Here is a 72,089-nt window from a genome sequence, read left to right on the forward strand (position 1 = left end):
CCCACCTATGCCGTGATTGACAGCGTATACTTCGGGAACATCGAGTGCCATCGAAGCTGCATGTAAGCTAAGGGTAGACCTGAAAGATTCCTGCATGCAGAGAGGCACCCGGCTGCTGAGATTAATTTATGCACACCCTGTAATGGCGCACGAACGCACAGGCACGGCTACCCTGCGTTTGGCCGACCACCCCCGTCACCACCCACAAATGGCACTTCCTGTCAATCAACATCAAAGGTCTCTGTGGGCTCCCTGCTTACTCTGAGAGAGCCCTTACCATACTCAGCAACCTGTTCGTGCACGCGCAATGCAATACATATGCATGCGCCGATCGCAAACATTGGTTCACACTGTGCATTCTCGCACTTGCGTTGCTTGCTGAATTAGGCCCCTAATCCCAAAAACATTTCCTCTGCATTTCAGCCCTGCCACAAAAGGATCAGCTGACATCAGGTCAGTGATTCTTTTGTTAACACAGGTGAGAATGTTGACGAGGACAAGGCTGGAGATCACTCTGTCATGCTGATTGAGTTAGAATAACAGACTGGAAGCTTTAAAAGGAGGGTGGAGCTTGAAATCATTGTTGTTCCTCTGTTAACCATGGTTACCTGCAAGAAAACACATGCAGTCATCATTGCTTTGCATAAAAAGGGCTTCATGGGCAAGGATATTGCTGCTAGTAAGATTGCACCAAAATCAACCATTGATCGGATCATCAAGAACTTCAAGGAGAGAGGTTCAATGGTTGTGAAGAAGTTTTCAGGGTGCACAAGAACGTCCCGCAAGCGCCAGGACCATCTCCTAAAGTTGATTCAGCTGCGGGCTCGGGGCACCACCAGTGATGAGCTTGCTCAGGAATGGCAGCAGGCAGGTGTGAGTGCATCTTCACGCACAGTGAGGCGAAGACTTTTGGAGGATGGCCTGGTGTCAAGAAGGGCAGCAAAAAAGCCACTTCTCTCCAGGAAAAACTGCAGTAAAGCATCCTGAGACCATTCTTGTGTGGAGTTGCTTCTCATCCAAGGGAGTGGGCTCACTCACAATTTTACCTAAGAACACAGCCATGAATAAAGAATGGTACCAAAACATCCGCCAAGAGCAACTTCTCCCAACCATCCAAGAATAGCTTGGTGATGAACAATGCCTTTTCCAGCATGATGGAGCACCTTGCCATAAGGCAAAAGTGATAACTAAGTAGCTTGGGGAACAAAACATCTAAATTTTGGGTCCATGACCATGAAACTCCCCAGACCGTAATCCCATTGAGAATTTGTGGTCAATCACCAAGAGGCGGGTGGACAAACAAAAACCCACAAATACTGACAAACACCAAGCATTAATTAGGCAGGAATGGACGGCCATCAGTCAGTATGTGGCCCAGAAGTTGATTGACAGCATGCCAGGGCGAATTGCAGAGGTCTTGAAAAAGTAGGGTCAACATTGCAAATATTGACTCTAGGCATAAACTTAATGTAATTGTCAATAAAAACCTTTGACACTTATGAAATGCTTGTAATTTTACTTCAGTATACCATAGTAACATCTGATAAAAAGGTCTAAAAACACTGAAGCAGCAAACTTTGTGAGAACCAATACTTGTGTCATTCTCAAAACTTTTGGCCATGGCTGTATACTAGATCAATAGTTCCCAAACTGTATTGAATCACGGTGCCCTAGAGTACCAGCATTTTTTTCATGGCAGCCCTAGGCCAAAAGTTTCTTATTGATAAACTCAACAAAAATAATGAAATTAAGTAAATTGTTCTTACCTGTTATCCTTAGGTACAGTTATGTAGTGGTGGACAGGGTTGTGTATGTAAACAGGATCACAGTCAGGTAAATACAGGGTCCCCATGGAGCTGAGTAGTACATGCATGTTTTAGTATGAAAGATGTACAGGATCATAATATTATATAACTGGAATGTATGTGTAACCAGAAATATAGTCCCATCAATTTAGCATAAATTTCTTAGAAAATATATGTTATACTGGAGGTGCTCCCTGAAATCGAATATCTAGTACTCAAAACCAATCATCACAAGAGATTCCTTTGTGGAGCAACACTTTTATTCATCCAATTTAAATGCCATAATACCACTAATATGGAAGGCATTCACAAATTCCTATAATTTGGTGTCATCTCTTTAAGCAATTGGTGTCTGCCGTTTCTGGGTTATTACCCGGCCACTGAGTACATGACATTTACTGTTTATATTAATATTACAGGTTGAGTCTCCGATATCCAAAATGCTTGGCACCTGGAGTAGTTTGGATAATGGAATATTCCGTATTTTGGAATAATTGCATACCATAATGAAATATCTTGGGAATAGGACTCAAATATACACACAGAATGCATTTATGTGTTATTGTCGAAGCCGGATGATTGGCTGAGAACAAATCTTATAAATTAATATCTGGCGACGCCATTTTGTGTCGCCTCTAACGACGCCATTTTGCATCAACAGTACGATACATTGTGTACGATGCTATATTTCATTATTAGCATTGTGCGTCTGTTTTGCTACCGCATAATGTTGAAGTCCAATCAAAATCTATACACACATTAGATAATACCTATAAAACTTACAAGGCGCACAACGCATAGTTGCGCTGTTCATCAAAGCAGATAAGCACAAAACACATAGACGCACAACGCATACTAGTGAATTTACACAATATTCTCACACTCACACATGCAATCACTTATAAAAAGGTTCCCAAGCATTAAGGTTAATATTAGAGGTTTTATTAGCAAATACTTATGTTGTGAAATGTAATGTATATGATATTTAAGGTACATAAGCTAGCAGACATGTCATGTTTGGTACCATTCTAAATCACTGTTTATTTGCAGATCTCCGGTTCTATCGGCAAGGAGATCGAATCATGCGTCTGCAAGTTATGAATTATAGGAAATTAGTGGTTAGACTGTACATCTGTATGTAGTGTCTTTTGATTAGTTTAAACCAGTTCTTCGGCGGGAAAACCACACAAAGCAACGTCTGAGGAACTGGGACATACCCCCAGTGATGCTGTATGAACTGTCCTATGACCTGCATCGTACCAGAATGTCCAGGAGCAAGACCCAATAGAAATCTGTCAACTAGTTCCTTTGTTCTGTAAGGTATATAACCTGAGTACTGATTATAGTATACAGCCATTCTTCTTGGATGATCAAAGGCTTCTGGATAGACGACTGTATACTGAGACCAGTGCGCACGCATATGTATTGGCTTTGTACCTTTCTATTTACTTGCTTTTTGCGCTAATTGTCTAGATCACAGCGCATTATACTTTTCATTAAATAATATGACTTTTTGTGCTTTTGAACCACAATTGGATTGGAAAGCAATTATTTCTTATATGACTTGTAGCGCTAAACAGCGACATTTGGGTATAGAGTTTTAAGGGTATCAATAGTTGGGGGCTCGTAGTTTTGGAGGTCACATTACCAAGATTTGCACGATAACGAATTTCTCAACAAAGGGTGGAATAAGGCGCCATATGCAGGAAAGAACGCACTGTGTTCAAAACCTGTACCATCTAGTGTTGTGAAACTGATATCCGTTATTGTGTGATTTCAAGAAGTGCTGACTAGGACCGGGGGTGGGAGAGAAAAGTTCATTTCTTTCATTGTCTGTCTTGGCGCTAGAGCGCGAGTCGCACAATAGCGTATACGTGTTTCCTGTATTGCTGCCACGTGTTCAAACAATCGTTCTGATAGTATTGTTGTATTGATAGCATGATTACATTGTTTAAAACCTCTGAATCATACTGCCATACTAGCGAAAAGTCTATTTTTCTGCGCAGAAAACTAAAGGTGTATGAAAGCAAATGTGTGATTGTAACGTGAAAGAGGCTACTACTGTGTGTGGGGCCTATGCTAGGTACCGTGTATCGGTCCTAAAGACTCGGTAGGTGTTTGACAAGGCAGAAAGCAGGTGTATACACATAGCAGGTGTATTGCAGCGAGGACAGGGATTTTGTACCTCCAAGAAAACAAGGGGTTTTCGAAATTGGGCTCCCAATAGTAATCGCAGAGCCCATTGACTAAACCGCACGGTTCTGTAGACCGTGATTGTGACTTGGGTTGTAGTGGAGGAAATCACTGGAAAGGGTAAGTGTTAGTGGAACACTTAAATTCTAACAGGGGAGAGTAGTCAAAAAGGGTAAGCTACCAGACAAGGGCTGAAAGGTGTCCGGAAAGACAGTATAATCGTATAAGACGTTATTCTGTTCCTCATTGTGCACGCTGTCCATAACGGTTAGCGGGCCGGTTGTGCACAACAGGATAGGAGTGCGTGAATGTAGCTCCATTGGAATCATTCACCGGTCCACATTCACTAGTGATTAGCTGCCTAGCGTTTTCCCAGATGGGTGCTAAGCAGACACTGGGAATGGTAGACGATGCGCTGCTTATGGAAGGGCCGACAGGTTCGGCAAGGCATATAATGTATACAAAGTATGGTGCGTATGCAACTGCGTACTGTGATGTATGGGTTAAGATGACCAAAAGATTTTTGAAACCTATTCCTAAAATTGGATAAAAATGGTTCCAAGCGCTCTTCCCTAGGTACAGTCTAATACTCTTTCCTTCTTTATCTTTAAAGATGTATTTAGAAAATCATTGTCATATAGTCACTTTTCTGTAGTTTCAAAGCGTTCCTTATTCCAATACGCTCTGTGTTTAAAAGGCTCCAGTATCCAGAGTGATCTTGGAAAGGTATTGCTTAATAGAGGAAGCATTAAGACCCCTATATTCTTGGAAACTGTGCCTTTCAAAAAAGGTTATTTATGGTACGGGACCACTTTGATTGTGTTTTAATGATTGTATTTTACAAATAAATGTTATGGTTTTACACTATATACATTTTCCCCTGTTTTCTTACATGAACATCACATGAGTGAGAGCATCATTACAAAGGGGTTAAAAGTGTGAACCTACAATCCTTATCAACAGTGTGACCAGGTTACAGAAGAGTCTACATACAGAGTGTATTGGAATAAGGAACGCTTTGAAACTATAGAAAAGTGACTATATGACTATGATTTTCTAAATACATCTTTAAAGATAAAGAAGGAAAGAGTATTAGACTGTACCTAGGGAAGAGCGCTTGGAACCATTTTTATACTGTTTCTACAGACTTTGTGATTGGTGGATATCACACGTGTTACTTGCTGCCTTCTTGTAATGTGAATCGCGAATAGACTATTTATTTTTATATTTATAACTTCCTTTCACCGTCCTAAAATTGGCAGTTTTGATGTGGAGGTGTTGATTAATGTTAGAGATAGCATCTATGTGGTGAAATCTCTTAAGAAACGAGTAAAGTATGATGATTGTTTAAAATTATGGCAGCATGAGGAGGGGAACACATGGTTGAGTGGCGTGGTCGCAAAGCTAAGTAGCGTCGTGAGCACTACACAAAAGAGTGTGCACGCGATGCAAAACAGCGTTGCACACGCACCACAAGGGAGCGTTAGGTGCGCGCCGCCAAATAGCATGCACGCACTGCAAGGTAGCAGTGCCAAAGGTATAGGTATTAGCGCATGCCCACCTCCACCGCCCTATGCGGCTGAAGGTGATGGTACAGCTGATACTAAAAATTATAAAAATGTAACAAGTAACTTGTACCCTATCCTGAGTAATCATAAGGAAAATGTTTGTGTAGATGATGAACCTGTTAAAATGTCAGCCATTGAATATGCAGTAAATCTGTTAGACACAGCACTGAAACCAGAAAGGGAAGTGAGCCAACCAGCTGTATCAGCAGAAGGGATCCCATCAGTTATACCAACAGTAGAAATTGATTAAGGTAATACAGTGCATTGTAGTAACAGATTGAACCCCCAGTACTAAGGTAAAAGTTCCCGTAAGTAACCCTAAAAACAACAAAGTGGTAGGTGTTCATCCTGTCCGGACAATAACAGTTCCCAATGGGAATCCGGACGGAAATGGTGTAGTACCGACAAGGGATGTAGCAATGCATTGTCCATGGACAAGAGCAGAATTACATTCAATAATTACAGAATTTCCTGACCCTAGAAAAGAATTAGCTAAGTGCAAAAAAATTGTAAAAGATTTAGGTAATGCTTATGAGCCAACCAACAAAGATTGGCGAGTGGTATTACGGGCATGTCTTCCATCCAATACTGATGTGAAAAAGTTTATCACGGATTGTGTATTGGAAGGAGATTGTCCCTTAACTGATGAGAACAACCAAGCTAACATTACATGCATAGTCACCCAATTGGCTGTATATTTTCCAGTGGTAGTGAACTGGAGTAAAATTTTCACCATCAGGCAAAAAGATAGTGAGTCTGCAGCAGATTATTTCACCCGAGCACTACTGACAATCACCCAATATACAGGTATAGAAAATATAAAAGACAACACACACCACAGGGATTTAGCTGTCACGGTACTAATGGATGATCTTAAAGACACTCTAAAGACCAGGGTTCAAACCTCTCAGCCTAACTGGAGAAGAATTACTGTAGATGCTCTCAGAGAGTCAGCTACAGAACATGATAAAAACATCCTCAGGAAGAGAGAAACACAGAGTGAGAAGCTAACGGCTGTTAGCATTCAAGCTTTAGAAGGAATGTAGCCACAGCCACAAACACATATCAACATACCCAGCCACAAACCTAATACCACACACAACCACAAACTCTCCACGCACAACAACCTACACAGCGACAACTTTCCAACAGAAGGTGTTACACATGTAACCAGAAAGGACACATAAGTAGATACTGTCAATAGAGGAATTGGGGGACAAATAACAAGAAAAGACATTGGTTCACACCAAAAGGATACCAGCAGAATGTAGGAAATTCTCAGCAGTCGCCGGCTCACATAGTAGCCATGAATGTTTTACTGGAGAATGATAGTCAGCTCTAGGGGTCAGGTCATACCTGTAGTCTACAGCCAATCAGGTTAACTGAGAGTACTATGGAAGAACTTACAATGACAGTAGATATAGCTGGTACTAAACACTCTTTTCTTGTAGACACAGGGGCAACCAGATCCGTGTTAAATTCTCCATCAAATTTACAGGTGACCAACAAGACAGTACCAGCAATGGGAGTAACGAGTAAAGTGCAGTATTATCCTTTAATCAAATCTGCAGAGGTTACTATCGGACTGCTGCAAACCAAGCATTCCTTTCTTCTAGCGGCAGCGGCTCCTACTAACCTACTGGGAAGGGATTTGTTGTGTAAAATGGGATGTGTAATTTACTGTACCCCTGATGGTATATTCCTAGATATCCCAGAGAAGGTTGCGCATGAGGTAAGGGATATATTCGACATTCCACAAAAGTTAATGCTTCACTCTACCATTTTAGAACAAACCCCAACCCAAGTAAAAGAGATATTATCTCAAATACCGAGTCCACTTTGGACCAAGGATGGACAGGACACTGGATTGATGGCAAATGTATCTCCTGTAATGGTAAATTTAAAAAGTAATAGGCAAGCTCCAAAAATCCCTCAATACCCAGTGAAACCAGAGGTTTATCCAATAATTGAAAGGTTGTTACAACAGGGGATCCTAATCTGTACAGCTAGCCCAGCTAATAGTCCCATTTTTCCAGTGAAGAAGGCTGGGGGGAGGGGCTATAGGTTAGTACAGGACCTTAGGGGTGTAAACAAAGTAGTTGAGAGACTTTTGACTAGAAAAAGGCTACAGCAGTAGCCGAAACGCGTTGTCATTCCCTGTCGGTGTCTGGAGACCTTACCTGCTCATCTACATTCAGCGTCCGTCTGCACGCCTTTTAAAGACAAGCTGGCGACTGTTGCCCTGACCAACCTCCGGTCCATCGGGAGTCTCACTGCTTAAACAGCGGAGATTGTATCTACTAATTGAGCCGCTGGGACGCTCACCTCCTGCTCACCTCTGTATTCACTGTACTACCGCTACTTCACTGACACGACTATCACCTGGCTGTTATCCAGAGCCGAGGGACCTCACCATCTAGCATTGTCTGTATCAGCGCCGCATTGAGACGGTTGTCATCTGGCGCAACATACACAGGTGAAAAACATTGTTTACGTCTTTCACCTTACAGTGTCCTGGCTGCTGATAATTCGCTATGAGGTATTTGGTATAGTCTGGAGTAGGCTGGTAGCTGGCATCACCACACGCTGACGGTATATACCTGGCTTTATACATTAACCATTCCCGTTACCTACGGCTCCAGTTCTACATTCCCATGGCTGTTGCTGTGTTTACAGAGACACAGCCGCATATGTTGGAGGAGGCTGAATGTTAATATTTTTATTATAAGTATGTTCCAATCAGCTGTGATTATATACAGCATTGAGTTATTGATAAGATACCTTCAGGAGAAAGAATTCCTATTACAATTTTGATATACCTCCTATATTGAATTCTACATGAGACTTTCTTTAGAAGGTTGGATATACCTTATCTGGTCATTTATATTTTACGAGACTTTTCTCAATATTAAGGATCTCCAGGGTCACAAGTATCATTACTATCAGTGTTTCTATATTGTTACACTCCAATATAGATTGGTTAATTATACCCACTTGTGTCATTTGTGTGTTTACATTTATTGTTCTTCTAATACTGAGAGTCTGATCAACTCTCTTGTATGTATTTTATTGTGTGTATATATTAATTCTTTGAATTGGCATTTAGCCTTATTACAATAAAATGTTGTTTTTTATTCCATTGTATGTTTTGAACTGATGTCCCGGCATAGACTCTAGAGCGCAGTTTTTTCCTTTGCTCTATCCCATTTAATAAGGTTGACATAACCTTATCTGACTGCTGAACTATTGTCTGATTCCTCTATTCTATTGGTGCTGGTTTTTATCTTAATCAGGACCTTAGGGGTGTAAACAAAGTAGTTGAGAGCCAATTCCCCGTAGTGCCCAATCCAGCTGTCATCCTCATACAAATTCCACCATCTGCAACCCATTTTACTGTCATTGACCTATTTTCTGCTTTCTTCTCTGTCCCTCTTCACCCTGACTGTCAGTATCTCTTTGCATTCACCTACAGGGGGTACAATATACATGGACACAATTACCCCAGGGTTTCATAGATAGCCCCAGTATTTTCTCTCAAGCCTTACATGACTGTTTGCAATCTTTTCAACCAGGCAATGGATCTGTTCTAATTCAATATGTAGATGATTTGTTGTTGTGCTCTGATTCATTTATGTCATGTTTAAATGATGCTAAACTACTGTTGCTTTATCTCTCACAGATAGGACACAAGGTTGCTGAGGACAAATTACAGCCATGCCAGACTAAGGTTAAATACTTGGGACACTGTCTAACCCAGGGGCTACGACATTTGACAACTGACAGAATACAGGCCATACAGACTGTGACACTGCCGCAAAACCAACAGCAAATCCGTACCTTCTTGGGCATGTGTGGATACTGCAGATCATGGATCCCAGGTTTTTCTATTTTGGCATTACCATTGCAGGAATTGGTGTCATCCTCAAAGCCCGACTGTGTCACACATACTGAGGAAACAGAGCAGACTTTCCTTAACCTTAAGGATAGTCTGACAAAAGCACCTGCCCTGGGAATACCAGATTATGAAAAACCTTTTGAGTTATATTGTATGGAAGCTGAAGACTGTGCAGCAGGTGTCCTCACACAAAAACATGGTGACGCCAGCAGACCTGTAGCATACTACAGTTCCCAATTGGATACTGTGGCAAGATCACTCCCAATGTGTTTAAGAAGTGTAACAGCAACCGCTCTTCTGGTTGATAAGAGTGAGGATGTAATATTAGGTCATGACATGATTGTTTATACACCACATGCTGTGTCTGCACTGCTGAATTCTGCCCAAACTCGACATGTTTCCTCAGCTAGGTTCACGAAATGGGAACTTTCTCTAATGGCACCTGCAAATATTCCCATTAAACGATGTAATACGTTAAATCCAGCAACGTACTTGCTGTATGTGCCTAGAGATGCACAAAGGGTGGAGAGAGTTGAGTTGCTGATTGAAGGTGAGTTTTGCAGGTATAGTGACACACATGATTGTATGGAGTATTTAATCAGACCTTTACTGCTAGACCAGATATACGTGATACACCACTAGTAAATGCAGATTTGACGTTTTACACGGATGGGAGTTGTCATAGACAAACTGACACAGGAGAATTATGCACAGGTTATGCTGTTGTAAATGATGAGGATGTTGTAGAAGCTAAACCACTTGGTCCACCTCATTCAGCACAGGTAGCTGAACTGGTGGCATTAAGGAGAGCGTGTGAGCTGGCAGAAGGTAAGTCAGCTAATCTTTACACTGACTCTAGGTATGCCTTCGGGGTAGTACCCACTACTTCATCAAAGCCTTCCAGCTCCCATCCTAACTTGCTGCAACATGCTCCTTCCTCCGTTTACCCCATCTGTGTTACACCTGTTTGTCTGCCCCTCCCCTTTAGAATGTAAGCTCTTACGAGCAGGATCTCTACCCTCTTGTGCTTCTCCTTACTTTACTTTCACCTACATCTTACCCCCCACCAGGGCACCTAACACTTGGTTGCTTTCGCTTCGTTGCATATCTAGGTGTTATGGGCACTTATGTATCAATGTATATTATCCATGTCCTTGTCCTATTTTGTACTGTAAGTCAGTTGTCAAATTATTTGTTTGTGTACTTTGTAAGGCGCTGCTGAGCACTTGTGACACCATATAAATAAAGGATAATAATAATAATAATAATAATTATAATAGTACACAATTTTGGAGATCTTTGGCATCTTCAACATTTTATGACAGCAGCAGGCACACCAGTTGCACACTCACGCCACATAAAAGGACTCTTGACAGCAATCCAACTACCAAAGGCAGTAGCTGTCATCAAATGTAAAGCCCATACATGTGAAGAAGATCCTGTGTCACTGGGCAATAACATAGCAGATGAAGCTGCCAAATAGGCAGCAGGGTTAAAAGTAAACATGCAAATTGATAAAATTATGGTTTTTCAAATGATTGACACCCACAAATTAATTGAGATGCAAAATTTGTGATCCATACAGGAAAAGGCAGTCTGGAGATCAAAGGGATGTGGTCAGTCCTCTGGACTCTGGAGAGATGGACAAGGTAGGCCTGTTGCTCAAAAGGCATATTACCCAACCCTGGCTGAGGCAGTGCATGGTTTGACTCACCTAGGAAAAGGGGGTATGTGCAAGTTAGTCAGAGCATATTGGTGTGCACCTGGATTTTCTTCCCAAGCTGAAAAGAGGGCTATGTCCTGTTTGACTTGCTTGAGAAAGAATGTCGGGAAGACAATCCCTACTATCCCTCCAACAGATGGTCCTTTTCAGGTAATACAAATTGATTTTATCCAATTACCACCCTGCAGGAATCTCAAGTATGTATTAGTTTTGTACCGATGTGTTTTCAAATTGGGTAGAGGCATATCCATTTGCCACTAATACTGCTGTTTTTACTGCTAAAAAGACTGTTCAGGAATTTGTATGCAGATACGGTATCCCTAGAATAATAGAAGGTGATAGGGGTACTCATTTCACTGGAGATGTTTTCCAGAACATGTGTAAGCTTATGGGTATTAATAGTAGACTTCACACCCCCTACTGACCGCAAGCCAGCGCCAAGGTGGAGAGGGTAAACGGTACTATTAAGAATAAACTGAGTAAGATCATGGCTGAAACTGAATTAGGATGGCCAGAAGCCTTACCGCTAGTCCTCAATAGCATCAGGACCACTCCTAGACCTCCTCTTAATCTGTCCCCAATTGAGATACTGTTTGGGAGACAACCTCATTTAATTATAAGTCCACAGGATGATCTAAACAGTAATAATGAGGTTACTGTGAAATATCTTATAACAATGAGTAAACAGTTGAAACAGCAGCAACAGAAATTGAAAATGTTGTTACCTGACATGCCAGAAACAAACTGTCATGATGGAGAATTTGTTATGATCAGAAATTTCTTACATTCAGATTGTTTGACGGATCGGTAGGAAGGACTGTATCAAGAGTTACTGACAAGTACGACATTGTTGAAAGTAGCAGAGAGAGATACCTGGGCCATTCCACTCACTGGAGAAAGGTCAACCACCCGGAGGACATACAAGGCGGAGTCGAGACAGATAACATGAACCTGTCGATTGCGAGCCTGTTCCGGGAGAGTTAAAGATTGCAGTGGAACACCTGAACTAGGGAAATTTGTAGACCACTATTCCAGCAATGGAGTGGCGGACTGGGGTTGTGTTTGTGTTTCCTTCCAGGGTTCTCATCATACTCATTTGTTTCAGGATTTTCTGTTTCTGTGATGGAGGACAGATGACAGAGAGGGAGGTTGATGGTGATATCGATGGAGTGGGGTCAGGAGAAGGAGTGATAAAACCATCAGGGCGGTATTTGGTCAAACTCAGTACAGTAATTGTTAAGAGATCTGTCATCCTAGAAACTCGGAGTCAGTGTGAAGGTCTATTGTCTGAGGAATACTGTATGTGTGCAACCTGTGGGTCCCTAATTGATGAAAAGTGCATCCAACAATGCCAGTCCAAGGGTAATCTGTATTTGGGCGAGCATCCTTTAGAGGACTACCATTCCTTAGTGGGTAAGGTCTTAAACCAGACTGAGTGTTGGGTTTGCACTCATGTGCCTCAGGGACAACATAATGTAGGTTTAGTACCACTCTCGTTAAATGTCTCTGAGGTTCTTGGATTACATAAGGGGAAAACGCTGGACAGGAAATTCGTTAAGTCCAAACCTCCAAATTTTAAGCTCCACCCATGCCAAGTAGATAGAACTCTTTTATGTTTAAACTTCACCAATTTCAATAAACCAGGAAGTTGGGAGGTGGTCGGGGACAAACAGACAATGACCTTCTCACACAGAGCTGATAATAGACCACTAGATGATAAACTTGTACATAACATTACTTACAGTGGGAGATATTTCCGGTATAGGTATATTCGCAGTCACATCAAGGATATGGTTGGCAGAGTACCAGAAGGGTAGTGTGCAGATATTATATAACCAGAGACATGTATTAGCCAAATGGGAGAACCTGGGATCGGATCCTTTGTCAGAGAAATGTGTTTAATGGCAATGATGCATTCTATTCCTTATGTACTCCCAGACAATGTGTATTTTATATGTGAAAGGAAAGCGTACAAGTGGCTCACTCCGAGTTCTGAAGGTTTATGTTATCTGGGAAGGGTACTCCCAGAGGTCAAGACCCTTACACATGGTGAAATGCTTGGTATTCATAAAAACACACCATCACCATATCTTCATGCACAGTATGAACACAGAGACAAAAGAAATATGATACCTGGTGATGTACATACAGCCACACAGTTGATTAGCGAAACAACTGGCTTCCAAATTTTGGTAGCATTAGATCCCACCAGGATCGCTCGGGGTACTTTACATTTTAGATACATCCAAGATCTTGCTAAATTAATAGATAATATCACCGAGATGTATGATGACACGTTCAGGTACACTGGTAAGGAGCTACAGACCTATAAGAAAGAACTTGTGCAGCATAGACTAATATTAAATTATTTAACAGCCATTACTGGTGGATACTGTGTGACTCTGGCCACCCAAATTGGTGTCAAGTGTTGCACTTACATCACAAATAATATTAGTGATCCCAAAGAAGTGATAGACCGGAAGATGGATGAGATTCTGCAGCTGAAATGGGAATTTCAAAATAACCATAATGCCTCATTGACTGAGGTGGAGAAAAAGGTAAAAGAGTGGTTCTCATGGTAGAACCCTGTAAAATGGTTCTCCGGTCTAGGAGAGAGGGTCCAGGAAATGGTTGCTAGTGTAGGTAAGCTCCTGATCCTCATATTGGTTGTCATCTTAGTAATTGGCTTATGTGTCAGATGTGTTCCTACTGTGTTGAAGTGTGGAAAATGTAATGCTAAGGTAAACCGAGAGAATGAAATTATGATGGTGGTTAGTAGTAATAGTATGAATGCCAAGGTAAATGAAGAACTGCATTACAATCCTGAACTAGAATGTACCACCAAATGATGTATAGATTTAGCCATCCATGAAATGTATTATCAAATGTTATTTTAAACATCTTAAATAATGAAGTCCCTATCCCCTTCAAGACTTCCTTTATAGGTTAGGTGCATCCCCACATCTTTCCCATGATCTTCCGAGATCCGCGGTGTGCGTATAAGGGTAGTTTTATGTCCCTCCCAGGGGCACATTATTGATGGTTTAATGACCAAATTGTGCCATCCCATAATATAACATTAAATAATATTTTATAGTGTATGACTGAGTAGATTAAGCCTAAAGTGTGATAGCGCTTTGGTTGCTATCAAAGGGTGGACTGTCGAAACCGGATGATTGGCTGAGACCAAATCTTGTAAATTAATATCTGGCGATGCCATTTTGTGTCCTCAGTATGATACCATTGTGTACGATGCTATATTTGATTATTAGCATCGTGCATCTGTTTTGCTGCCGCATAATGTTGAAAGTCCAATCAAAATCTATACGCACATTAGATAATACCTATAAAACATACAAGGCACACAACGCATAGTTGCGCTATTCATCAAAGCAGATAAGCACAAAACACATAGACGCACAACGCATACTAGCGAATTTACACAATATTCTCACACATGCAATCACTTATAAAAAGGTTCCCAAGCATTAAGGTTAATATTAGAGGTTTTATTAGCAAATACTTATGTTGTGAAATGTAATGTATATGATATTTAAGGTACATAAACTAGTAGACATGTCATGTTTGGTACCATTCTAAATCACTGTTTATTTGCAGATCTCCAGTTCTATCGGCAAGGAGATCACATCATGCGTCTGCAAGTTATGAATTATAGGAAATTAGTGGTTAGAGTGTACATCTGTATGTAGTGTCTTTTTATTAGTTTAAACCAGTTCTTCGGTGGGAAAACACACAAAGCAACGTCTGAGAAACTGGGACATACCCCCAGTGATGCTGTATGAACTGCCCTATGACCTGCATTGTACCAGAATGTCCAGGAGCAAGACCCAATAGAAATCTGTCAACTAGTTCCTTTGTTCTGTAAGGTACATAACCTGAGTACTGATTATAGTATACAGCCATTCTTCTTGGATGACCACAGGCTTCTGGATAGACGACTGTATACTGGGACCAGTGCGCACGCGCATGTATCGGCTTTGTACCTTTGTATTTACTTGCATTTTGCGCTAATTGTCTAGATCACAGCACGTTATACTTTTCATTGAATAATATAACTTTTTGTGCTTTGAAACCACAATTGGATTGGAAAGCAATTATTTCTTATATGATTTGTAGCGCTAAACAGCGACATTTGGGTATAGAGATTTAGGGGTATCAATATAATATACACCTTATACACACAGCCTGCAGGTCATTTTCTACAATATATTCAATAATTTTTTGGCTCAAACAAAGTTTGTGTACAGACATTAAATTAATTTATGTTTAATACACAGCTTATACACACAGCCTGAAGGTAATTTTATACAATATTTTTAATAATTTGTGCCTTAGACAAAGTTTGTGTACATTGAACCATCAAAAATCAAAGGTTTCATTAGCTCAGTCATGCCCAAAAAATTCTGTATTTCGGAATATTCCATATTTCAGAATATTTGGATATGGGAGACTCAACCTGTACCTGCTTAAAATCTTAAGGGATATTAGGACATTTCCATATGTGACTGAATCTGAGTATATCCTTTAGATTTTGAATTTACCCCATGGATGACTCAAGTATTGTTTTTTCAGACCTGTGATGGGGGATATACTCATGCCGATATCTAGTGGATTGCGACATTGTATTTAGATTCTTTTCAGTATTCATACTACCATAAGTGGGTCGTTATATTGTAATTTTTTTGCAACCTCTTGTATCTATCACATTTTTGCTGAAAGGACTGTGAGCGGTGAACTTCTGAGATGCAGATTACTTACATAATTAATCCAGCAATATTTGTTTAATAACCTACTACATAATAGAGTCTATTTGAAGTGCAATTTATGTATATTAACCCAATTAATGTTTCTTTGATGTGTAGATACAATGCTAACTAAACAACAGTCCTATTTTTGAGCATATAATTTTTACAGCATTAGATGACCGCGATTGATTCATTATTTTATATGCCAAACCTGCTAAACATACTCATTAGGAGATGTATTGAATCAACTAAGCATAGTCACCACACAATTCTTATTCATATTTATTTATATTACGTGATATGTTTCAATCTATGTTACATGTTCCTAATATGATTATCTAAGGGGGCCCTGTCAGTACTTTTTATATCAGAGCTTATGTTTCCCCAACTCTTTTAGGAAAAATAATAAAAAGTTATATTGTAATATTAACTAATTATTCACTTATGTACACATAAAAGATTGCCCCACAAAGGAATCTCTTGCTGATAATTGGCGGAGCCAATTTTTGTTAATTTTAAGTACTAGTACACGCATGTGTAGTACTGCAGTGCTCAAACACAGTAACAAGATTGTGACGCACAGACTAATCTATGGCGGCCATCTTGGTTAGATACAAATGCTTCAGGTGTGAAGCAACATGGAGGAAGCACAGTAGCGCACTCCATATATCAACACCCATCCTCGCTGCAAGTTCTCTTCATTTTACAAAAACATATATATGGCTTCCTTGCAGCAACCTGAAAAAATAAGAAGGGTTAGAACAAGCAATAACACATCATCATTTTATTTCAAGTATATTCTAGTCCACACATCTTTACAAAATAGACCAACAATTGTGACATACCGTAACACCCTTTGGGGCCTATTCATCATCACTTCATTTCTACAAAAGCAGGTGAAAATAAACAATTTCACCTGCAATTGTAGAAATTAAGTTATCGGACCATTCATCAAGATGGTAAATCAGGAGATGTCACAGATATCTCCTACGTACCTTCCTTTTACAGAATGGCCGCTGTCCCCATACACTAGTATCACAGATATCTCCTGCTTACCTTCTGTTTGCGGAATGGCCCGCTGTCACCATACACTAGTATGGGGACAAAATTCATCAAGCTCTGAAAATATAATATTTTCAGAGCTTGACTGCGGGAGCATCCGCCATCTTCAGAAAGGAGCAGTGAATCACTTCGATTTTCTGATCAGCTGTGGCTGCGCCGGAGCAATGGTAAATTGCGCCGGCGCTTGTGGTGAGATGGAATGTTAATTATTGGGGTCCCTAATAATTAACATAATGAATAGGCCCCTTCAGGAGCAAGTCAACTGGATTCTACTCACTTGCAATATGGGTCCTGATTCAGAGTTGTACGACATTCTGCCGGTGCAATACAGTGGCTCCCTGCCAGACTGACCCCAAACCGCTTCCTGCATTGCTGCTGCAGTGATCAGCAGGGGCCCTGTACATACCTGCACCCTGCTGATCACTGCAGCAGCAACACAGGCAGCAGTAACACTCTGGGGCCCCCTAGAAGCTCAGGGCCCATTACAGTTGTGCCCCTAGGCCCCCATGTCACGGGGCCTGAATTAAACATAGACAGAGCACAAGTAACAATTAGCATCACAATTCTCAGTACACAATACAGCTGTGAAGGTGAAGGCTGTCATAGAAGTGCTAGAGAAGAGGGCTGTGAGAACAGTAAAGAGAAGAACCCTGCTCCTAGGAGCTTACAATCTAACAGCCTTCTATACGGTTCTGCTAATGAAATTATCAATTTTGGGGTGTCCACAATGGTTTCCACACTTTTTCATGCATTTCTCTGACATCGCATTTGGCAGTCAATTTGCAAACCCGTGAATAGGCATTTTTAATTGGATTTGAGAATTATCGCATGCGCGCATTTGTACAATGTCTGTGAATTTCATGACACAAACTCGCACCCAATTGGATTCACCCCCAAAGTATCTTTAAAGTGTAGCACTGACTTGGCTGATTCTGTTAGTGCCATATATTCCTCCTCAGTGGCAGATAGGCCTACAGTTGGTTGTTTCCTACTTGATTAGCTTATTGGATACACAATGATAATGAGGAGTTTCTCTTCTATGTATTTCTAGAGACATTGGGCCTGATTCAGAGCCGCTCGTAAGCGGCTGCTCGTTCGCTCCGAGCGATGTTTGCCCAACTGCGCATGCGTACGGATCATTATACGCATGCGCGAACCAGTCAGTGCGGTCGAAATTCATGTGCTCGCAAAATAGCGAATGCCTGATAATTTGAGTGACAGAAAGAGGCGTATGTGGGTGGTAACAGGGGAAGGTGCTTGAAAACGGGGAGTGGAGATCCGATCGCAGGCGTGCTTAAAGGTCAAAACGGGCATTTTATGGGTGTGCATAATTAAAACAGCAGCGTCATTGAGCACGTCACTGGGTTATTTTATAGCCAGAACTGCTCGCAAAATTGTGGTAGCAAAAACCAACCACAAGAATAACGAGCAGCTCATACCCTGGTCGATGTACTCGATTAATCTAATAAATAGCGGACATGACGTAGGAATGCGAGCGGCCAGGGGGCGTAGTTTCCCAAAAAATGACCGCAAGTTTTGTTCACTCGTTCAGACCTAGAGGCGTGAACAGACCGCAAAGAGCGAACGGTTCATTTGAATAGCCACCCCTTTTTTTTGAACGAACGACTGCAAATAGCGACCGGCTCTGAATCAGGCCCATTGATCAGTATTTGAATGCACAAAGTCCATGTCTTGTAGTACAGCATCTAGTTGGTCATGTACCAACCATGACCACTTTTTCTTTAATAGACAGACTTCTCCCTCTTGGAACATGTTTATGCAGTAATGATCTGGAGGTTCCATGTATATTTCTTCTGTTAGATCTATGGGCCTGATTCAGAGCCGGACGCAAATCTTTGTTCGCTCATACGCATTCGATGTTTTCCAACCACGCATGCGTCCGGTTATCACTGGGCATGTGCGGCCGTATCTTTGCTGTCAGTTTTCTTTTGCTCGTATAGACAGCGAGCAGGAAGTGACCTATGTAATTTGATTGACAGAATGGTCCGTTTATGGGTGGTGACGGGGGTGGAGAATTGAAAACGCAGGCATGTCCAGCCATTTTTTGGGCGTACATTAATTATCTTGTGCGAGCGCAATATTTGAACGGAAGTTGTGATACGTCACTGTGTGATCCAGTTTCCATTATGACTGCTCGTTCAGCTTGTGGAAGGGTATTGGATCTCGCAAAGACGATGGTGTCTTCGTAGCTCCCTTAGCAAATCGATGATTTGCTATTCTCCTGAATAAGGCACAAGACCAATCACCTAATAATTGGATCACTTGTTATAATGTGATGTGCAATGGCCCTGATTTATTAGCTAAATTTGGAACGCATGTTGTGATCCTATTTGTTTGTATGTTTGGAAATCACAACAGCAATCACCTAATGAATGTTTCATTTGTTATGTCGTTTGAAATGTGCTTGTTTTATTTGCTATATTTCGTACGCATGTTGTTGGCACATTTCCTTAGTTATTTTAGAGCACAACACCAATCACCTATGTTTGTTTTTTTTGTGTTTTTTTTTTGGTTTAAATTCACAAAGAAACCTACTAATTGCTTAGCTTGTGTTATTGTTTACTTACCTGTTGGGTGCAAATATTTTAGTATATGATCTTTCTCATGTATTTAAGTATGTTTGTTGCAGTCCCTTTTACCCAGTTGATAATGAAATTTCAAACTATTTTTTTTTTGTTTTTTTGATTTGCACAAAAATTTTATTAATGTCATTTTTTAAATTTTTTTTTCTGGGGGTCAGCCAAAAAGGAAAGTATTGTCAATTGCACAAATAACAAATATTACAAAATTAAAAAATCCCAAGAAAGGAGATGGAGGTTTTGGTGTGCACAAATATGGGGCAAACACAGAGATGGATTTTGTGGAAATTAGCCAGTGCTGTCAACGCCTTTTCGTCCGCTTGGCCTGGTGTTGCTGGGAGCATGACTTTGTTCGTGTGCTCCTGCGCCTGGCCTGACCAGAGGTAGATGTTGTTGCCTCTGGCCTAGGCATAGGGCTAGGCACATTTTGAGGGATGGCCGATGTTGCGCCAGAGGTGGAGGGCCCTGATGTTTCATCAGGAAGTGAGGGCGGCTCCAACATGCGCAGGTGGACGAGCTGCTCCAGGGCATTTGCTATTCTCACATTGGCCGCAGTATTTTCCTCCAGGGCATCCGCCACCCGTAGCAGATTGACGCCCATCCTGATCAGAATCTCGGTGTTCTTATCCATTTTTTCATTGAGATCTGTGAGGAGGGCCACTGCCTGCGAGGGGGAATGCCCTGGACTGTCTGCCACAGGGTCCCCAGCTGGATATACTGCTTCCTCCCCTGCGGAGCCAGCAGATCTACTGCGGCCAAAGCTCACCTCTGGAGCAGACTCGTCCTCTTTTCTGCCTGTGTGGCAAAGATTGAAAAAAAATGAAATTAGAAAATTACAAACTTTACTTCTACATTTTTAATATAATTTTCAACATTTTTTACCTGCGGCAACATGTGGAGCCGCAAAGTCTAACATGTTTGAGTCTAATGTTGGACACGCCAAACACCTCCTCTTCCTGCACACACCCCTGTGCCAGTTCCTCCAAATCTGTTAGCTCCAATGACACAGGGGTTGGCCCACCACCTGTCCCCCCTGCATGCCTAGCCCTATCTGCCAATTTTTGTTTTAGCCGATATTTGAAGTCTCTCCATCTGTTGTTAAAAAATGTAGGGTGATATTATTTATTGAAAAAAGAAAACTTTGGAAATAGGTTACACCATTTACGTACCAGCGTTTGACCTCTTCGGTTGAACGGACAAAGTCACCAACCCCATTGAGAGCACTAGCTATTTCCTCCCACAGTTTCCATCTCTGTGTTGCACCGATATTTCGGGGTGCCTGTGCCAGGTTATCAATGCACTTTTGCACCAAAGCCTCCATCTCCTTTCTTGTGAATTGAGGCTGCCTTTTGCGTTTGGCCCTGGCCTGGGTACTAGGCCCTGCAGCCTCCTCATTCTCAGTCTCCACACCTTTCAAAAATGTTTGAAAAAAACATTATTTGTCTATTTTTTATATTTTTTTGTAACTTTAATTTTTGAGCTACTTACTGTGAGGTCCTGGATTTTGGCTTTGCTGCTGTTCAATGGACATGATGAGACACTTGAATTCAGCAGACCCATTGTGGGCTCTCGTGACATTTTTATAGATGCGTGTGCATTATGTGGGCGCATCTATTGTGCGTCATTGGTTTGAGCGGGAAAGTTCTGCCTATTTAAGGCTTTTTTGTGGCCTTGTTTCGGAGTTGGTTGTTTGGAGTGGTTGTTGTTGTTGGAGTTGGCGTTGGCATTGGAGTTTGATTGTGAGTCGGAGTCGTGGTTTTTGGAGGAGAGTTTGGAGTTTGTTTTGAGATTTTTGTTTTGTCTGGTTATTTTCGTTCGCAGTTTTGCGTTTTTATTTACTATAAATGTTTTCATATTTTTGGAGGTAAGTTTTTAATTTTTATTTTGGGTCTATTCTAACTTGCTAATATTTTTCACATTTTAAATGTTAATACGTGTTTACTTTGCTTTTATTTAGTTTTTGGATTGTTTTTGTTTGGTGTTTGGGATTTCATTTATTTTGGTGTGTTCGTCTTTGTGTGGTAAGTGTTTTTTTTCCTACATTATAACCCTTTATTTTAGTAAATTTTTCAAGGTTTTTTTAGGGGTCATGCTATGCAGACTGGTGTACCTAAAAACATGTTGGTTTTGCAATGGTTTTTTTTTTGAGAAAAATTTTAACTGTATTGCGTATAGTTTGACCATCTCCTGTCTGTGGGTTAAGCGTACCATTAAGCGTTAATTTTTTAATGTATTGCATATAGTTTGACCATCTCCTGTCTGTGGGTTAAGCGTACCATTAAGCGTTCATTTTTTAATGTATTGCGTATAGTTTGACAATCTCCTGTCTGTGGGTTAAGTGTACCATTAAGCGTTAATTTTTTTATGTATTGCCTATAGTTTGACCATCTCCTGTCTGTGGGTTAAGCGTACCATTAAGCGTTAATTTTTTAATGTATTGCATATAGTTTGACCATCTCCTGTCTGTGGGTTAAGCGTACCATTAAACGTTCATTTTTTAATGTATTGCATATAGTTTGACCATCTCCTGTCTGTGGGTTAAGCGTATCATTAAGCGTTAATTTTTTAATGTATTGCATATAGTTTGACCATCTCCTGTCTGTGGGTTAAGCGTACCATTAAGCGTTAATTTTTTAATGTATTGCGTATAGTTTGACCATCTCCTGTCTGTGGGTTAAGTGTACCATTAAGAGTTAATTTTTTAATGTACTGCATATAGTTTGACCATCTCCTGTCTGTGGGTTAAGCGTACCATTAAGCGTTAATTTTTTAATGTATTGCATATAGTTTGACCATCTCCTGTCTGTGGGTTAAGCGTACCATTAAGCGTTCATTTTTTAATGTATTGCGTATAGTTTGACCATCTCCTGTCTGTGGGTTAAGCGTACCATTAAGCGTTAATTTTTTAATGTATTGCATATAGTTTGACCATCTCCTGTCTGTGGGTTAAGCGTACATTACAATTTTAATGTAAAATCCAAGAATAACTCAACATCATCTGTGTAGTGCATGCATTCTTGATATTTTGGCCTTAGCCTGTCTTGTTTTTTGAAAATTATATTTTTTATTTCTTTACAAATTCTAAATCGTAGGTTTACTGTAAGATGTCACTGCCCAACCCTGTAAGATTCTTCTTAATATGAAAAAAAGATAAGTATATTTTAACATTCTTAAATTTCGAAAATATAACTACATTGTCTAACATTTCAGATTGATGTTGGGCGAATTATAGTGGCGATGGTCCCCGACCCCGACCAACGTGGACATCCTCCTAGGCGTAGGCCTCATAGGCGTGCAAGGCCCCAGATATTTCAAACACGTGTCACCCTTTTTAGAATGCCTGATGATGTGGTCTTAAGGCGTTACCGCCTACCACCCAAAATCATCCTAGACACTCTTTCATTAATAGAGAGTGATCTTGAAAGGCAAATTAACAATCCAACAGCAATACCACCACTTATGCAGTTAATGTCGGTGTTAAATTTTTGTGCCTCAGGATCTTTTCAGACCACAGTCGGCATAGTTGCGGGAATTTCCCAATCCTCCTTTTCAAGGATCCTGAGAGCGGTAATGGATGCCCTATTTAAGCACCTGCATCATTTTATTAATATGCCATTGGATATGTGGTCCCTTAATGTGGTTAAGCAAAATTTTTTCGAAATTGTAGTCTTACCACACATCATAGGGGTTGTGGACGGCACTCACATACCACTTCAGCCTCCAGCAGTGCTGGAGGCAATATTTAGGAACCGAAAAAATTTCCATTCAATGAATGTAATGGTGGTATGTGATGCCTCCCTCCAGATCCTGTCCCTGAATGCCAAATTTCCCGGAAGTGCACATGATTCTTTTGTCATCCGGCAATCAGGGCTTTGGCACAAATTAAACAACCTACAAGCTGGTGATGCGTGGCTTCTGGGTAAGTGGTACCCTTAATTTAAAAAAAAATCACTGTTGACTTAGAAATGGTACTGATGTTTTTTTTATTTTCACAGGAGACAGTGGTTACCCTTGCACGCCCTGGCTGCTCACTCCTTATTTGGTTCCTACACCAGGGCCACAAAGTCAATATAATTCCACACTTACTGCCACCAGGCAGGTGGTGGAGTGCTGCATTGGCCTTTTCAAAGGCCGATTTAGATGCCTCCACCGCTCTGGTGGCGACCTAATGTATTTGCCGGCTATGGTTTCCAAAATTGTGGTCCTGTGTGGGATATTTCACAACATCGCCATAAGGAGTGGTGTCCCAATGCAGCCAGAGGATGCCTTGCCTGAGGATGGCCCCCCTGAGGTTGGTCGGAGGAGAGTGTCTGGGGGGGCCATACGTGATGACGTAGTGGCACGTTTTTTCAGGTAATTTTTTTCAATCATTTAGTTAATCAAACATATGTTATCTGTGTTTTTTGACTGTTAAATTTCCAATGTGGTAATTTGTTTTAATTTTTCTTCTCTTTTTTTTACCAACAAATAAACAACCTGCATACTACCTGAAAATAATCGACTGTGACAAATATGTTCCAAAATGGTATTTTACATCTGGACAAATGAATTATTACCATGAATTGTGGAAACATGTTGGCATGCTACATCTACAACCAGTTCTTGATGTCATTTTTTTTAAAATGTTTATTAAGCGTGTTTGTGTTGTGTTTATTAAATGTTTGTTTTGAAAAATGTGTTTGTTTTTTTTAACAATAAGTTAACCAAAATTTTTGGTTTTAAAAAATGGGACAATAGCTTCTTAATTTTGTCCCAAGTGAAAACTGTTGCAAATGTGGCTAAAATGTTTTTAAAGGAATTCACTTTTTACACAGGTTTTTTTTTTTTTATAATTTATAATTTTTTTTTTTGACTAACAAAAGGTATTATGGCGAAGCAGTATGGAGGGAAAGACTAATACAAACACGTTTATGTAAATGTATCCACAAAAAAAAACATAATGTGTGTTAAGGAATTTGCAAAAATTCTTATTAAATGTAATGGTATTAAAATGACCACTTTCATAATTACTTGGAGTTTCCAAATATTCCTTTTCAAAATGTCAAAACACATTCCACAAATGCAAACTTATTATTTATCCTGGGATTAAAATGTTAGAGGCAAGGAAAGAGATTTATTAACCAATTTTTTTTTTTTTTTTAAATGAACAACTGTATCAAACAAAATAAAGCACAATTAAGGCCTCCTTAAGGCCAATAAATGGTCCAAACACACTAGAATGCCAATAATATGGCCACGCAGATGGCCAAGCTCCTCGAATATTGCATCATTCTGCATCCGTGCCTCTGTTGAAAGAGAAATGTGTGTATTACTAAAATGTAGACATTAATATTTTTTCAAATGGTCATTAGGAGTAACATATAAAACAAGATAAGATACCATGCAAAATGGGGCAAACAGTTCACATTTATTAAAATAAACTCAACATTGTAAACTTTCAAACACAAAGCAAATGTAAAAAATATATATATATATAACAGTGGTTAGAACTAAAACATTTGCATATGAAGTAAGCCTAACACAAGTTGACAATGTTAAAATTAATTAAAAAACATGAAAGACACAAGTGGTAGTGGTTTTGCATGTGTCTTATGCGCAAGGTTAATCCAACATTTTTTTATTTTTAAAAACTAGCAGATTTGTGCTAAACTGAATTTTTTAGGTACATAGGGCAAATTTAAAAATCATATAAAATGGATAAAAAGGAAATATAATGTCAAAAAATAAACACCCCCCCCCCACAGTGTATGCATATAGGGAACATTTAAAAACATTACTTCCACCAAAAAAAATAAAAAATACCTGCAGCATCCAGAACAGGGGCAGAGTGGCCAATCTCATCCTTGGATGATGTCGGCCAATGAAGATGAGATGTGGGAGGGGTGAGTTGGGAAAGAGATGAGGTAGTGGAACATGGAGAGGGTGGATCAGGGGAGGGAGTAGAAATATGGATGGGTATGACAGGGGAGGGAGGGTTGGTTTGGGATTGGGGGCCAGGAGAGGTAAGGGGAAATATGGATGGCAAGGTCAGGGGAGGGTGGTGAATTTGGGGAGGAGTGGGCAGGGGAAGAGAGGGTTGGAATGGGGGATAGGGGTAGGGCCGGCCTTCTTCACCGCCTCACTATCCGCTCTTGACCTAAATGATGGATAGTTCAAAAGATTAACTAAATTGTCATACATTTTAAAAATTAAAAAAAACAAAAACTAAAATCCCATACACAAATACCAGGTATAATTTATAATAAAACAAGGCCATATTGCAAACATGCACACGCATTAATGATAAATTACATTAGCAAAGTACATTATGCAAATAAGATTAAGATTAAACCATTCACATATACACTTACGCCGACGGATACGCAGCCGGAGAGACTCGAGCAGGCGGGGTGACCTGCATCGCAGATCAGACCATCTGCGCTCCAATTAGCCGATGTTCCAGCGGTAGCCCATGGAACGCAGATGACGCCGCACCTCCGCGTACGCCCGCCTCTTCATTATATTGGTGACGGGGGGCTGTCGTGTGGTGATTCTCTGGTCCATTACCTCAGCAAGGACCAGCAACTCACGGCGTGTGAACGCACTGGCTCTCATGATGGCAATGATTTTTTTCACACAAAACAATTTTAATAAAGGTACAAGAAAAATCTGATTGGCTAATGTACTTTCATAATTAAAAGGAACAATTCTATTGGTTAATGTGTGAGTCATGTGAAAATCCCCAATAAATATATTGGGACTTATGATTAGCTTCATGCATTTAGATGCGTTAGCAAAGGTCAGAACAAACGGAATAACCATATAATCTGTTTGTAAACCAAAAAGGAAAACATAACAGAAACATTCTTTGGAATTATACTATAAATCTGCTTTGTCCTTATAACCGTACGGATTCAGCGGAACAAATGTCACACAATACAAAAAATAAAGTTTATCGACATTCAAAAAAAAAACAAGATTCAAAACATTTGAGGTTCAATTAAGCAACTTAATATGGTGATTTCCACCAATCGATCAAGTATGTTTGCCGAACGAGTAACAAGGCAATCGAAAACTGACAGGCCAACTTCCGGAAATTACTTGTGCGAGCGCAGACATCAACCAAAGATGAGTAGAGCGCTCGCTATTTTGAACGCTCACTAGCTAGAGGAGGGGTTGGGTGAATATGGGGCGGAAGCCTAGCTACTAGCGAACAAACGTGCGAGCGCTTTGTTTTACATATTTCCATTTGTACGGACTATGAGCGAATGTCCGCTTGCGTTCGTCTCTGAATCAGGCCCTCTGTTCAAAGTCTAATTGGAATAGCAGCATATTGTACAAGGCAGATATAACAATCACCAACCGTAGTGTGCTGTATCTTGCTACTGGAGAGTGAGTTTCACTGTAGTCAATGATTTCTGAATATAGCCTTTTGCAACAAGATGAGTCTTGTAATGGGCAATAGTCCTATCTGCTTTCATCTTTCAGCAGAAAACCCACTTACTTTCTGTCTTTCAGAGCAACTGTGGGAGCATGATTCTTCAGATACATCATTGTAGACAATGCTTCTACCCCAAAACATTTGTTCAGACCTGAATCCTTCAGCATAGATCATGCTTCCACTTTAGTATGATTTGCACACTCACTTACACCACTCTACTCTGGCATGTATGCAAATGTCAGTTGATGTTCAATGCCATGCATCTCTAGGAAGGTTTCAACATCTTTGTTTAGTTAATTTTCTCCATTGTCAAACTTCAAAAACTTTAGTTTGTGACCAGCTTTCTAATGATCTCTTGTAGTCATTATTTTTTCACTCTGGTGAAGTCATCAATGAATGTTATGAGGTATCTGTTTCCACTTACCGACTTTGCTTCCATTGGACCACACACATCTAGATACACCAATTTCAGGGGTGCTTAAGTTCTGGTCACTGATTTTGGGAGTGGGCAATGTCCTTGCTTGCCTATTATACAGCTTTCACAGATTGGTCTGTCATTGTCAGTCACGGATATTCCTGTCACCATCCCATCTAGAAGTTTCTGAACGCAGTCATATCGAAGATGACCTAGCATTCTGTGCCTGAGTTCCAGGGGCTGGGACATATAGTTCTCAGCACTGGGTACCTGTTGCTATTATAGTCCCTTTTATATTCCGCACAATGCACTTTCCTTCTACAAATTGGACTTTAAATCTTTTCTGCTCCAGGATACTTATGGCTATGAGGTTTGTCCCCATGTCTGGTATAGTACATATAGCACATCTTGAATTTCTGTGGCTTTGGTAACATTTCCTATTCTTAGATGGGCTGTGACTGTTCCAACTTTTGTATCTCCTATTTCTCTGACTGTGGAAGGATCACACATGTTCAATATCATGAACAGTGGCAAATTTTGCCTAGAGACTGCAGGGTTGCAGCCCCCCAGTAAAATCCACCACCTCAGTGTAGTCAGTGCAGTCCGTGATTGCACTGGATACACTGTGACTGGCAGTGGCTTCTTATTGGAAGCGCTACCTGCCAGTAACATATACAACAGGCAGTCTCAGGGGGAGGTGTCTCTTCCCCCTGGTACTGCCAGTCCAGGTTGCTATTAGCAGAGAGCAGCTTCCAAGAGTAAGCCGCTACTCTGCTTTCCCGCCAGCCCTAACCGGCTCCTAGGGGCTGCAAATGATGCAGTCCTTTTGAAGCAGGTGACATGTGCGGCTCCCTGCCAATAGTGCGTATGCGCTGGTCCCGGTGCCTGACAGATTGATTGCGCAGGAGGCGGGACCCGGCCATGGAGGAATGGGTGAGTGATTGCACTAGCTCGCTTTCAGCTGCGGCAGCTCATCTAAGAGGGTAAGCACCGCCGCTGATCGCGAACCTCTCCTGATTGCAACTGAAATGTCTATTAGCACCTGAGTCAATATACCAGCAATTTTTCTGCAGCTGTCTGTGACACTTAAGGCTGACTCATTCTTGCTGATCAGCATTCACAGAGAGGGGGAGAGGTCCTACTTTTATCCCCATCATGCCCTCAGTCCTGCTTTTATCCCCATCATGCCCTCAGTCCTGCTTTTATCCCCATCATGCCCTCAGTCCTGCTTTTATCCCCATCATGCCCTCAGTCCTGCTTTTATCCCCATCATGCCCTCAGTCCTGCTTTTATCCCCATCATGCCCTCAGTCCTACTTTTATCCCCATCATGCCCTCAGTCCTACTTTTGTCCCCATCATGCCCTCAGTCCTGCTTTTATCCCCATCATGGCCTCAGTCCTGCTTTTATCCCCATCATGCCCTCAATCCTGCTTTTATCCCCATCATGCCCTCAGTCCTGCTTTTATCCCCATCATGCCCTCAATCCTGCTTTTATCCCCATCATGCCCACAGTCCTGCTTTTATCCCCATCATGCCCTCAGTCCTGCTTTTATCCCCATCATGCCCTCAGTCCTACTTTTATCCCCATCATGCCCTCAGTCCTGCTTTTATCCCCATCATGCCCTCAGTCCTGCTCTTATCCCCATCATGCCCTCAGTCCTGCTTTTATCCCCATCATGCCCTCAGTCCTGCTTTTATCCCCATTATGCCCTCAGTCCTGCTTTTATCCCCATCATGCCCTCAGTCCTACTTTTATCCCCATCATGCCCTCAGTCCTACTTTTATCCCCATCATGCCCTCAGTCCTGCTTTTATCCCCATCATGGCCTCAGTCCTGCTTTTATCCCCATCATGCCCTCAGTCCTGCTTTTATCCCCATCATGCCCTCAGTCCTGCTTTTATCCCCATCATGCCCTCAGTCCTGTTTTTATCCCCATCATGCCCTCAGTCCTACTTTTATCCCCATCATGCCCTCAGTCCTGCTTTTATCCCCATCATGGCTTCAGTCCTGCTTTTATCCCCATCATGCCCTCAGTCCTGCTCTTATCCCCATCATAACATCAGTCCTGCTTTTATCCCCATCGTGCCCTCAGTCCTGCTTTTATCCCCATCGTGCCCTCAGTCCTGCTTTTATCCCCATCATGCTCTCAGTCCTACTTTTATCCCCATCATGCCCTCATTCCTGCTTTTATCCCCATCATGCCTTCAGTCCTGCTTTTATCCCCATCATGCCCTCAGTCCTGCTTTTATCCCCATCATGCCCTCAGTCCTACTTTTATCCCCATCATGCCCTCAGTCCTGCTTTTATCCCCATCATGGCCTCAGTCCTGCTTTTATCCCCATCATGCCCTCAGTCCTGCTTTTATCCCCATCATGCCCTCAGTCTTGCTTTTATCCCCATCATGCCCTCAGTTCTGCTTTACAATTCATTACTTACCTTTATTTTTTTTCCTCTTTTTCTCTACTCTCCTCCGCGGTGCTGCTGTAAATGACGCTGCCACGCACGCCAGCTGCCGCACGCTCACTGTGAGAGAGTGAGACGCTGCAGCTGTGATTGGATGCCACTGTTGAATCTTTAACAGCGGCATCCATTTCATGCGGGGGCAGAGCTGGGGGCATTTTAGTGTAGCGCAGGGACCGGACAAAATGGGGATTTTGTTAGGGCTCATTTTCGGGGTAGGGCTTATTTTGGACCGTTTTTCAAAAGTAAAGGTAGGGCTTATTTTCTGGGTAGGTCTTATTATCGGGGAAACACGGTAGTAGGAGCATTAGTCCATATAACACACAAGTTTAATTAATACTGAAATTATGAAAACAGGGCCCAACAATTATAATTATAAGAGATGACATCATAAATTTCTGTATATACATATATTAACAATGTGTGTATTACCAGCATATTAGAAGCTACAGATGTGTCCCAAGTACTGAAGCTTCAATATTTAAATTGATCACAGCCCTCCTAGTTAGCATCTAATATTAACCATACACAAGTGACACTAATTATGGCCACCTCACAGCACCTGAAATCGCATGATCCATTTTTTTTTTAAATCCAAGTTCTGAATTGCGAGTCCGGGCTCTGTTCTACACCGAACCCCAAAATTGTTCCAAACTGGGACTTGATTCAACTTGGAACTCATAAGTTCGGGTATGTTCTGTTTGAATTCATATTTACTTAATTGTCATGGGCTACCCGGCCACCGATAATTAACATAATGAATAAACCCTTTAGACTTGGAATATTTATTATGTAAGTCATGTGGCACAAGAAACATCACCAAGCACCAAATATATAGATGGATTATAAAGGTATTTATTCAAATTATTTAAATCATTTGTAATATATACACTGTGTAAATGGTAGTTGTTATTCTTTCCTACCAACAGATGATTGCAAACAGTGTGCTTATTGTCAGGCTGTGGTCAGGTTGTGTTCCCGAACTGGAATCGGGGACGAGAGAGTGAACCACTATGATGTATTTCCTTTGCATGTAATTGGAGAAGAATAGGCTGACATGTATCAATACAAGAGGAGGCTAAGCAAGACATAGACAAGTTTAGAAGGATCTGCGTCGAGTCTCTGGAGACAAATTGGTGGACTAGAGTCTGGGTTTCTCCTCAGAGGGTAGTTAGAGTCCTGAGCAGTCTGAGGAGTGGCCTGAATCTAGGCTACATACTGCAGTGACTGTTTCCAGGCTGGTACTGGAGAGGCAGGGTTCTGGGCTGGTACCGAAGAGACTGGATTCCGGACTGGTACCGGAAAGGTAGGATTCCGGGTTGGAACCGGAGTGACTGGCTTCCGGGCTGGTACCGGAGAGACTGGATTCCGGGCTGGTTCCGGAGAGGTTGAATTCTGGGTTGGTACCGGAGTGACTAGTCTGGGTTCTGTTAATTGTAACAGGCACGGGAGTCTCAGTGTGGGAGCACTTAGGAGCACAGAAACAGAACTCACTGAGAACACTGTGAGAAAAGTTGCATTGACAACCAGGAATTTGTATTATAGCCGAGAGTTGCTGCTGATTGGTTTCCAGTGGGGAAGAATCAGGATTAACTTCTCATTGGTAGTTCCTGCATCAGGTGACCATGCCAAAGATGGCTGCGCCCACACAGACTGACCGGTGGGAGGACCTCCACGTGGGATGCCAGCATCAGTGAAAAGCAGGAGCTGGAGTGTCAGTGGAAGAACTGTAGCGGCTGTTGATGGACCGGATGAAGGAGCGCTCACAGCGGCCACTGAGAGCAGATTCCTATGGACCCCTGATGATTCTGGGGTCTCTAATGGGAGCCATGACACTATTATAGCAAGTCATATGATGTTTTTCACTGCCCAAGATCTAATCCTCAGGGCGCAGGCAGCGCAGGAATTCTTTGTTTCTCACAATGCATGCTTCTATCTTATCCATACACTCGAGCAGTTCATTTTCCTTGTATTCTCGAGGGTGCACACTGAAAGGATGGTCTTGGCACATCGCTCTGCCTGCTAGGGTCATGCAGCAAGCTGCCAATAATGATGGTGAGTAGGTGGTAAATAGGTAATCAGGCAGAGTCAGAACTGCAATATCTCTGGCTAGAGCAATGGCTTTGTCATTCTGCGATAGCTTCCCATCAATTACACAGAGATGGAAGTAGTGTTGCAGGAACTCGGCTATTGTGGGAACTTCCAGATGGAATTGGAGTTCTGTCAGTATAGTGCGCTTAAGCTGGAGTAACTGGACCCGGCTGAAGGTGTTAAAACACAAATCCAGCAGCTATTTAACAGTTGGATGTCGTCGTGTCTCTACCTGAAAGGGATCCATAAATTAGTTATTTGCCCAAGGAATGGGTTGCAAGTTCTGGTAGAATGTAGTCTACATACATAAATAGCAAACAGTGATGTTCTGATCTATCATTTTATATATATATAAATATTAGGGATGTGCAGGCTCGGAAAGGTTCGAGTTTGCACATTGAGTTCGGATTTTTCCCTCCAAAAAAACGGAACTCAGAAAGAGGCAAAACGTCATCTTGCATGGACGAACATCATCATTCCTGGACTTTTGTGCCCCCAAGCTGTAGCATGATTGATATGCTGCGACCATTTGGGGGCAGGGAGGGGGCACCAGTTCTACATTCCTGGAAACAGCAACGTGTTGCCCCCGTTTCCTGGGAGTGCCTAGGCCAGAGTCTGCAGATTTCCTGGCCTCGCAGATGCTGACCGATGGCAGCAATGTTGACCCGAAGCAGCATCTACAGACGCTTCTCAAGATCACAGATGCACGCAGGAGGCGTTTATTTCCTACAGAGATCTCCTGCTGCATTTGCATATTAGTTGGACGGTATTGCACAGTTGCTTCCGGTCGTAGCAGGTCTCACGCATGCGCACGAAGGCGCCGGTGCCGTCGTGCGCATGCTCTGCCATCGACCCATAGCCCCCCCAGTAAAATCCACCATCTCAGTGTAGTCAGTGTAGTCCGTGATTGCACTGGATACACTGTGACAGGCAGTGACTTCCTATTGGAAGCGCTACCTGCCACAAAAGGCAGTCTCAGGGGGAGGTACTCTTTGCCCTGGGACTGCCAGTGTAAGTTGCAATTAGCAGAGAGCGGCTTACAAGAGAAAGCCGCTACTCTGTCTTTCCGCCAGCCCTAACTGGCTCCTAGGAGTTGCAAATGATGCACCCCTTTGGAAGCCGGTGACATGCGTGGCTCCCTGACGATATTGCGTATGCGCTGGTCCCGGTGCCTGAAAGATCGATTGCGCAAGATGCAGGACCCGGCCTGGAGGAATGGGAGAGTGACTGCACCGTGTCGCTTTCAGCTGCGGCAGCCCCCCTCATCTAAGAGGGTAGGAGCCATCGCTGATCGCGAACCTCTCCTGATTGCAACTGAAATGTCTATTAGCACCTGAGTCAATATACCAGCAATTTTTCTGCAGCTGTCTGTGACACTTAAGGCTGACTCATTTTTGCTGCTCAGCATTCATAGAAAGGGGGAGAGGGGTGCCAGTGCTCTCTCTCACCAAGGTTCTATAATATCTAGTTACAAATCTGAGTAGCACAAAGCTGTAGGTCCAGTGCTTTTATGCAGGTCTTTGAAAGAAATCTGTGAGAGCATTTTATGGAATAAATTATGGTAGTAGGAGCATTAGTCCATATTACACAAAAGTTTAATTAATACTGAAATGATGAAAACAGGGTCCACCAATTATAATTATAAGAGATGACATCAGAAATTTCTGTATATACATATATTAACGACGTGTGTATCACCAGCATATTACAAGCTACAGATGTGTCCGATGTACTGAAGCCTCAATATTTAAAATGATCACAGCTCTCCTAGTTAGCATCTAATATTACCCGTACACAAGTGACACTAATTATGGCCACCTCACAGCACCTGCAATTGCAAGATCCATTTGTTTTTTAAATCCAAGTTCTGAATTGCGAGTCAGGGCTCTGTTCTACTCAGAACCCCAAAATGATTCCAAACTGGGAATTGATTCAACTTGGAACTCATAAGTTCGGGTATGTTGTGTTCTAATTCATATTTACTTAATTGTCGGGGGCTACCCGGCCCCTGATAATTAACATAATGAATAGACCCCTTAGTCTTGGAATATTAATTATGTAAGTCATGTGGCACAAAGAAACATCACTAAGAACCAAATATATAGATGGATAGTAAAGGTATTTATTCAAATGATTTAAATCAGTTGTAATATATAGACTATGTAAATGGTGGTTGTTATTCTTTTCTACCAAAGTGAACAGATGATTGCAAACAATGTGCTTATTATCAGGCTGTGGTCAGGTTGTGTTTTCGAACTGGAATCAGGGACTGGAGGGAGTGAACCACTATGCGCTGGAAACTAGACGACCTGATGTATTTCCTTTGCATGTAATTGGAGAAGAATAGGCTGACATGTATCAATACAAGAGGAGGCTAAGCAAGACGTAGACAAGTTTGTAAGGATCTGTGTCGAGCCTCTGGAGACAAATTGGTGGACTAGAGTCTAGGTTTCTCCTCAGAAGGTAATTAGAGTCCTGAGCAGTCTGAGGAGTGGCCTGAATCTAGGCTACATACTGCAGTGACTGTTTCCGGGCTGGTACTGGAGAGGCAGGGTTCTGGGCTGGTACCGTAAAGACTGGTTTTCGGACTGGTACCAGAGAGGTAGGGCTCTGGGCTGGTACCGGAGAGACTAGATTCTGGGCTCTTACCAAAGAGGCAGGATTCCGGATTGGTACCGGAGAGGTAGAATTCCAGGGTGGTACTGGAGAGACTGGCTTCTGGGCTGGTTCCGGAGAGACTGGATTCCAGACTGGTACCAGAGAGACTGGATTCCGGGATGGTACCGGAGAGACTGGCTTCTGGGCTGGTACCGGAGAGGTTGAAGTCTGGGCTGGTATCGGAGAGACTAGTCTGGATTCTGTTAATCGTAACAGGCATGGGAGTCTCAGTGTGGGAGCACTTGGGAGCACAGAGACAGAACTCACTGAGAATGCTGTGAGAAAAGTTGCACTGACAACCAGCTGGCCGCCCAGGAAATTCTTTTATAGCCGAGAGCTGCTGCTGATTGCTTGCCAGCGGGGAAGAATCAGGATTAACTTCTCATTGGTAGTTCCTGCATCAGGTGACCATGCCAAAGACGGCTGCGCCCACACAGACTGACCGGTGGGAGGACCTCCACGTGGGACGCTAGCATCAGTGGGAAGCAGGAGCCGGAGTGTCAGTGGAAGAACTGCAGTGGTTGTTGATGGACTGGATGAAGGAGCGCTCACAGCAGCCACTGAGAGCAAATTTCTATGGACCCCTGATGAGTCTGGGGTCTCTAATGGGAGCCATGACACTATTATAGCAAGTCATATGATGTTTTTCACTGCCCAAGATCTAATCCTCAGGGCGCAGGCAGCACAGGAATTCTTTGTTTCTCACAATGCATGCTTCTATCTTATCCATACACTCGAGCAGTTCATTTTCCTTGTATTCTCGAGGGTGCACACTGAAAGTATGGTCTCGGCACATCGCTCTGCCTGCTAGGGTCATGCAGCAAGCTGCCAATAATGATGGTGAGTAGGTGGTAAATAGGTAATCAGGCAGAGTCAGAACTGCAATATCTCTGGCTAGAGCAATGGCTTTGTCATTGTGCGATAGCTTCCCATCAATTACACAGAGATGGAAGTAGTGTTGCAGGAACTCGGCTACTGTGGGAACTTCCAGATGGAATTGGAGTTCTGTCAGTATAGTGTGCTCAAGCTGGAGTAATTGGACTCGGCTGAAGGTGTTAAAACACAAATCCAGCAGCTGTTTAACAGTTGGATGCCGTCGTGTCTCCACCTGAAGGGGATCCATAAATTAGTAACTTGTACAAGGAATGGGTTGCAAGTTCTTACAGAATGTAGTCTACATACATAAATAGCAAACAGTGATGTTCTGATCTATCATTTTATATATATATATATATATATATATTCGTATATATAAAAGGGTTGGCCAAAAGCTTGTGACCAGAAGCAGCATCTACGGACGATTATCAAGATCACAGATGCACGCAGGAGGCATTTATTTCCTACAGAGATCTCCTGCTGCATTTGCATATTAGTTGGACAGTATTGCACAGTTGCTTCCTAGCAGCTGTCCAATACCGCCCACATCTGAATCAAGCCCTTTATCCCCAGGAGGTACATACCACTTTGCATGCAATGAAGAGGGATGCCACACCCACCAACTGGAATATTCCAGCGGGCACCTGGACAGATGTTAGGAATCTATCAATGATGTTGACCGTTAGACACAAGGACTCCAATTCCAGGTGAAGGTGCTTGTGAACGCCAAATAGCCAGAGGATAAGTTTTCCTCGACACTCTGGTCTGAGCTGCAAGAAAAACACCATTCACAATTCAGAATTAAGTGAAGAACAAAACATTAAATATTTAACTTTAGATAAATAATCCTGGGTTTGAAATAGGGCTGATAATATTAACATATCCTATGTATGCGATTTTCCATTAGATTTAATATACTAAATATAAATTGCCTAAATATATAGGAATAACTTCAAGGCCTATCTGCTTACAGCCTTACACCCCTGACACAAGTTGGAATTAAAGGGTGTAAATGGGGTACATGAGAAATGTAACTTCAAAAAAATTAGCATAAAGCAAAAACATGTACCCTCTGCATAAACCAAATACACCATTACCACTGCAGTAATGGTCATGGTCTGTCCTATGCTAGAAGTCTCTCATACATTGTCATGTTTACATTTCTGAGCAATTTCTAGCATAGGACAGACCATATGGGGAAGACATAGATGTGAGTTGGAAACTTGACATATATTGCAGTATGTGGAACTAACATTTTCGTCATTGAGCATCCATGGGGGGGACTTAGGGATAGGCACCCCCCCAGGAGACTTAGGTTTAAGCAGCGGGGAAGGGGGGTGGTTAGGCACTTAGAGGGGGGAGTAGGGTTAGGCACAGAGGGAGAGGTTAGGGTTAGGCACCCCTAAGGAGGGTTAGGGTTAGGGGGGTTAGGTTAGATTTGTTGACACTTACCTTACCACGATCGGGATTTCCAGCGCTGTCAGGCTTCTGCTGCCAGGCTCTGCTGTTTTGTCGGGCTGCCGCTGCCGGGATTCAAACTCCCGGCCTTGAGGCAGCCTGGATATCATACCGATTCCACTGAAACTGCCCTTATGAAAGTCAGCAATAACCTCCTAGCTGCCAAATCAAAGGGCCACTACTCTTTGCTAATTCTCCTTGATCTCTCTGCTGTTTTTAACAATGTTGACCACCCTCTCCTCCTGCAAATCCTTCACTCCCTCTGTCTGCGTGATACTGCCCTCCCCTGGCTGTCTTCCTACGTCTCTAACTGTTCTTACTCTGTCTCCTACACTTTTCTCCCTCTATACATCCACTTTAGGTGAGCTATTTTCTATGTACTATGTACTGTATATAGTCCTGCTATGTACTGCTATATATTCCTGCTAGATATGTTGGTGCTACAGAAATAAGTTGTACTATTAATAATATACAATATACATACCTCTGGCTGGTTGTCCATGCAGTTTGGTGTCAAGTACTTTATGTCTAGCTTCTTCTTAAAATCGTAGTATTCATCTCCATACTCCTTAAAATTCTGCAAGGACATGCTACGTGATGAGTTTAGGAATGGGTCGTTGTTAAGGAGCACAGGCATTCTTGTCTGAAAAACAGGCCTGGAGGTCTCAAACTGATAATGGACCCATGGATTCGATATCAGGTCTCCAGGTATGAGGTACCTGGGCTTCTTCACTTTGCTGCTTGAAGCAGCACTAGTGCATATACAGGAATTTCCTGCATCCTTTGGTGATGCTTCTTGCCTCTTTCTCTTATTAAAACTCTTCTGCTGATTAGACATAACCGCAAAGGGGTAGATGGAGCTGCTGCACCTATAACTAGCAACTTTCATCTGGGCTGAAAATGGAATGTTCACGTTCTACATGCAGCTGTGCTCGCTGCTGATTGGCTGATCAGAAAACTCTGGATTGTGACCTCACAATGAGAACTTAAGTTACGATGGGCTTGTAAATAATGGCACCAGCCAAAGGTGGGTAAAGTTGTGTAGACCTCTTGGTGGGGTTGGCTAGTTTTAGCGCATGTTAACCCGTGGTTTACAGGGCTGGTAAAATGTTATTACATTGAATAGCATTTCCCAGAGTGGCACGGGTAATTAGCTGAGGGTAACCACCAAGACAAATTGAATTTTCCCTAACCTTTCTAAAGCTACTGTATGTCGTAAAATACACTCCTGTAGCATTAACACGTTTATTGAAGAGTAACTAATGAACAGAATTGATTTAAACATGATAATTGGATGTTTTGTTTGCATCAATGTGATTCAGTGACATAAACATACATACAGGCATCTGATAGGACAGATAAATATGTTAAAATACTACAGAAAAACATAAAAAAACATTTACATTTCACTCTAGTTTGCATGAGTGAAGTAACACAATGTTTATTTAATCATAAGTGTTTGTGTTAAATCATGACTTTGTTACTATATTATTGGCCTAACAGTCAATTGTTAGGGAGGGATCGGTATAAAATACCGGTGACTGGATCAAATCCCGACAGGAAAAGCCTGACAGGAGGAGATCCCAACAGCAGCTGGAAAGTTCCCTAACCCTCCCCTTCGCCCCCCCCCCCCCGCCAAACCCTAACTCTCCTTAGGGGATCCTTTCTATGTACCTCACAAAAATGATAGGATAGACTTTGACTCCATTTTGTTATATTCCGCATATTTTCTTGCAATTGGATTTTCAATCTTCATTTAGTCTATCCAACGCACCAGAGGTTACAGCTGCATGTTATCAGATATAGCACATAAGAAGATTCACACACAAATGACCTGAGCTCTTGCAGTGTCTACATGGGACACAGGGCCTGATTAAGCTTTGGGAATAGAGTAAGATATAGCAAGTAATTTTGAACCAGGACAAACTATGTTGCAATGCGAGGCATAGGCAAACGCAGGGGGGGGGGGGTTCGGCTGCCTGGAAACACCCCTTCCCAGCCCACACCATGACCACAATAGAAATAGTAATATAATCAAATTTTACTAGTGCTGCATCTTCTCTGTATCACAAATGACATAATTAATACCAACTTTTAACATGTATCAGCCAGTAATAAATAACCTATGCACCAACTAGGAGATAAGGAAACCATGCACTGTTAGTGATGTACTGCTATAGAGCCCAATATGTACATATATGTCCAGGGCAGTGCTAGGTTCCTCTGCTGCTCCCCCAGACTTTCTCCAATACTATGGAATGGAGCCCACATCTAAAATAAAAATATTCAGCTCAGGCAGGATGGCCTACGGCTGCATCTAATGGCTTACTGTGATCGCTGGTCCTGTACATGCTGGAATTATGACACACGATATACTTTGTATGACGCATATTAAAGATGGATAAGTGTTAATTCTGCCCTATTCATGGACTGGCCACACTCACTGTAAAATCAAGTATTTGGAAACCCCCCTCTAGAAATCCTGCGTTTCCCACTGCAAGGGGTGTAAATACATAAATTTTTTGCCATGCAGGGTAAATACTGGCTACTTTTGCATGTAGCCCACAAATACTGCACAGCTTTATTATTACACTGCAATTTAGATGTCAGTTTGGACATATCCCACCCAAATCTAAATCTCTCTGCTCATTATACATCTGCCCCACCTGCAGTGCAGCATGGTTTTACCAAGATGATCAGTTATGTGCTATATCTTACTCTATTCCCAAAGCTGAATCAGGCCCACTGTCCAAGATTTTTATCATTTTTATTCATTTTGGGGATAACGTTCATTCTTTATCTTTAACTAGACTACTTGCTAGAATTGAATTTATATTTTTATTTTTCCTATAAATATTATTTGGTTTAGGGGTAGGGAAGGGCATAAGACTGGATCCGGTAATAGTAAATTGTTGTGTTTTCTAAGAATTCTTTCTTCATTATTGTGGTTCTGTCCAAATTTGGTAACAAAAGAACAACTCCATTCTGTTTTACCAACATCTGTTTATAGTTCAGTCATTATTGTCTGTTTCAAATGAGTGCTTTATGGTAAGCAGTGTCAACTAATATGATTGGATAACCTCTATCCAGAAACCTATTATTAATATTAATGACTGCTCTTTAAAGGATTCCAAGGTACTGCAATTTTGTTTCAATCTTAAGAACTGAGTATAGGGAATGTTATCTTACCAGTGTGGGTTAGGCAACTTCTACCTATTAGTATTCACTTTTTAAAAAAACTGTACTAGCTACAATCTCATTATTCTTAATTTCCAACAGTAAATTAAGATACTCAATAGCAGTGTGATGAGTAGGGGTGTGCATGCGGTGCCACCGCCCAAAGCGCAGGGCTCTGTGGGGTGGCACTGATGCTACCCTACGGTCCCTGCACCCTACGGTCCCTGCATCCTACGGTCCCTGCATCACTGCTGCAGCACTACAGGAGAACAAGTTGGCCACTCCAGACATGCAGTTGGCAGACTGTACAGCGCAGGTGGTGCTGCTATCCTTACTGGCCCTGGCAGCCCTGCCCCCCATGGCATGACATAATTATCTCATACTATTGGGGTCATAGATGGCACAGGGCACTCAAACCCTGGTACAGCTCTAGTAATGAGATTTATAAGTGAACGTTAAATTCAACTTATTATATCTATTGAACGGGTGATATATCTATAGTTTATCGCCGGGTGTATACAGCGAATATGTCTATGAACAACGTTATTCACAGACATATCAATCTGCTGTGCAGAATAGCAGATGACCGATATATCTAAAAGATATATCGGTCATCTGCTGGTGTGTATGGATGACCCGCCTGTTGAGCTGTGAAGCCCGGCACATCGGGCTGACAAATTTGTAAGCGCGTATACACTTACCAATCGCTGAAGGGCCGACTCGTCGAACTAGGGTGTCCCCAGCTTAACTCTGGATTTAATATGAACTTGCATGAATGATAAAATTTGCTCAGCCTGTGAGATTTAAAGGATACGTTTATAGCTTTCGCACAGAACCTGGAACCTGTGTAATGTAAATGGGTCTTAGGGATTGTGTTACAGTGTGTGGCCTTGATGAAGTTCGAACCTAAGCAAACACCTAATCCTGGTCAAACTACACTACCATGCCAAATGTGGAGCTAGGTCCAAAACTCTGGCCTGCATAAAGGACAAACAGACATATAGACAGACAGGATTGCAGGGGAGGGGCCCTAGACTTCACACCCTAACTACAAGTAATGAGAGATACTTCTATACTGAGACTTTTAGTACATACACAGAAATAAATGTAGGTGCGCTATACAAACATTTCTATACAAAATTATAATAAATAAACCTAATCCTGGTCATACTACACCACCATGCCAAATTTGGTGGAGCTAGATCCAAAACTCTGCCCATGCATAAAGGACAAACAGACAGACAGACAGAAATGCTTTCTCGCTTCTTATATAGATGTATTTTGTATTGTTTCCATGTATTGTGTATTTATATTGTTGGCAGAGAAGATGGGAACATGGGAACATATGAACATGCATTTTTCTTGCTCTTAAATATTGCCAATTTTACAATTTATTGTTTAAACTAGTTTACATTAGGGTTATAACCAGTGGCGGCTCCAGAGGTGGGGCTGCAGCACAGTTCAAAAGTCAAATAAGGGAGCCACATCAAATGCCTTTCCAAATATTGCTGGCTGGGACTCTCTGGCAGGTGGTGTGACTCCCCTATATGAATTTTGAACTGTGCTGCAGCCCAACCTCTGGAGCCGCCACTGGTTATAACTCACTTATTTCACAGGCTTGCAGAGAGCAGGTAACCTTTATATATTCTCCCATTACACTGTATACATTGTACTTCTATATTTTTTTAAAGTATTTTGGGGAAATGTAGTAGCCTGCGACTTGCAGGCATCAACAAGATTCCACAAGTCTGCCCAATGTTTTAAAGTGGCAATCATTTAAAAGGCAAAACCAGGGGCAATCATTTAAAAGGCAAAATCAACCTTGTTTTGCCTTTTAAATGATTGCCACTTTAAATCATCAGACAGACTCGCTGAGATCTCGGCAATGCCTGCAAGTCACAGGGTATTACATTTTCCCCTTTATCTTTTTAATGTTGCACAATACTTAACATTATAAATAGCAGTATTCATTTGTGTTCCTGTTCTTAAGGTGGGTACACACCTGACAGATATATCTGCAGATCGAGTGATTTGCAGATATATCTGCAGATGATGGTCGTTCATAAGGGCCCCATACATCTGAAATGAATTGCTGCGATCCTGCGATGCTGCAACCAGGCATCACAGGATCGCAGAAATCCAACATGTTGGATTTTCCCGATTTGACGATCGCAATCAAAAATTGATTGTGATTTTCTAGTCGGGGATATTTAACATGTCAAAATTCAACGATCCTGTGACGGATCGCTGAATCGATGTTGGGCGGTCAGCGTTTCCACTTGGAAACACCAGCATTTCCCATCCCATCGCCGGATTGCGACAATCAGTTTCTGATGTATGGGCAGCTATACACACTGAACGGCCATCATCTGTGTCTTGCTGCGGGTCCCAGAGACCAGGGGGTGTGTCGGGGCCATGTGCCGGCAGGCAGGGGGCGTGTCCCGCCCCTGCTTGCGGCTGCAGTTGTGTGCGTACTGGCAGTCTGTAGACCGCCCGTACATAGCTGCCGATGGACAGATATGTCTGCAGCAAAGCCTATGCGATATGTTGGTGAACGACGCGGTTCACCTTCATATCGCAGGTACACACTGCCCGACGTGCAGCAGATACATTGGCCGATCAATTGATCGGCCAATGTATCTGTCAGTGTGTACCCAGCTTTAGAGTTAGTTTTTCTGCTATTGTTTTTTAATGAGCAATTGTGAAGTATCTTTTCATTGTCTCTGCGGGGATTAATTTAAACCATAAATGGAGAAGATTTCTCATATTGCCCTTCCACTTTTGTAATTTGTCTAAATTTACACACTAATCTGTTATGGTATGAAGCGTGTACTTTTTGGCCACAGATAATAGCTCCTGCCTCTAATAAATTATTATTTTTTACTACAGTAGGGTAGCAGTTGGGAAGCCGATGGTCGTAATCCCGACCGCCGGCTTCCTGACTGTCTAATCCAGGCAGGGGTCTAATGACAGGCGTCGAAATCCCAACGCCTGTCATTAGACTTACGCCGGGAGCCCGACAACTGGCTTACCAATTGAAGGTAAGCCAGGCCCCAGGCGCGTACAGCAGCGGGGTGGGGGTGGGGGGAGGGTTAGGTTAGGGGTTCCCAGGGGGAAATTAGGGTTAGGCACTCCCCCGGGAGGTTAGGTTTAGGCTAGGGGAAGGGGGGTTTAGGGTTAGGCACTTGGGGTCAGGTTAGGGTTAGGCACCCCCTCCGGGGGGACTTAGGTTTAGGTGGCGGGGAAAGGGGGGTTAGGTTTATGCACTTAGAGGGGAATTATGGTTAGGCACTTGGGAGGTTAGGGTAAGGCACCCCTAAGGGAGGGTTAGTGTTAGGGGGTAGAATAGGGTTAGTAAATACTTACCTTTGGACGATCGGGATGCCGCTATCGGGATTTGAACCGCCGGCCATCCAGTACATATGGGCGGGTCTCACTGTGTATTAAAGTTTACTGGCAGTAAATAGGATTACAGTGGTAGTGCCGACACAAGTTACACTGTTATCACCTTTTCAAGGTAGACAACAATTCAAGTTTTTAAATGCCAGCTGGCCAGTCACTGTGTATAACGTCATAGCTTTAATTTTCCAATCATACTCGTGTGAATTTAATTGTGATGCTTTGTGTTTCTATATTTTGTTAATCACTTTTATTGTTGTATCAATCATGGATTAGTTGAGGCTATGTTAGTTTTATATTTTGTTATTTCAGTGATGTAAAACTGTTTCACAGTTACTCTGCTGTTTTGTGATGCACCTTGACATTTGTTTACTTTTGTTTTTTTTTCTTTGCAAACTGTGTTGGTCTTCTCCCCTGCTCTGTGTTGTTTTTCTCTTTCAAACTATAAACACAATTAATTTAAAAAATTCATGGATTAGGATGAGGATACGGTAATTCCATTCTCATTATAGGCATTCATATACATACTGGCAATCTCCTCTCAAACAAAGATATAGGGGCATATTTATCAAACAGTATTTGTGGGATATCCCCTGAAAACAGCCGGTGACTTATTTATGTATGGCGGACCAAAGCAGGTATAGGAGATGTTTGCTATGATCCCTTGTTTTCATGTGCGGATGCACAGCGAGCCCCCATACCATGTAGTGATCACTTTACTTTTATACATTGCAGGGATGGGGTCACATTATAGCCCCTGTAAATGGATGTGTTTTTTCATAGAGTCAGGCAATAACTAATTTCTTATTGCTGCAATTACAAATTATAATTATGGGGACCATGTCCTGCTAACTAATAAATATGCCAGAAAGAGATATAGTAAACTCCAATTATCTAGAAAGTCAGTCACAGGCTTCAGAACTCCGCCATACCTAGAATGCTTACATGCTGTTCTTCACGGTCATAATCATTTGTGTAACTAGGGCAGGGCGAGCGGGCACGTACCCTGGGTGCTGTAGGACAGGCAGCACAGGGGGGGGGGGGAGTAGAGGCATCGCCGGCCATGGTCCAGCCCGGCGCGTCCTAGTTAGGCAGTGTAACGCCAACCGTGATGTGTGCGGTCAGCGCTACACATTTACACAGGTCCGGCTCTAGGCCTCCCTACGCCGGTCCTGTGCTGCACAGCCGAGCCCCTTCCCTCCCCCTGAGCATGAACCCAATAGCGCCAGGAGGAGGGTGGGAGGTGAGCTCAGGCTGTGCAGTTTGACACACACATCGCCGCCAGCCCGACAGACAGACTCTCATTGGCTGAAGCTTTTTCACACACATCACCGCCGCGCGGTGGTGATGTGTGTGTTAACCAGCAGCCAATGAGAGTCAGACAGACTCTCATTGGCTGCTGCTGCACACACATCACCACCGCGTGGCAGTGATGTGTGTGTTAAGCAGCAGCCAATGAGTGTCAGACAGACTCTCATTGACTGCTGCAGCGCCCACTGCAAGAGCCGGGCTGGAACTCACTCATGAGTTCCGCCTTCCGGCTCCTGCAGTGAGTAATGGAGGAGATGTCATGACGTCTCTCCTATAATGCAGAGTGCGCCATTCCGGGAGGACTGACGTGCGGCGGCGGTGGGAGCAGTGACCGGACCCGGAATGTGGATTCAGGTAATTGTATTTTTTCTTTTACTTGTGTGTCTGCACTATGGGGGGGGTTACTACTGGGGGCACCATTACTGGGGGGGAACCTCTACTGGGGGTGGGGCACTACTGGGGACTACAACTGGTGGGGGGGCTACTACTGGGGGCACTGCATCTGGAGGGGGAACTTCTACTGGGGACTACTACTGGGGGGAAAACTACCACTGGGGGCACTATATAAGGGGCTTACTACTATGGGCACAAGGGAAACTACTACTGGAGACTCTATATAAAGGGCTTACTACTAGAGGACCACTACTGGGGGCACTAAATAGGGAGGACCACTACAGGGGCCTGCATAAGGGGGACCACTACAGGGGGAACTGCATGGGGGGACTACTGCTTGGGCACTATATAAGGGGCTTACTACTAGGGGCACAAGGGACACTGCACTGGGGGGACCACTACTGGGGGTACTAAAAAGGGAGGACCACTACAAGGGGCACTGGATAGGAGGGATCACTGCTGGGGGATTGCATAAGGGGGACCACTACTGGGGGTACTGCATTGGGGGTACTATTACTGGGGGCACTATATAAAGGGCACTGCATAAGGGGGCACCACTACTGGGGGCACTGCATTGGGGGGACTGCTACTGGGGGCACTATATAAGGGGGACCACTACTGGGGGCACTTCATAGGGGGGACCACTACATGGGGCACTGCATAAGGGGGACCACTACTGGGGGCACTGAATAAGGGGAACTAATGAGGGGTAGCATAAAGGGAACCACTACTGGGGGCATTGCATACAGGGGGTACTGTATAAGGGGAACTAATGGGGGGCTGCATAAGGGGGACCACTACTGGGGGTACTGTGTCATGTTGACACGCACCATTTTTAAGTGATCACGCCCATTTTGCACTGCCTTCGGCATGCGTACATAGAGGGCTGGGGGGGCTCCATTTTTACATTTGCCCTGGGCTCCAAATACCCTAGTTACACCACTGGTCATAATGTGGAGTTTAGCTGCTGCTACTCATTTAGAACAGCCTTCTCACACTCTAACCAATCAGGGGAAAGTCACTCTATATTACTTACTAGTGAGAGGCCTATTGATCCACCATGTACTGAACCCAGTTCATGTTCCTTGGCCTTGCCTACTGGCAGGGGCATTATAAGAGAGGAGGGGGCCGGTGTGCAGACTCAATGCTGGCCCCCTCCTCTCTCCGACAGTCCCGCGATGCAGTAGATTCTGGCTTAGTGTCAGAATCTACTGCACATGCGCGGGTCTCCGGGAAAATGGCGTCCGCGCCGGTTTCCTGGGGACAGCAGTAATACACATGCACGAGTCACCAGGAAAATGGCCTCCGACATTTTCCCATTGATTTTTGCTGCTATGCATTGCCTGCTCGGCGCTGCAGAGAAGCACTCTGGACAGGTAATTATAAGACTATGGGTGCAGGGTGTGCTGTGTGGGCCCCCCTGGGCCCAGAGGCCCGTGTGCATCGCACATCCTGCACCCATTATAGATCCTCCTCTGCCTTCTGGATTCTCCCTGCCTTCTCACCATCTCTGACCATGCTTATCTGCCTCTCCTTGTCTGCTGTGCCAGTAACTGTGCAACCTCTGCTCAAGTGCTTGAGCATGCCCCATGTATTCATGCTTACTGCATATCTATCATATACATATATAAACACATATGAGCAGGGCACGTCTCCTGTGTATTCCCTACATAATGTAATTTTACTGGCTGATCATTGTAATTATGTATCAATCTGAACTTATATGCTGTCTGCATTAGTTTGTATCCTTGTGTCATTTTCATCTCCGTGTGTCACACTATTGATCCTTTGTGGCTCCTTATAAATAAAATATAAAACTTAGATATGTGGATAGATAGATAGACATATGCTTACAGTAGATATAGGTATTGATATAGATATATACAGTGGCTGAAGTGAGCCATTATGTGACTTTATATTATGCCAATAATTTTCTCCTTCTCTATCTATAACTCACAACTTGGTGATAAATTATAACGATCAAAATTGTCCCCAATACCGAAGCCATAGTGGCTGAGTTATTTATATTTTGGTCCCCAGAAAAGTCAGTCGGTAACAGAGACACAATGTAGGATGGAAGTTATTCATCTTGAAACTATTGTTCTGACAAAACTTTATTTTAACAATTTCTCCTCAGCAGAATGAACAAACCTGGACTTCTAGTAACATGTCACAGACTGGTACTGTACTAATAGAGCTTTCTATATGTTAGTTTCAGTCTCCACTCTGTATGTGTCTGTCTGTCTGACATTCTGTCTGTCAAATATGTGTGTGTATATATTTATATATAATTATTTATATATTTGAAATAATATATGTCATAGTGCACTCCCTACTGTAAATTAAATGGTCATTCAAAGTCACCAAGGAATACTGTGACTAAATAGTAGCACTTGGGGTGTAGTGAGGCTGACGCAGCCGTTGCCATTGTCTGGTGCATGATGCCCAGGGGGTGGCATATATTTGATTTTATAAATTAATTGCTGGATTGTCTTGTGTGATATGTATTGGGTTCAAAGTTGGTGCAGGTAAAACAGAAGTTTTATGAATGATCACAGTGTAGCAGTCAAGGGCGCTGAGAGAGGAATCAGTATGAATGACCACCTAAGGCCGGCGGTTCAAATCCCAACGCCGGCAGACCAACAGGATTGAAGAACCCGACAGGGGATTTAGGTAAGTACAACTAACCCTACCCCCTCTAACCCTCACTTAGGGGTGCCTAACCCTAACCTCCCCTCTAGTGCCTAACCCTAAGCCCCCTAAGTGCCTAAACCTAACACCCCCATCCCTGTAGCCTAAATCTAAGTCTCCCAGGGGGTGCCTAATCCTAACCTCCTGCCAGGGATGTCTAAACCTAACCCTAACCCTCCCACTAGCCTAACCCTATTCCTCCTGGGAGGGGTGCCTAACCCTAAGTCCCCCCTCGGAGCCCCTAACCTAACCCTCACCCCCGCGGCTGTCCATGCCCGCCACCTGCCTTACCTTCGATCGGTACACTGGGTGTCGGGCTCCCAGCATAGGTATAATGACAGGTGTGGGGATTTTGACATCTGTCATTAGTACGCTGCTGGGATTTGACAGTCGGGAAGCCAGCGGTCAGCATTTTGACCATCGGCTTCCTGACTGCATCCCCTGAGAGAGGGGGGGAGCACACATACTAATAATTACCCAGGCCCAGGACTTTTGGAGGGGCATGTTACTGGTGATATGGCGTAGGTTTATAGACAATATTTTTTCTGTCTGGAAAGGGGATCATGTGTCATTAGTCACTTTCTGCCAATATTTGAATGACAATACATATGGCATTGTGCTCACTTTTAACATTAGCCAACCAGAAGTATATTTTCTGGACCTAACAGTATATACAGAAGATGAGCAAATAAGAACCAAGAATTATGTTAAACAAACAGATTGTAACTCCTTTATACAATTCGACAGCAACCATCATTATAAATGGTTAAAAAGTATTCCCCATAGCCAATTTCAACGTATGAGACGCAACTGTTCTGAACTATCTGTGTATGAGTCTCAGGCAACACCTTGGAGAACAATTTTATATCAAAAGGATACGATAGAGAAATAATCAATAGGGCTAAGGAAATTGGCACCAGTCTTGATAGAATGGAGGCTATTTTGGAAAATAAAGTTAAAAAGGTCGATCAGAAAAAGAAATCGATTTAGTTTGTGACCCAATATAATAGCAATTATAAACAATTTGAAAAAGTTATAACCAAACATTGGAATATATTAACCAATGATCCTGCTTTGAAAGATCCTGCTACGTCCAACTTTTATATACAGGAAGTCACAAAACATACGAGACAAATTAGTGCTAATTAGTGTTATCTCCAACCCTCCAGTATCAAATAATAGAATCAGAACGAAAGGTTTCTTTCGATGGGGTATATTTAGTATGTGCAAATTGTGCAAATCTGATACACCAAAAATTACCCATTTCAAATCCATACAAACTAATAAGAGCTTTTTAAAAAATGAATTTATTACATGTAATTCCAAATATTGTATTTATTTATTGGAGTGCTCATGTGGAAGTCAATACATAGGGAGAACTAAGAGAATGTTGAAAGTGAGATTAGGAGAACATACAAGAAACATTAAAAAAGGATTAGAAACTCATAATGTCTCCCTACATTTTAAATCAACGCATCAATGTGTTATCAAACATTTAGTTTCCTTCTGTGGTATCAAAATAATAGAGTCCAATTGGCGCACTGATGATAGAGATAACAGATTGGCACAAGACAAAATGAAAATGAAAATGATCTACCTTTTAAAAACACAGATATCCAGAGGTCTCAATGCTGATTTCGAGATGAAATGGTTTTTATAATACATGAGTTTTTTTACAATACATGAGTCTTTTGAATATATATGAGCTTTTCTTAAAGATAATTTTTTATCAAATATTCATTTTAAAGTTTTATGAGGTATCAGTATATTTTATTTATATTATAAATTATATTATAAATTTTAGAGGTATGGGTCATGCCCATTATTTATTGGATCATTATTTATTTTTTGATCATACATTAATTATATATGCAGTGAAACACTTCGGGGAGACAGCTGATTTTCTGATCAACTGTGTCTGCGCCAGAGCAATGATAAATTGCACCAGCACTCGCGGTGAGATGGAATGTTAATTATCGGGGTCCCCAATAATTAACATAATGAATAGTCCCCTTCAGGAGCAAATCAGCTGGATTCTAATTGGAATAGCAGTATATTGTACAAGGCAGATATAACAATCACCAACCGTAGTGTGCTATATCTTGGTACTGGAGAGTGAGTTTCACTGTAGTCGATGATTTCTAAATATAGCCTTTTGCAACAAGATGAGTCTTGCAATGAGCAATAGTCCTATCTGCTTTCATCTTTCAGCAGAAAACCCACTTACTTTCTGTCTTTCAGAGCAACTGTGGGAGCATGATTCTTCAGATACATCATTGTAGACAATACTTCTACCCCAAAACATTTGTTTAGACCTGAATCCTTCAGCATAGATCGTGCTTTCTCCACTTTAGTATGATTTGCACACTCTTACCACTCTTCTCCGTTGTGCATGCAAATGTCAGTTGATGTTCAATGCCATGCTTCTTTAGGAAAGTTTCAACATCTTTGCTTAGTTATTTTCCTACATTGTCAGACTTCAAAAACATTCGTTTGTGACCAGTTTGAGTTTGTAATGATCTCTTGTAGTCATTATTTTTTCACTCTGGTGAAGTCATCAATGAATGTTATGAGGTATCTGTTTCCACTTACTGACTTTGATTCCATTGGACCACACACATCTAGATGCACCAATTTCAGGGGTACTTAAGTTCTGGTCACTGATTTTGGGAGTGGGCAATGTCCTTGCTTGCCTATTATACAGCTTTCACAGAATGGTCTGTCAGTATCAGTCACGGATATTCCTGTCACCATCCCATCTAGAAGTTTCTGAGTGCTGTCATATTGAAGATGACCTAGCATTCTGTGCCTCAGTTCCAAGGGCAGGCACATACAGTTCTCGGCACTCGGTACCTGTTGCTATTATAGTCCCTTTTATATTCCGCACAATGCACTTTCCTTCAACAAATTGGACTTTAAATCCTTTCTGCTCCAGGACACTTATGGCTATGAGGTTTGTCCCCATGTCTGATATAGTACATATAGTACATCTTGTATTTCTGTGGCTTTGGTGACATTTCCTATTCTTAGATGGGCTGTGACTGTTCCAACTTTTGTATCTCCTATTTCTCTGACTGTGGAAGGATCACACATGTTCAATATCGTGAACAGTGGCAGATTTTGCCTAGAGGCTGCAGGGTTGCAGCCCCCCCAGTAAAATCCACCATCTCAGTGTAGTCAGTGTAGTCCGTGATTGCACTGGATACACTGTGACAGGCAGTGGCTTCCTATTGGAAGCGCTACCTGCCACAACAGGCAGTCTCAGGGGGAGGTACTCTTCGCCCTGGGACTGCCAGTCCAGGTTGCAATTAGCAAAGAGCAGCTTCCAAGAGAAAGCCGCTACTCTGTCTTTCCACCAGCCCTAACTGGCTCCTAGGAGCTGCAAATGATGCACCCCTTTGGAAGCCGGTGACATGCGCGGCTCCCTGACGATAGTGCGTATGCGCTGGTCCTGGTGCCTGAAAGATCGATTGCGCAAGATGCGGGACCTGGCCTGCAGGAATGGGAGAGTGACTGCACCGTCTCGCTTTCAGCTGTGGCAGCCCCCCTCATCTAAGAGGGTAGGAGCCATCGCTGATCGCGAACCATTCCTGATTGCAACTAAAATGTCTATTAGCACCTGAGTCAATATACCAGCAATTTTTCTGCAGCTGTCTGTGACACTTAAGGCTGACTCATTCTTGCTGCTCAGCATTCACAGAGAGGTCGAGAGGGGTGCCAGTGCCCTCTCTCACCAAGGTTCTATAATATCTAGTTACTAATCTGAGTAGCACAAGGCTGTCGGTCCAGTGCTTTTATGCAGGTCTTTGAAAGAAATCAGTGAGAGCATTTTATGGAATAAATTATGGTAGTAGGAGCATTAGTCCAAATAACACAAAAGTTTAATTAATACTGAAATTATGAAAACAGGGTCCACCAATTATAATTATAAGAGATGACATCAGAAATTGCTGTATATACATATATTAACGACGTGTGTATCACCAGCATATTACAAGCTACAGATGTGTCCGATGTACTGAAGCCTCAATATTTAAAATGATCACAGCTCTCCTATTTACCACCTAATATTACCCGTACACAAGTGACACTAATTATGGCCACCTCACAGCACCTGCAATTGCAAGATCCATTTGTTTTTTAAATCCAAGTTCTGAATTGCGAGTCAGGGCTCTGTTCTACTCGGAACCCCAAAATGATTCCAAAACTGGGAATTGATTCAACTTGGAACTCATAAGTTTGGGTATGTTGTGTTCAAATTCATATTTACTTAATTGTCGGGGGCTAGCCGGCCCCTGATAATTAACATAATGAATAGACCCCTTAGACTTGGAATATTTATTATGTAAGTCATGTGGCACAAGAAACATCACTAAGAACCAAATATATAGATGGATAGTAAAGGTATTTATTTGAATGATTTAAATCAGTTGTAATATATAGACTGTAAATGGTGGTTGTTATTCTTTTCTACCAAAGTGAACAGATGATTGCAAACAATGTGCTTATTATCAGGCTTTGGTCAGGTTGTGTTTCCGAACTGGAATCAGGGACTGGAGGGAGTGAACCACTATGCGCTGGAAACTAGACGACCTGATGTATTTCCTTTGCATGTAATTGGAGAAGAATAGGCTGACATGTATCAATACAAGAGGAGGCTAAGCAAGACGTAGACAAGTTTGTAAGGATCTGCGTCGAGCCTCTGGAGACAAATTGGTGGACTAGAGTCTAGGTTTCTCCTCAGAAGGTAATTAGAGTCCTGAGCAGTCTAAGGAGTGGCCTGAATCTAGGCTACATACTGCAGTGACAGTTTCTGGGCTGGTACTGGAGAGGCAGGGTTCTGGGCTGGTACCGTAGAGACTGGTTTTTCGGACTGGTACCAGAGAGGTAGGGCTCTGGGTTGGTACCGGAGAGACTAGATTCCGGGCTAGTACCGGAGATACTGGGTTCCAGGCTGGCACCGGAGAGACTGGATTCTGGGCCCTTACCAAAGAGGCAGGATTCCGGATTGGTACCGGAGAGGTAGGATTCCAGGGTGGTACCGGAGAGACTGGCTACTGGGCTGGTTCCGGAGAGACTGGATTCCAGACTGGTACCAGAGAGACTGGATTCCGGGATGGTACCGGAGAGACTGGCTACTGGGCTGGTACCGGAGAGGTTGAAGTCTGGGCTGGTATCGGAGAGTCTAGTCTGGATTCTGTTAATCATAACAGGCACAGGAGTCTCAGTGTGGGAGCACTTAGGAGCACAGAGACAGAACTCACTGAGAACGCTGTGAGAAAAGTTGCACTGACAACCAGCTGGCCGTCCAGGAAATTCTTTTATAGCCGAGAGTTGCTGCTGATTGGTTGCCAGTGGGGAAGAATCAGGATTAACTTCTCATTGGTAGTTCCTGCATCAGGTGACCATGCCAAAGATGGCTGCGCCCACACAGACTGACCGGTGGGAGGACCTCCACGTGGAACGCTAGCATTAGCGGGTAGCAGGAGCCGGAGTATCAGTGGAAGAACTGCAGTGGCTGTTGATGGACTGGATGAAGGAGCGCTCACAGCAGCCACTGAGAGCAAATTCCTATGGACTCCTGATGATTCTGGGGTCTCTAATGGGAGCCATGGCACTATTATAGCAAGTCATATGATGTTCTTCACTGCCCAAGATCTAATCCTCAGGGCGCAGGCAGCACAGGAATTCTTTGTTTCTCACAATGCATGCTTCTATCTTATCCATACACTCGAGCAGTTCACTTTCCTTGTATTCTCGAGGGTGCACACTGAAAGTATGGTCTCGGCACATTGCTCTGCCTGCTAGGGTCATGCAGCAAGCTGCCAATAATGATGGTGAGTAGGTGGTAAATATGTGGTCAGGCATAGTCAGAACTGCAATATCTCTGGCTAGAGCAATGGCTTTGTCATTGTGCGAAAGCTTCTCATCAATTACACAGAGATGGAAGTAGTGTTGCAGGAACTCGGCTACTGTGGGAACTTCCAGATGGAATTGGAGTTCTGTCAGTATAGTGCGCTCAAGCTGGAGTAATTGGACCCGGCTGAAGGTGTTAAAACAGAAATCCAGCAGCTGTTTAACAGTTGGATGTCGTCGTGTCTCCACCTGAAGGGGATCAATAAATTAGTAACTTGTACAAGGAATGGGTTGCAAGTTCTGACAGAATGTAGTCTACATACATAAATAGCAAACAGTGATGTTCTGATCTATCATTTTATATATATATATATATATATATTCGTATATATAAAAGGGTTGGCCAAAAGCTTGTGACCAGAAGCAGCATCTACGGATGCTTATCAAGATCACAGATGCACGCAGGAGGCGTTTATTTCCTACAGAGATCTCCTGCTGCATTTGCATATTAGTTGGACAGTATTGCACAGTTGCTTCCTAGCAGCTGTCCAATACCGCCCGCATCTGAATCAAGCCCTTTATCCCCAGGAGGTACATACCACTTTGCATGCAATGAAGAGGGATGCCACACCCACCAACTGGAATATTCCAGCGGGCACCTGGACAGATGTTAGGAATCTATCAATGATGTTGACCGTTAGACACAAGGACTCCAATTCCAGGTGAAGGTGCTTGTGAACGCCAAATAGCCAGAGGATAAGTTTTCCTCGACACTCTGGTCTGAGCTGCAAGAAAAACACCATTCACAATTCAGAATTAAGTGAAGAACAAAACATTAAATATTTAACTTTAGATAAATAATCCTGGGTTTGAAATAGGGCTGATAATATTAACATATCCTATGTATGCAATTTTCCATTAGATTTAATACACTAAATATAAATTGCCTAAATATATAGGAATAACTTCAAGGCCTATCTGCTTACAGCCTTACACTCCTGACACAAGTTGGAATTAATGGGTGTAAATGGGGTACATGAGAAATGTGACTTCAAAAAAATTTGCATAAAGCAAAAAACATGAAACCTCTGCATAAACCAAATACACCATTACCACTGCAGTAATGGTCATGGTCTGTCCTATGCTAGAAGTCACTCATACATTGTCATGTTTACATTTCTGAGCAATTTCTAGCGTAGGACAGACCATATGGGGAAGACATAGATGTGAGTTGGAAACTTGACATATATTGCAGTATGTGGAACTAACATTTTCGTCATTGAGCAGCCACGGGGGGGACTTAGGGTTAGGCACCCCCCAGGAGACTTAGGTTTAAGCAGCGGGGAAGGGGGTGGTTAGGCACTTAGAGGGGGGAGTAGGGTTAGGCACAGGGGGGGAGGTTAGGGTTAGGCACCCCTAAGGAGGGTTAAGGTTAGGGGGGTTAGGTTAGATTTGTTGATACTTACCTTACCACGATCGGGATTTCCAGCGCTGTCAGGCTTCTGCTGCCGGGCTCTGCTGTTTTGTCGGGCTGCCACAGCCGGGATTCAAACTCCTGGCCTTGCGGCAGCCGGGATATCATACCAATTCCACTGAAACTGCCCTTATGAAAGTCAGTAATAACCTCCTTGCTGCCAAATCAAAGGGCCACTACTCTTTGCTAATTCTCTTCGATCTCTCTGCTGTTTTTAACAATGTTGACCACCCTCTCCTCCTGCAAATCCTTCACTCCCTCTGTCTGCATGATACTGCCCTCTCCTGGCTTCCTACGTCTCTAACTGTAATTACTCTGTCTCCTACACTTTTCTCCCTCTATACATCCACTTTAGGTGAGCTATTTTCTATGTACTATGTACTGTATATAGTCCTGCTATGTACTGCTATATATTCCTGCTAGATATGTTGGTGCTACAGAAATAAGTTGTACTATTAATAATATACAATATACATACCTCTGACTGGTTGTCCATGCAGTTTGGTGTCAAGTACTTTATCTCTAGCTTCTTCTTGAAATCGTAGCATTCATCTCCGTACTCCTTAAAATTCTGCAAGGACATGCTACGTGATGAGTTTAGGAATGGGTCGTTGTTAAGGAGCACAGGCATTCTTGTCTGAAAAACAGGCCTGGAGGTCTCAAACCGATAATGGACCCATGGATTCGATATCAGTTCTCCAGGTATGAGGTACCTGGGCTTCTTCACTTTGCTGCTTGAAGCAACACTAGTGCATATACAGGAATTTCCTGCATCCTTTGGTGACGCTTCTTGCCTCTTTCTCTTATTAAAACTCTTCTGCTGATTAGACATAACCGCAGAGGGGTAGATGGAGCTGCTGCACCTATAACCAGCAACTTTCATCTGGGCTGAAAATGGAATGTTCACGTTCTACATGCAGCTGTGCTCGCTGCTGATTGGCTGATCAGGAAACTCTGGATTGTGACCTCACAATGAGAACTTAAGTTACGATGGGCTTGTAAATAATGGCACCAGCCAGAGGTGGGTAAAGTTGTGTAGACCTCTTGGTGGGGTTGGCTAGTTTTAGCGCATGTTAATCCCTGGTTTACAGGGCTGGTAAAATGTTATTACATTGAATAGCATTTCCCAGAGTGGCACGGGTAATTAGCTGAGGGGTAACCACCAAGACTAATTGAATTTTCCCTAACCTTTCTAAAGCTACTGCATGTCGTGAAACACACTCCTGTAACATTAACACATTTATTGAAGAGTAACTAATGAACAGAATTGATTTAAACATGATAATTGGATGTTTTGTTTGCATCAATGTGATTCAGTGACATAAACATACATACAGGCATCTGATAGGACAGATAAATATGTTAAAATACTACAGAAAAACAGAAAAAAACATTTACATCACTCTAGTTTGCATGAGTGAAGTAACACAATGTTTTTTTTAATCATAAGTGTTTGTGTTAAATCATGACTTTGTTACTATATTATTGGCCTAACAGTCAATTGTTAGGGAGGGATCGGTATAAAATACCGGTGACTGGTTCAAATCCCGACAGGAAAAGCCTGACAGGAGGAGATCCCAACAGCAGCTGGAAAGTTCCCTAACCCTCCCCTTCAAAACCCTAACTCTCCCTTAGGGGATCCTTTCCATGTACCTCACAAAAATGATAGGATAGACTTTGACTCCATTTTGTTATATTCCGCATACTTTCTTGCAATTGGATTTTCAATTTTCTTTTAGTCTATCCAACACACCAGAGGTTACAGCTGCTTGTTATCAGATGTAGCACATAAGAAGATTCACACACAAATGACCTGAGCTCTTGCAGTGTCTACATGGGACACAGGGCCTGATTAAGCTTTGGGAATAGAGTAAGATATAGCAAGTAATTTTGAACCAGGACAAACTATGTTGCAATGTGAGGCATAGGCAAACGCAGGGGGGGGCTTCTGGCTGCCTGGAAACACCCCTTCCCAGGCCACACCATAACCACAATAGAAATAGTAATATAATCAAATTTTACTAGTGCTGCATCTTCTCTGTATCACAAATGACATAATTAATACCAACTTTTAACATGTATCAGCCAGTAATAAATAACCTATGCACCAACTAGGAGATAAGGAAACCATGCACTGTTAGTGATGTACTGCTATAGAGCCCAATATGTACATATATGTCCAGGGCAGTGCTAGGTTCCTCTGCTGCTCCCCCAGACTTTCTCCAATACTATGGAATGGAGCCCACATCTAAAATAAAAATATTCAGCTCAGGCAGGATGGCCTACGGCTGCATCTAATGGCTTACTGTGATCGCTGGTCCTGTACATGCTGGAATTATGACACACGATATACTTTGTATGACGCATATTAAAGATGGATAAGTGTTAATTCTGCCCTATTCATGGACTGGCCACACTCACTGTAAAATCAAGCATTTGGAAACCCCCCTCTAGAAATCCTGCGTTTCCCACTACAAGGGGTGTAAATACATAAATTTTTTGCCATGCAGGGTAAATACTGGCTACTTTTGCATGTAGCCCACAAATACTGCACAGCTTTATTATTACACTGCAATTTAGATGTCAGTTTGGACATATCCCACCCAAATCTAAATCTCTCTGCTCATTATACATCTGCCCCACCTGCAGTGCAGCATGGTTTTACCAAGATGATCAGTTATGTGCTATATCTTACTCTATTCCCAAAGCTGAATCAGGCCCACTGTCCAAGATTTTTATCATTTTTATTCATTTTGGGGATAAAGTTCATTCTTTATCTTTAACTAGACTACTTGCTAGAATTGAATTTATATTTTTATTTTTCCTATAAATATTATTTGGTTTAGGGGTAGGGAAGGGCATAAGACTGGATCCGGTAATAGTAAATTCTTGTGTTTTCTAAGAATTCTTTCTTCATTATTGTGGTTCTGTCCAAATTTGGTAACAAAAGAACAACTCCATTCTGTTTTACCAACATCTGTTTATAGTTCAGTCATTATTGTCTGTTTCAAATGAGTGCTTTATGGTAAGCAGTGTCAGCTAATATGATTGGATAACCTCTATCCAGAAACCTATTATTAATATTAATGACTGCTCTTTAAAGGATTCCAAGGTACTGCAATTTTGTTTCAATCTTAAGAACTGAGTATAGGGAATGTTATCTTACCAGTGTGGGTTAGGCAACTTCTACCTATTAGTATTCACTTTTTAAAAAAACTGTACTAGCTACAATCTCATTATTCTTAATTTCCAACAGTAAATTAAGATACTCAATAGCAGTGTGATGAGTAGGGGTGTGCATGCGGTGCCACCGCCCAAAGCGCAGGGTTCTGTGGGGTGGCACTGATGCTACCCTACGGTCCCTGCACCCTACGGTCCCTGCATCCTACGGTCCCTGCATCACTGCTGCAGCACTACAGGAGAACAAGTTGGCCACTCCAGACATGCAGTTGGCAGATTGTACAGCGCAGGTGGTGCTGCTATCCTTACTGGCCCTGGCAGCCCTGCCCCCCATGGCATGACATAATTATCTCATACTATTGGGGTCATAGATGGCACAGGGCACTCAAACCCTGGTACAGCTCTAGTAATGAGATTTATAAGTGAACGTTAAATTCAACTGATTATATCTATTGAACGGGTGATATATCTATAGTTTATCGCCGGGTGTATACAGCGAATATGTCTATGAACAACGTTATTCACAGACATATCGATCTGCTGTGCAGAATAGCAGATGACCGATATATCTAAAAGATATATCGGTCATCTGCTGGTGTGTATGGATGACCCGCCTGTTGAGCTGTGAAGCCCGGCACATCGGGCTGACAAATTTGTAAGCGCGTATACACTTACCAATCGCTGAAGGGCCGACTCGTCGAACTAGGGTGTCCCCAGCTTAACTCTGGATTTAATATGAACTTGCATGAATGATAAAATTTGCTCAGCCTGTGAGATTTAAAGGATACATTTATAGCTTTCACACAAAACCTGGAACCTGTGTAATATAAATGGGTCTTAGGGATTGTGTGACAGTGTGTGGCCTTGATGAAGTCTGAACCTAAGCAACACCTAATCCTGGTCAAACTACACTACCATGCCAAATGTGGAGCTAGGTCCAAAACTCTGGCCTGCATAAAGGACAAACAGACATATAGACAGACAGGATTGCAGGGGAGGGGCCCTAGACTTCACACCCTAACTACAAGTAATGAGAGGTACTTCTATACTGAGACTTTTAGTACATACACAGAAATAAATGTAGGTGCGCTATACAAACATTTCTATACAAAATTATAATAAATAAACCTAATCCTGGTCATACTACACCACCATGCCAAATTTGGTGGAGCTACATCCAAAACTCTGCCCATGCATAAAGGACAAACAGACAGACAGACAGAAATGCTTTCTCGCTTCTTATATAGATGTATTTTGTATTGTTTCCATGTATTGTGTATTTATACTGTTGGCAGAGAAGATGGGAACATGGGAACATATGAACATGCATTTTTCTTGCTCTTAAATATTGCCAATTTTACAATTTATTGTTTAAGCTAGTTTACATTAGGGTTATAACCAGTGGCGGCTCCAGAGGTGGGGCTGCAGCACAGTTCAAAAGTCAAATAAGGGAGCCACATCAAATTCCCTTCCAAATATTGCTGGCTGGGACTCACTGGCAGGTGGTGTGACTCCCCTATATGAATTTTGAACTGTGCTGCAGCCCAACCTCTGGAGCCGCCACTGGTTATAACTAGGGGTGAGCGGGTTCGGATTTCTGAAATCCGAATCCCTCCGAGCCCCCCCGATCCGAGTCCGATCCGAGTCAGGCTCGACTTTTCCCGCCTGACTCGGATCTGAAATCGAGGCAAAACGTCATCATCCCGCCTTCCGGGTCTCGCGGGTTTTGGATCCTATATAAGGTACCCGCGTCGGCGCCATTTTCTCACTCGGCTGTGGACAGTGAAGAGGGAGGGTGGGAGTTAGCGCTGGCTGGGCTGTGTAGTGTAGTGTAGTGTAGTGCAGAGTAGTGTTGTGCTGTGCTGTGCTGCGCTGTGCTGCTGTTGTCCACTACTTCAAAGTCCATAGGGGCTGGCTGTGTTGTGCTGTGCTGCTGTTGTTAATAGGGGCTGTGTCCACTACTTCAAAGTCCATAGGGGCTGGCTGGACTGTGTTGTGCAGTCAGTTCTCCATAGGGGCTGTGTCCACTCCAAAGTCATGTGCAGTGTCCCAGTCCTAAAGGGGTGCTGTAGTGTTGTCCAGGGGGTGCTCTGTCCATCAGGGGTGCTCCCCCCAAGTGCTAAAAAAATTATATTTTTTGTGTGTTTGTGAATTGTGTGCGCAGTAGCCGCACGTGCATCAACAAAGTAGTGCCAAGCGTGCGCCTGTGTCATAAGTAAAGGGCCGGCTGGCTTGACCGTTAAAGGGTGCTGTAACCCCCAAAGTACACTCCAGTCCAAACCAAAAAAAAATTATTTTCTGTGTTTGTGAATTGTGTGCGCAGTAGCCGCACGTGCATCAACAAAGTAGTGCCAAGCGTGCGCCTGTGTCATAAGTAAAGGGCCGGCTGGCTTGACCGTTAAAGGGTGCTGTAACCCCCAAAGTACACTCCAGTCCAAACCAAAAAAAAATATATTTTCTGTGTTTGTGAATTGTGTGCGCAGTAGCCGCACGTGCATCAACAAAGTAGTGCCAAGCGTGCGCCTGTGTCATAAGTAAAGGGCCGGCTGGCTTGACCATTAAAGGGTGCTGTAACCCCCAAAGTACAATCCAGTCCAAACCAAAAAAAAAATTATTTTCTGTGTTTGTGAATTGTGTGCGCAGTAGCCGCACGTGCATCAACAAAGTATTGCCAAGTGTGCGCCTGTGTCATAAGTAAAGGGCCGGCTGGCTTGACCGTTAAAGGGTGCTGTAACCCTCAAAGTACACTCCAGTCCAAATCAAAAAAATATATATTTTCTGTGTTTGTGAATTGTGTGCGCAGTAGCCGCACGTGCATCAACAAAGTAGTGCCAAGCGTGCGCCTGTGTCATAAGTAAAGGGCCGGCTGGCTTGACTGTTAAAGGGTGCTGTAACCCCCAAAGTACACTCCAGTCCAAGCCAAAAAAATATATATTTTCTGTGTTTGTGAATTGTGTGCGCAGTAGCCGCACGTGCATCAACAAAGTAGTGCCAAGCGTGCGCCTGTGTCATAAGTAAAGGGCCGGCTGGCTTGACCGTTAAAGGGTGCTGTAACCCCCAAAGTACACTCCAGTCCAAACCAAAAAAATATATATTTTCTGTGTTTGTGAATTGTGTGCGCAGTAGCCGCACGTGCATCAACAAAGTAGTGCCAAGCGTGCGCCTGTGTCATAAGTAAAGGGCTGGCTGGCTTGACCGTTAAAGGGTGCTGTAACCCCCAAAGTACACTCCAGTCCAAACCAAAAAAAAAATTATTTTCTGTGTTTGTGAATTGTGTGCGCAGTAGCCGCACGTGCATCAACAAAGTAGTTCCAAGCGTGCGCCTGTGTCATAAGTAAAGGGCCAGCTGGCTTGACCGTTAAAGGGTGCTGTAACCCCCAAAGTACACTCCAGTCCAAACCAAAAAAATATATATTTTCTGTGTTTGTGAATTGTGTGCGCAGTAGCCGCACGTGCATCAACAAAGTAGTGCCAAGCGTGCGCCTGTGTCATAAGTAAAGGGCCGGCTGGCTTGACCGTTAAAGGGTGCTGTAACCCCCAAAGTACACTCCAGTCCAAACCAAAAAAAAAATTATTTTCTGTGTTTGTGAATTGTGTGCGCAGTAGCCGCACGTGCATCAACAAAGTAGTGCCAAGCGTGCGCCTGTGTCATAAGTAAAGGGCCGGCTGGCTTGACCGTTAAAGGGTGCTGTAACCCCCAAAGTACACTCCAGTCCAAACCAAAAAAAAAATTATTTTCTGTGTTTGTGAATTGTGTGCGCAGTAGCCGCACGTGCATCAACAAAGTAGTGCCAAGCGTGCGCCTGTGTCATAAGTAAAGGGCCGGCTGGCTTGACCGTTAAAGGGTGCTGTAACCCCCAAAGTACACTCCAGTCCAAACCAAAAAAATATATATTTTCTGTGTTTGTGACTTGTGTGCACTGTGGCTGCACGTGCATCAACAAAGGAGCAGCGCCAAGCGTGCGCCTGTGTCCCATAAGTAAAGAGCTGGCTGGCTCATTTCTTAAAGGGTGGTGTAACCCACAAAGTGCACTACTCTCCAGCAAAAATAAAAAAATATTTTCTGTGTTTGTGTGCGCTTTAGCCGCACGTATATATCAATATAACATAAATGGAGGACCAAACTTTCTCCGATAAAAATAAAATAGGGAAAGATCAAGAACCACTTCCTCCTAGTGCTGTTGCTGCTGCTGGGAGTTGTTCATCATCCCAGAGAGGAAGTAGGAACATCACTACTTTTACTAAACAATTGACCCTCCAACAGTCCCTAGCGATGAGGATGAAGTATGACAGCAGTCATCCTGAAGCAAAACGTATAACTGAGGCCTTGACTGCTATGTTGGTGTTAGACGTGCGTCCGGTATCCGCCATTAGTGCAGTGGGATTTAGACAATTGATGGAGGTAGTGTGTCCCCGGTTCCAAATCCCGTCTAGATTCCACCTGCATCCTCAAAGCAGCAGCGACAAGCGTGCGTCTGTCTGTTAAAGGGTGGTGACACCCTCAAAGTGTGCTACACAAACAATAAAAATATTGTTCTTTTTTTTTCGGTCTTTGTGAAATGTGTGGGCTGTAGCCGCACCTGCATCCTTAAAGCAGCAGCGACAAGCGTGCGTCTGTCTGTTAAAGGGTGGTGACACCCTCAAAGTGTGCTACACAAACAATAAAAATATTGTTCTTTTTTTTTCTGTCTTTGTGAATTGTGTGGGCTGTAGCCGCACTTGCATCCTCAAAGCAGCAGCGACAAGCGTGCGTCTGTCTGTTAAAGGGTGGTGACACCCTCAAAGTGTGCTACACAAACAATAAAAATATTGTTCTTTTTTTTTCTGTCTTTGTGAATTGTGTGGGCTGTAGCCGCACTTGCATCCTGAAAGCAGCAGCGACAAGCGTGCGTCTGTCTGTTAAAGGGTGGTGTAACTCTCAAAGTGCTCCAAAAAATAAAAAACTATTTTTTTAATGTGTTTGTGACTTGTGTGCGATGTAGCCGCACTTGCATCCTCAAAGCAGCAGCGACAAGCGTGCGTCTGTCTGTTAAAGTGTGGTGACACCCTCAAAGTGTGCTACACAAACAATAAAAATATTCTTCTTCTTTTTTCTGTCTTTGTGAATTGTGTGGGCTGTAGCCGCACTTGCATCCTCAAAGCAGCAGCGACAAGCGTGCGTCTGTCTGTTAAAGGGTGGTGACACCCTCAAAGTGTGCTACACAAACAATAAAAATATTGTTCTTTGTTTTTCGGTCTTTGTGAAATGTGTGGGCTGTAGCCGCACCTGCATCCTTAAAGCAGCAGCGACAAGCGTGCGTCTGTCTGTTAAAGGGTGGTGACACCCTCAAAGTGTGTTACACAAACAATAAAAATATTGTTCTTTTTTTTTCTGTCTTTGTGAATTGTGTGAGCTGTAGCCGCACTTGCATCCTGAAAGCAGCAGCGACAAGCGTGCATCTGTCTGTTAAAGGGTGGTGACACCCTCAAAGTGTGCTACACAAACAATAAAAATATTGTTCTTTGTTTTTCGGTCTTTGTGAAATGTGTGGGCTGTAGCCGCACCTGCATCCTTAAAGCAGCAGCGACAAGCGTGCGTCTGTCTGTTAAAGGGTGGTGACACCCTCAAAGTGTGTTACACAAACAATAAAAATATTGTTCTTTTTTTTTCTGTCTTTGTGAATTGTGTGGGCTGTAGCCGCACTTGCATCCTGAAAGCAGCAGCGACAAGCGTGCATCTGTCTGTTAAAGGGTGGTGTAACTCTCAAAGTGCTCCAAAATATAAAAAACTATTTTTTTTATGTGTTTGTGACTTGTGTGCGATGTAGCCGCACTTGCATCCTCAAAGCAGCAGCGACAAGCGTGCGTCTGTCTGTTAAAGGGTGGTGACACCCTCAAAGTGTGCTACACAAACAATAAAAATATTCTTCTTCTTTTTTCTGTCTTTGTGAATTGTGTGGGCTGTAGCCGCACCTGCATCCTTAAAGCTGCAACGACAAGCATGCGTCTGTCTGTTAAAGGGTGGTGACACCCTCAAAGTGTGCTACACAAACAATTAAAATATTGTTTTTTTTTTTTCGGTCTTTGTGAAATGTGTGGGCTGTAGCCGCACCTGCATCCTTAAAGCAGCAGCGACAAGCGTGCGTCTGTCTGTTAAAGGGTGGTGACACCCTCAAAGGGTGCTACACAAGCAATTAAAATATTCTTCTTTTTTCTGTCTTTGTGAATTGTGTGGGCTGTAGCCGCACTTGCATCCTCAAAGCAGCAGCGAAAAGCGTGCGTCTGTCTGTTAAAGGGTGGTGTAACCCTCAAAGTGCGCTCCACAAACAATAAAAATATTCTTTTTTTTTTTCTGTCTTTGTGAATTGTGTGGGCTGTAGCTGCACTTGCATCCTCAAAGCAGCAGCGACAAGCGTGCATCTGTCTGTTAAAGGATTACATCGGTGACAGCATCCAAGTAGGCATGTCAGACAGTCCGTACCTGTACTGGCAGGAAAAAGAAGCAATTTGGAGGTCCCTGTACAAACTGGCTCTATTTTACCTGAGTTGCCCCCCCTCCAGTGTGTACTCCGAAAGAGTGTTTAGTGCAGCCGGGAACCTTGTCAGCGAAAGGCGTAGGAGGTTGCTTCCACAAAATGTGGAGAAGATGATGTTCATAAAATGAATTATCAACTCTTCCAGGGAGACCAGCCTCCAGAACGTACAGAGGGACCTGTGGTTCCAGCGGGGACGAATTAATACTCTGTGAGGATGAGGATGTACACACTGCAGAGGGTGAGGAATCGGTGGATGAGGAGGATGAGGATGACATCTTGCCTCCATAGAGCCAGTTTGTGCAGGGACAGATTAATTGCCAGCTTGTTTTGTGGGGGCCCAAACGAACCAATCATTTCAGCCACAGTTGTGTGGCAGACCCTGGCGCTGAAATGATTGGTTTGTTAAAGTGTGCATGTCCTGTTTATACAACATAAGGGTGGGTGGGAGGGCCCAAGGACAATTCCATCTTGCACCTCTTTTTTTTCTTTGCATAATGTACAGTTTGGGGCCTAGTTTTTCAATGCCATCCTGTCTGCCACTGCAGTTTCACGCCTAGATGGGTCACGTGTTTGTGCCGCCCACTCGCGTCGCTTAGCATAGTCATCCAGCTACCTCGGTGCAACCTTTTGGACATAAAGGTGTGAGGTGTTCAGAATAGACTGGAAATGAGTGGAAATTAAGGTTATTGAGGTTAATAATAGCATAGGAGCAGAAAAACCTACAAATTCTGTGATTTTAGCTGTTTTTATGCTTTTTTTCAAAAAAATACAGATCCAAAACACAAAACCCAGAACCCAAAACACGGAAGGGTGGTTTTGGCAAAACCAATCCAGATCCAAAACACGAAGAAAGATCCAGATCCAAAACCAAAACACAAAACACGAAAAGTGGCCGGTGCACACCCCTAGTTATAACTCACTTATTTCACAGGCTTGCAGAGAGCAGGTAACCTTTATATATTCTCCCATTACACTGTATACATTGTACTTCTATATTTTTTTAAAGTATTTTGTGGAAATGTAGTAGCCTGCGACTTGCAGGCATCAACAAGATTCCACAAGTCTGCCCAATGTTTTAAAGTGGCAATCATTTAAAAGGCAAAACCAGGGGCAATCATTTAAAAGGCAAAATCAACCTTGTTTTGCCTTTTAAATGATTGCCACTTTAAATCATCAGACAGACTCGCTGGGATCTCGGCAATGCCTGCAAGTCACAGGGTATTACATTTTCCCCTTTATCTTTTTAATGTTGCACAATACTTAACATTATAAATAGCAGTATTCATTTGTGTTCCTGTTCTTAAGGTGGGTACACACCTGACAGATATATCTGCAGATCGAGTGATTTGCAGATATATCTGCAGATGATTGTCGTTCATAAGGGCCCCATACATCTGAAATGAATTGCTGCGATCCTGCGATGCTGCAACCCGGCATCACAGGATCGCAGAAATCCAACATGTTGGATTTTCCCGATTTGACGATCGCAATCAAAAATTGATTGTGATTTTCTAGTCGGGGATATTTAACATGTCAAAATTCAACGATCCTGTGACGGATCGCTGAATCGATGTTGGGCGGTCAGCGTTTCCACTTGGAAACACCGGCATTTCCCATCCCATCGCCGGATTGCGACAATCAGTTGCTGATGTATGGGCAGCTATACACACTGAACGGCCATCATCTGTGTCTTGCTGCGGGTCCCAGAGACCAGGGGGTGTGTCGGGGCCATGTGCCGGCAGGCAGTGGGGCATGTCCCGCCCCTGCTTGCGGCTGCAGCTGTGTGTGTACGGGCGGTCTGTAGACCGCCCGTACATACCTGCCGATGGACAGATATGTCTGCAGCAAAGCCTATGCGATATGTTGGTGAACGACGCGGTTCACCGACATATCGCAGGTACACACTGCCCGACGTGCAGCAGATACATTGGCCAATCAATTGATCGGCCAATGTATCTGTCAGTGTGTACCCAGCTTTAGAGTTAGTTTTTCTGCTATTGTTTTTTAATGAGCAATTGTGAAGTATCTTTTCATTGTCTCTGCGGGGATTAATTTAAACCATAAATGGAGAAGATTTCTCATATTGCCCTTCCACTTTTGTAATTTGTCTAAATTTACACACTAATCTGTTATGGTATGAAGCGTGTACTTTTTGGCCACAGATAATAGCTCCTGCCTCTAATAAATTTTTACTTTTTACTACAGTAGGGTAGCAGTTGGGAAGCCGATGGACGTAATCCCGACCGCCGGCTTCTCGACTGTCTAATCCAGGCAGGGGTCTAATGACAGGCGTTGAAATCCCAACGCCTGTCATTAGACTTACGCCGGGAGCCCGACAACTGGCTTACCGATTGAAGGTAAGCCAGGCCCCAGGCACGTACAGCAGCGAGGGGTGGGGGGAGTATTAGGTTAGGGGTTCCCAGGGGGAAATTAGGGTTAGGCACTCCCCCGGGAGGTTAGGGTTAGGCTAGGGGAAGGGGGGTTTAGGGTTAGGCACTTGGGGTCAGGTTAGGGTTAGGCACCCCCCCCCCGGGGGGACTTAGGTTTAGGTGGCGGGGAAGGGGGGGTTAGGTTTAGGCACTTAGAGGGGAATTATGGTTAGGCACTTGGGAGGTTAGGGTAAGGCACCCCTAAGGGAGGGTTAGGGGGTAGAATAGGGTTAGTAAATACTTACCTTTGGACGATCGGGATGCCGCTATCGGGATTTGAACCGCCGGCCATCCAGTATATATGGGCGGGTCTCACTGTGTATTAAAGTTTACTGGCAGTAAATAGGATTACAGTGGTAGTGCCGACACAAGTTACACTGTTATCACCTTTTCAAGGTAGACAACAATTCAAGTTTTTAAATGCCAGCTGGCCAGTCACTGCGTCATAGCTTTAATTTTCCAATCATACTCGTGTGAATTTAATTGTGATGCTTTGTGTTTCTATATTTTGTTAATCACTTTTATTGTTGTATCAATCATGGATTAGTTGAGGCTATGTTAGTTTTATATTTTGTTATTTCAGTGATGTAAAACTGTTTCACAGTTACTCTGCTGTTTTGGGATGCACCTTGACATTTGTTTACTTTTGTTTTTTTTTCTTTGCAAACTGTGTTGGTCTTCTCCCCTGCTCTGTGTTGTTTTTCTCTTTCAAACTATAAACACAATTAATTTAAAAAATTCATGGATTAGGATGAGGATACGGTAATTCCATTCTCATTACAGGCATTCATATACATACTGGCAATCTCCTCTCAAACAAAGATATAGGGGCATATTTATCAAACAGTATTTGTGGGATATCCCCCGAAAACAGCCGGTGATTTATTTATGTATGGCGGACCAAAGCAGGTATAGGAGATGTCTGCTCTGATCCCTTGTTTTCATGTGCGGATGCACAGCCAGCCCCCATACCATGTAGTGATCACTTTACTTTTATACATTGCAGGGATGGGGTCACATTATAGCCCCTGTAAATGGATGTGTTTTTTCATAGAGTCAGGCAATAACTAATTTCTTATTGCTGCAATTACAAATTATAATTATGGGGACCATGTCCTGCTAACTAATAAATATGCCCCAAAGAGATATAGTAAACTCCAATTAGCTAGAAAGTCAATCACAGGCTTCAGAACTCTGCCATGCCTAGAATGCTTACATGCTGTTCTTCACGGTCATAATCATTGGTGTAACTAGGGCAGGGCGAGCGGGCACGTACCCTGGGTGCTGTAGGACAGGCAGCACGGGGGGGGGGAGTAGAGGCATCGCCGGCCATGGTCCAGCCCGGCGCGTCCTAGTTAGGCAGTGTAACGCCAACCATGATGTGTGCGGTCAGCGCTACACATTTACACAGGTCCGGCTCTTTGCCTCCCTACGCCGGTCCTGTGCTGCACAGCCGAGCCCCTTCCCTCCCCCTGAGCACTTACCCAATAGCGCTAGGAGGAGGGTGGGAGGTGGGCTAAGGCTGTGCAGTTTGACACACACATCGATGCCAGCCCGACAGACAGACTCTCATTGGCTGCAGCTTTTTCACACACATCACCGCCGCGCGGTGGTGATGTGTGTGTTAACCAGCAGCCAATGAGAGTCAAACAGACTCTCATTGGCTGTTGCTGCACACACATCACCACCGCGTGGCAGTGATGTGTGTGTTAAGCAGCAGCCAATGAGTGTCAGACAGACTCTCATTGACTGCTTCAGCACCCACTGCAAGAGCCGGGCTGGAGCTCACTCATGAGTTCCGCCTTCTGGCTCCTGCAGTGAGTAATGGGAGAGATGTCATGAGGTCTCTCCTATAATGCAGGGCGCGCCATTCTGGGAGGACTGACGTGCGGCGGCGGTGGGAGCAGTGACCGGACCCGGAATGTGGATTCAGGTAATTGTATTTTTTCTTTTACTTGTGTGTCTGCACTATGGGGGGGGTTACTACTGGGGGCACCATTACTGGGGAGGAACCTCTACTGGGGGTGGGGCACTACTGGGGACTACAACTGGTGGGGGGGCTACTACTGGGGGCACTGCATCTGGAGGGGGAATTTCTACTGGGGACTACTACTGGGGGGGAAACTACCACTGGGGGCACTATATAAGGGGCTTACTACTATGGGCACAAGGGAAACTACTACTGGAGACTCTATATAAAGGGCTTACTACTAGAGGACTACTACTGGGGGCACTAAATAGGGAGGACCACTACAGGGGCCTGCATAAGGGGGACCACTACAGGGGGAACTGCATGGGGGGACTACTGCTTGGGCACTATATAAGGGGCTTACTACTAGGGGCACAAGGGACACTGCACTGGGAGGACCACTACAAGGGGCACTGGATAGGAGGGATCACTGCTGGGGGATTGCATAAGGGGGACCACTACTGGGGGTACTGCATTGGGGGTACTATTACTGGGGGCACTATATAAAGGGCACTGCATAAGGGGGCACCACTACTGGGGGCACTGCATTGGGGGGACTGCTACTGGGGGCACTATATTAGGGGGACCACTACTGGGGGCACTTCATAGGGGGGACCACTACATGGGGCACTGCATAAGGGGGACCACTACTGGGGGCACTGAATAAGGGGAACTAATGAGGGGTAGCATAAAGGGGACCACTACTGGGGGCATTGCATACAGGCGGTACTGTATAAGGGGAACTAATGGGGGGCTGCATAAGGGGGACCACTACTGGGGGTACTGTGTCATGTTGACACGCCCCATTTTTAAGTGATCACGCCCATTTTGCACTGCCTTCGGCACGCGTACATAGAGGGCTGGGGGGGCTCCATTTTTAAATTTGCCCTGGGCTACAAATACCCTAGTTACACCACTGGTCATAATGTGGAGTTTAGCTGCTGCTACTCATTTAGAACAGCCTTCTCACACTCTAACCAATCAGGGGAAAGTCACTCTATATTACTTACTAGTGACAGGCCTATTGATCCACCATGTACTGAACCCAGTTCATGTTCCTTGGCCATGCCTACTGGAAGGGGCATTATAAGAGAGGAGGGGGCCCGTGTGCAGACTCAATGCTGGCCCCCTCCTCTCTCCGACAGTCCCGCGATGCAGGAGATTCTGGCTTAGTGTCAGAATCTACTGCACATGCGCGGGTCTCCAGAGGACAGCAGTAATACACATGCACGAGTCATCAGGAAAATGGCCTTTGCCATTTTCCCATTGATTTTTGCTGCTATGCATTGCCTGCTCGGAGCTGCAGAGAAGCATTCTGGACAGGTAATTATAAGACTATGGGCGCAGGGTGTGCTGTGTGAGCCCCCCTGGGCCCAGAGGCCCGTGTGCATCGCACATCCTGCACCCATTATAGATCCTCCTCTGCCTTCTGGATTCTCCCTGCCTTCTCACCATCTCTGACCATGCTTATCTGCCTCTCCTTGTCTGCTGTGCCAGTAACTGTGCAACCTCTGCTCAAGTGCCTGAGCATGCCCCATGTATTCATGCTTACTGCATATCTATCATATACATATATAAACACATATGAGCAGGGCACTTCTCCTGTGTATTCCCTACATAATGTAATTTTACTGGCTGATCATTGTAATTATGTATCAATCTGAATTTATATGCTGTCTGCATTAGTTTGTATCCTGGTGTCATTTTCATCTCCGTGTGTCACACTATAGATCCTTTGTGGCTCCTTATAAATAAAATATAAAACTTAGATATGTGGATAGATAGATAGATAGATAGATAGATAGATAGATAGATAGATAGATAGATAGACATATACTTACAGTAGATATAGGTATTGATATAGATATATACAGTGGCTGAAGTGAGCCATTATGTGACTTTATATTATGCCAATAATTTTCTCCTTCTCTATCTATAACTCACAACTTGGTGATAAATTATAATGATCAAAATTGTCCCCAATACCGAAGCCATAGTGGCTGAGTTATTTATATTTTGGTCCCCAGAAAACTCAGTCGGTAACAGAGACACAATGTAGGATGGAAGTTATTCATCTTGAAACTATTGTTCTGACAAAACTTTATTTTAACAATTTCTCCTCAGCAGAATGAACAAACCTGGACTTCTAGTAACATGTCACAGACTGGTACTGTACTAATAGAGCTTTCTATATCTTAGTTTCAGTCTCCACTCTGTATGTGTCTGTCTGTCTGACATTCTGTCTGTCAAATATGTGTGTGTATATATTTATATATAATTATTTATATATTTGAAATAATATATGTCATAGTGCACTCCCTACTGTAAATTAAATGGTCATTCAAAGTCACCAAGGAATACTGTGACTAAATAGTAGCACTTGGGGTGTAGTGAGGCTGACGCAGCCGTTGCCATTGTCTGGTGCATGATGCCCAGGGGGTGGCATATATTTGATTTTATAAATTAATTGCTGGATTGTCTTGTGTGATATGTATTGGGTTCAATGTTGGTGCAGGTAAAACAGAAGTTTTATGAATGATCACAGTGTAGCAGTCAAGGGCGCTGAGAGAGGAATCAGTATGAATGACCACCTAAGGCCGGCGGTTCAAATCCCGACGCCGGCAGACCAACTGGATTGAAGAACCCGACAGGGGATTTAGGTAAGTACAACTAACCCTACCCCCTCTAACCCTCCCTTAGGGGT

General features: G+C 43.2%; 1 protein-coding gene and 1 pseudogene across 1 annotated transcript; both read right to left on the reverse strand.

The window, feature by feature from the left end:
- Positions 1–31,784: 31,784 nt before the first annotated feature.
- LOC148508895 (uncharacterized) lies at positions 31,785–37,829 on the reverse strand (annotated as a pseudogene).
- Positions 37,830–53,620: 15,791 nt separating this feature from the next.
- Positions 53,621–56,124, reverse strand: LOC148508896 (cyclin-O protein B-like). The gene is made up of 3 exons (XM_088443891.1): positions 55,771–56,124; positions 54,418–54,603; positions 53,621–54,067 (listed from the first exon to the last, which is right to left on the reverse strand). The coding sequence occupies exons 1-3, from the start codon at positions 56,122–56,124 to the stop codon at positions 53,621–53,623; spliced, it is 987 nt and encodes a 328-aa protein (XP_088300017.1).
- Between the last annotated feature and the right edge of the window lie 15,965 nt (positions 56,125–72,089).

Source organism: Taudactylus pleione, unplaced genomic scaffold, assembly GCF_031769625.1.
Source record: "Taudactylus pleione unplaced genomic scaffold, aTauple2 ptg000336l, whole genome shotgun sequence".
NCBI lineage: Eukaryota > Metazoa > Chordata > Amphibia > Anura > Myobatrachidae > Taudactylus > Taudactylus pleione.

What these genes read in the sequence shown, in the direction of transcription:
- LOC148508896 (XM_088443891.1), bottom strand. Translation starts at nt 56,124, where the DNA reads ATGTCTAATCAGCAGAAGAGTTTTAATAAGAGAAAGAGGCAAGAAGCG. An exon ending in GCATGGACAACCAGTCAGAG is followed by an intron (nt 54,604 to 55,770) that starts GTATGTATATTG and finishes TTTTTCTTGCAG; the next exon opens with CTCAGACCAGAGTGTCGAGG. An exon ending in TCTTCATTGCATGCAAAGTG is followed by an intron (nt 54,068 to 54,417) that starts GTATGTACCTCC and finishes GATCCCCTTCAG; the next exon opens with GTGGAGACACGACGACATCC.